The sequence below is a fragment of the Diplotaxodon limnothrissa genome, linkage group LG15, assembly GCF_057381915.1.
Source record: "Diplotaxodon limnothrissa isolate DT_005_m linkage group LG15, D_limnothrissa_male_GT1.1, whole genome shotgun sequence".
NCBI lineage: Eukaryota > Metazoa > Chordata > Actinopteri > Cichliformes > Cichlidae > Diplotaxodon > Diplotaxodon limnothrissa.
Window position 1 is genome coordinate 1,368,227 of NC_140610.1, and position 72,089 is coordinate 1,440,315.

The 72,089-nt window shown below is 44.0% G+C and overlaps 2 protein-coding genes across 4 annotated transcripts; one reads left to right on the forward strand and one right to left on the reverse strand.

Moving 5' to 3' along the window:
- The first annotated feature begins 2,066 nt into the window (after window positions 1-2,066).
- fbxo16 (F-box protein 16) lies at window positions 2,067-6,778 on the forward strand. The gene is made up of 8 exons (XM_085373293.1): window positions 2,067-2,162; window positions 3,195-3,230; window positions 3,378-3,584; window positions 3,682-3,846; window positions 3,971-4,239; window positions 5,363-5,477; window positions 5,806-6,043; window positions 6,714-6,778. The coding sequence occupies exons 1-8, from the start codon at window positions 2,067-2,069 to the stop codon at window positions 6,776-6,778; spliced, it is 1,191 nt and encodes a 396-aa protein (XP_085229419.1).
- A 690-nt stretch (window positions 6,779-7,468) lies between these two features.
- On the reverse strand, window positions 7,469-40,608 carry fam49a (family with sequence similarity 49 member A). Of its 3 annotated transcripts, none has more exons than XM_085372101.1 (12): window positions 40,503-40,608; window positions 19,500-19,555; window positions 14,897-14,976; window positions 13,456-13,577; window positions 12,599-12,704; window positions 12,368-12,504; window positions 12,149-12,226; window positions 11,818-11,934; window positions 10,637-10,716; window positions 10,395-10,521; window positions 10,236-10,306; window positions 7,469-9,445 (listed from the first exon to the last, which is right to left on the reverse strand). In XM_085372101.1, exons 3-12 carry the CDS (start codon window positions 14,967-14,969, stop codon window positions 9,382-9,384), a joined length of 975 nt encoding a protein of 324 aa, XP_085228227.1. In that variant the 5' UTR covers window positions 14,970-14,976; window positions 19,500-19,555; window positions 40,503-40,608; the 3' UTR covers window positions 7,469-9,381. The 3 variants fall into 3 exon arrangements, with proteins under 3 accessions (XP_085228227.1, XP_085228228.1, XP_085228229.1); XM_085372102.1 differs by lacking the exon at window positions 14,897-14,976 and adding an exon at window positions 15,269-15,348; XM_085372103.1 differs by lacking the exons at window positions 14,897-14,976; window positions 19,500-19,555; window positions 40,503-40,608 and having other exon boundaries at window positions 13,347-13,512.
- Window positions 40,609-72,089: the final 31,481 nt, after the last annotated feature.

The following is a 72,089-nucleotide window of genomic DNA, read 5'->3' on the forward strand; positions in this document are numbered from 1 at the left end:
ACAAGGGCGTCATTTCCAGGGGGGTTATGACCCCCCCTCCCTGGAATGTACCCAGATTTATTTATTTTGTTTGACAGAGGTCTTGCGTTTCTATCCAGGTATGTTTTTACTGCATTGGCCGTGTGTTTGAGATCACCGCCTTGCTGAAAAATAAAGAAATGGAATCAGATTCTTTCCACCTGGGACTGCATGGTGGATGAAAACTTGACGGTGCTTTTCTGTGTTCATAATTCAATCAGTTTTGACAAGATCTCCAACAGCACTGTCTGAAAAGCAGCCCCAGACCACGGCAGAGCCTCCACTGTTTTAAACATGGTTGTAGAGACTTCTTCTTGTACCTCTTTCCTGATGACCCCTCGACATACTGATTAATCCAATACTTGAAACGAAGAATTTCACATCCAACCTGTTGTCATTGATTTTCATCCCAGTTCTTGTGTGAAGTGGCATACCTCAGCCTTTTCTCCCTGTTTCACTTCCTGAACAATGGCTTCTTGGCAGCCACCCTTCAACTGAAAGCATTTCTGATGAAGCGTCAGTGAACAGTAGACCGATTATCTGAAGCTCCAGATGCATCTCTCAGATCCCGTGTCAGGTCTTGGGTGGATTTTTTCCCTTGTTTCTTAAGGACATGGCGTTTAGATATTGGGATCTGCTGCAGATGGTTTTGGCTGACAGCTTCCTGTTTGTCCTCCACATGTCTAGTTTTCAAAATGATATAATCCAGCTAGTACATAGTTAAAGCCAAACAGTTGTGCTCTTAAGTTTACATTAAGACATTTGTGTAGTAAATTTCACAATTCTGAACTTGTGTAATATGGCTGGTTTTTGGTTTTGCTGTAATAGTTTTCAGCTAACAGCTCTTTGGGAATCATCTTAATGGTGCAAAGTGATCGTTTGGTGCCAAACTGTGTTGCTGTAGGTGGTGTTTGTAGGTTCAGCTTAACCTTTGGGACCAAATATGCTTTTGCGACTGGTTGCTAGTGCTTAGTGCTTAAAAATACATATTTAAAACTGCTTCTTTGCTGACGTCCTGTCTGTTATGTGTAGAGTAAACAGCGGCTGTGTTAGGTGTTGTTTCATGCTGACTGGTCACAGGTCAGGTTTAAGCGGCTTAAAGACGGAGAGAAGGACGAATCTTTAAATCTCGTCAGAGAGACTTTGAAAGACTTCTTGGTGTCTTTGCTTTTCCAGTGAAACAAACGTTTCTTCGTCAGTCCAATAAAGAGTGAACTATTACTCTGAAGGCACAGGGCTCGTTTCCGGTTACACTCCCGCGTGTCTAACTTGACGCAGTTCTCCGTTTTTCTTCGCAGCAGGTTTTCTGTCCTCGTTGCGCGCGACCGCCCATCCGAGAACGAGCAGGCTTTGAATCAGAAACTTGTGTGACTGCTGGGAGTGAAAGCGTGGAGCTGGAGGCCTGCGGGACACAGCAGACACAGCCCTGAAGATGCTGTTGGTTTATGATTCTTATTACACACCAACTGTTGGTTATTACTCCGTAAACAGATTCGTTTGTCCGGGCTTATTACTGCTGGTTCTGCTGCTGCGACAGTCAATAATAATGCTTTGTTTTTCTGTTGCTGTGTCAGCCAATGCGATGGTCTTTATAGTAACTGCAGTGTCAGGACTTCTGCACCACGTTTGTCATCATTAGAGCGAGGGAGGCCCGCACACTCTGCTTTTCTCTGCAGCGACACCCACATCACCGCCTCCATGTGTGTCACAGGCTGTGACAAGCAGGAGAGCCTACACTCACGGTTACTATGGAAACAAGTAAACTATCCACGGGGAAGTAGGAGAAAGAAGTGTGTGGGCACCAAGGCCGAGCGCGCACCTACAAAGTGAGTTTGGAGCTGGATTTCTTTCTGCGAGCTGAGGAGCTGCGGGTGAGTGAAACACCGCAGGACGGTGTTAGTGTTGGCTGGATTTTAAAAACATGGAACTATTAGGCACTCCTGCTTCATGTACACACATGAACACAATGTGAGGAAAAGCAACACATACCTGAGTAGCAGTTACTGTTTTTGTATCCTAGAGCATCATCTTTGTTGACGCACTCTGTGATGGCACTTGCAGCAAGATCTTTTGCAAGCTGTTCGAAGACGCAGACCAAACGGAGCACCTGGACTCCTCTGAACAACCCGCGGGCCAACAGCAAGGTCACATCAGCTCACACTGAAACTGTGCCGTCAGCCAAAGGGTGGCTGTTAATAGTTTCAGTAACTTTTATAAGATGTACAGCAGTGTCGTAGAAAGTAAAACTAACTACATCTTTTGATGGACGTGACAAAATGTAAATGTCTGTGTTAAAGCTGGTGAAGTAGAAAAGGGGGACACAAAAGTACAGACCTGAGTACATAAAACAGCTCTAACAGTGGAGTCAAGCGACTCTCAGCTTCTTTTTAAATGTTCCCTTCGCTGCAGTAAGATTTATGTCTGTTTCAGCCTGTGCTTGCAGGACCAGGTGTTTGCCTGACGCACTCTTGAAACCCCCCAAAATTATCCACAATAAAATAATTTGATTACATCTAAATTGAATTTACTTTATTGGCATACATTCAGTTTATATGAAGCTAATTTTTCTTAATGACTAATTATTTAAATAAATAAGCCTTAGATTTTAATTTTTCTTTAAATTATTGCTTCCTGTTTATGCCGGCAATTTGATTTAATTTTTTTTTAACATATAATGTGTTTAGTAAACACAGTCACAAAGCAGGAAATCATAATAATGTCCGTGGATGATCTAGACAGGCAACAATATCTAAATTAATTTGCAAATATTTGTTTTTTTACTTTATAGTTATTTTAAAGAAATTCCTTTTAATGAAATGCATTCATTAATTTATTTGCATCTGTGTACTGGTTGCATTGGTCACTTCATTGGTCCTGGTCCTGCTTCATTATGTAAACAAAGGCGCTGTCATTAAAAGTGTTTTGTGAGCTGAGCTTCTGATTATTTGTGGATCAGCAGCAGGCTGTGACTGCCCTCACTGTCAGAACAACACCGGGCTGGCTTTGCTTTAGTGTGGAAGCTTGAACGACATTGGCTCATTTCCTTGTTTTCTGTTTGACGGTGTTGGTCTTCCATAAATACCAAGTTCCTCGAAAGATTAAACAACTAAAAACTTTAAAACTGAATACTTTGGATACTATAGTTGTTAACCTTTGTCACTGTTGTCTCATTGTAGGTGTTTGAAGAGAGACGAAGCCTTCTAGCAAAGTGGGTATGTGTGAGCAGATGAATGAAGAAGCACCTAATGCGCCCTTACAGTGATCCCAGCGTGAGCTGAAGCCCACACAAATCCAGCTAGCAGTTAGAAACCATGCTGTGCTCACTGCTTTTCTGCTGTATTCTTTCATGTCTTTACCAGTTTGACAGGTGGTCTGACAGTCAGAGGAAGGCGGTGCTGCAGGACTTGGTGTTGAGCTGTTCAGTGGAGCAGCTCAGGTTCCTGAGCCTCAGTGTGAGCAGACAGCTCCCCCTGCAGGCCGCAGACTTCACCTGCCTGCTCCCCAGAGCCCTCTCCCTGTATCTCTTCTCCTTCCTGGACCCACGCAGCCTCTGTCGATGTGCCCAGGTACACGTGGATTCATTTATGGGGAGTGACGTAAAGTTTTGACCCTTGTTCTTGTGAAGAAGTCTGGTAAATGAATGATTCGATCCTCCATGCGCAGGTGAGCTGGCAGTGGAAGAGCATTGTGGAGCTGGACCAGCTGTGGATGCCCAAGTGTCTGAGGCTCGGCTGGCTCCTCAGCTCCTCCCCGACACCATTCGAACAGGGCGTCTGGAAGAGACACTACATCCAGACAGTCCAGGAGCTGCGGCTGAGCGTCCTGCAGGTTAGGAGATCCCGAAGAGATTTAAACAATTATCCTACCTTTGTTTAACAACTCGATAACACAAAATAACATTAAAATCTAGCTTTCAAAAATCAAAACAAAATAAAAGACCCTTTTTTCCCAGGGTGCTTCATCGCAGCAGCAGTTTGTGGTTTCAGATGTCGCAGCAGCAAGCCGTGGTCACAAAGAGCCGTCAGAAATAGCAGCCATCAGGTTGGAGGAGTGTCCAGCATCCACCAAGCAGCAACCTGGAAGCAGCTCCAGCACAAGACTGAGACAGGAGAAGCAGCCAGGTGCACCCCCACCATGGAGAGACTCTGACAGACGTCCCAAAGACACACTGCGCTTCAACTACCTGGACAATCTGGACCCCATCGAACAGGCGCTGAGAGCGTAAGACGGCAGGGAACATTTGCTGAATCACGTCTGGCATTAATGAGGCTTTAAGGTTCTTTATAGTGACGGCCCCACAGTGGCTGTAGCTCAGGTGGTAGAGTGGGTCACCTACTAATTGGAAGGTTGGTGGTTTGAGCCCCGTCTGCTCCAGTCTGCCAAATATCCTTGGGCACGACACTAACCCTAAGATGCTCTGTAGTGCATCCGTTGGCGTATGAATGTGTTTAAATTGCAGAGAGAAATAGAATAGTGGGGAAAAAGTGCTTTGATTGCTCAGAGTAGAAAAGTGCTATAAGAACAGGTGCATTTGGCATTAAAATATTATAAATCCCAAACAGTGTCCTGTTAGCATGCACCAGGCGTCTGTGGAGAGAAAAAGTTCCCATTCAACAGGAAGAGACCTACAGCAGAACCAAGCCATCTGCCAAAATGGATATAAATGATGGACATTAACAACACATAGAGCTCTGACAGCTCAATGAATGCCTCGGTGTTTTTTAACCAGACATAATATGTGAAAGAAACTTATCAGTCATAGAGTAGACATCCTCTAAAGCACAAACTGCTTTGTCCTTGTTTATGGTTCAAATGGGGACCAATATTTATTATATCAACATTATATCCACAAAGGAACTAGAAACGTTTGAGCTGGGTTATGTCATATTTGGGGGCTCGTCCGGGAAATTTTAGACTTGCTTGTGGAGAGAGGGTAGCATCAGAGGTTTTTCTTCACACCGTGCTTTCATCACAGTGTTTTTCAGGTCTGGGAGAACCCAAAGACCAGGATATTGCAGGAGGGCATTTTAATTTATTTAGAGCTCGTGGAGGAACCCTTTGCAACTCACCTTAGAGTGGCAGTGCAAGAGTCAGCAGGTGTTGCCTGGACTTAATAGTTGATTAATTAATTTGCATTTCAGTAATTTTTCATGATTCTCAGTTTTTGACTTTCATCTTATTGGCTGCCCCATCAGAAGGTTTGAACAGGTGGTGGGTGGGGCGATTTCTGCCTCACAACTGTCTGAGGGCTGAGCGGTTTCACCACAGCGTTCACTTGCAGATAAACTGATGTCATTATCATGCATGATCGTTCCCCTTTACTGACTCTGCTGTCTTTCTCCAGGCAGATGAGAAACAACAGCGCCTCCACCTGCTGCACTAACACATCAAAGGCAGATGATGGGAAAAAGAAAACACTCTCTGAAGCAAATTATAAACTACGCAAAGCCAAATCGCTGGTAAACCACTCCCCATTCATCATCAGTGCCATATGGCTGTGACCTCCTTGTCTTAATCACAGGGAGATAATAAACGGAGACAAATCTCTGGAGACTGCATCCAGCAGTCATCATGCATTATGGAACAGCGTTTGCACAGCGGGAGGCAAATTATGCTGATGATGGTGTTTGAGGGAAGGGTGGAGGAGAGGGTGAAATAGAGGACACTGCTGCATCTAATATTCAGGCCTTGGTGGAATTACTGTATATTTATTTAAGATCTGGGTTTGCACTATACAGCATACCACACTTAGACTGTGTTACTATGAGGTCACATCTCTTCTTTCAGATGTTCCTCAGCTCCAGCAGCAGACCCCACAGTCTTCCTCATGATCAGACACAAACTCACCCCACATGGACATCGCACAGTATCGCTGATCACCCCGTCACTGGGGAGTCTGCTGAGCGCCTTCTCCACTTATCCCAGTGGAACGCCGGGATCCGTCCGAAGCCGGCGAGGACGCCGGTGCCTCGGCTGAGTGTGGAAGGGCTCAGGGCGTTCCAGCGTTCACACAGGAGCGTTCCCAGTAAGTTTTCACAGTTCCTGCTGTTCCTCTGGGCTGAGTATGATGTAACTCCACATCAACAAGAAACCCCCTCAGGACAAACTGTAGGTTCAAAAGCTTCTGCAGGAAAGTGACTGCGTGCAGTTTCGCTCCCAAATGCTGAGAGGAGATTAATCATTTACTCTGTACTGCAAAATATTAATATACTCTTTGTGCGCTTGTATAAAAAGTTATTTAGGTCTCATACAGGGCATGTTTTGCTTTAGCCTAACAATTGTGGAATATAACGTAACATAAGAGGTCTGCTTCGTAGCAGAAGAAACACTGAGTGGATAAAATGTAGCTTAAGAATGGAAAATGCTCAGAACTGATTCTTCAGTTTATGAAGGCGAACAAACGAATCTTGTTTTTTTTAAAAAGCAAATAATTAAGCAGATGTTTCTTAAACTCCAGAATCAAGGGAGGGGTGGATTTATAAAATCCTAAAGAATCTATATTGTGTGTAGCTCTGATCTGTGGTGTACTGGTGTGATATAATTTGATTGATTTAAGCCTGTCCACAGTGTACAATCAGCACTGAAAGATGACACCAACAAAAGCTGCAAAGAGTCTGAGAAGCAGAGGAGGAACAGTGTGTGTGAGAAGTGGTGCAGGTGTTACCAGTCTTAAAAACTGTATTTGCTGACTGTAGGTGCACCCCTGTTTGAGGTTCAGCCCTGGACCGCGTCTGCATCACATTCGCAAGAGAAGAAGTAGATCGCCCCCTCCTGGAGGAAAACAGAAGTACAGTCTGCAACCTCAAGACCTGGAGCTTCAATCTTTCTGCACATGCAGTGTGTAACCCTGACTAGATGTAGACAGATGGATCATTAGGAAAAATATTTGACATTTAATTCTACAAGAGAAATGACAAAGAGACAATGTCACCCATTTGTAGACAGTAATTCTAACGTATTTCTGTATTAGTACTGTGTTAACAGACGGGATGGGCAAATTAACTTAGAACCCCGCCCCCCAACCCTGTAAGAGTCTACAAAAAAAAATTGAGCCTATCCGCACTTGATTAATTACAACAATTAATAATTTCCTGATGATTTTATGACTCCAGCAGGTCTTCGGGTGCTGATAATAATGGACACCAATATATTTAAAGTCTACTTTTTGCTAGCCCAGATCAGCACATTACAAATGCACCATGCTAATGAGACGAGCTACTTAATGGTAAAGTGACCTCATTAGCTCGCACGTTTGTCCAAATATTTACCCAAATTTAAAAACAACAAGACTTTAAAATCTGAAAAACTTAAAGCATCAAAACAGCTGCATTTTATATACAGACGTTTTAATACTTCTAACATGAACACTTCAGTTTAAAATTGCTGAGTTATAATCAGCTGTAACACAAGAACGCCAAAACAAACGGTGTGTGTAAGAAATGTACCACCTTTATTATCCAGTCCACACGTCCCAGTCAATATGCAACAACACAGCAAAGCCATTTCTAACACCAGTGAGTCTGAACTCCAGAAATATGTAACAGTAAATGTCAGTTTGAGACAAAGTAACTGATTTTGATCAGTATTCAAAACAACTTGTCAACACACAGCATATGTTGGGCAAAGAGGGAAGCCTCGTGTACATCAATTATGACAGACAATGTCATTTTTTTATTAATAATAATAAAAAAAATCCACTTCAGTCAGATATGAAATATCACTCTCATACGCACAGCCGGCTTCAAACGAGCTTTCACTCGTTGCATATAAACATGGCCTCCAAAATGTATGTATATATATATATTACTAAATACAAGAGAAAGAAACTTATATGAAAGACTGTGTTAATTTACTGTTAACTAATCAGAGGATGAATGTTAAAGACCAGGAGTGTATTTATGGCTTTTGGATTCAAAATAAAGTAAAACTGTGGATGTTTCACAGGTTACGTCCTAACACGTGTCGGCCTGCGGCAGCTTTTAAGGCAAATGTGGCGCTTCGCAATGAGCCACAGACACCACAGGGGTTAATCGTCACTCGTGGATGACACAGTTATTACTGTAATTAGGTCGCGTTGTAAAAAGGCTCAAACAACAGAGCGTACAGCAGTTGAACAAAAACAAAGTAAAAGTTGACTGCTGTGCACGAGCATTCATTGCTTCGTATAATAGACGTGCTGTCCTGATGCACCGGTGATCAGATGACATTACAAATGAACTAAAACTAAAATTAAAGCACAGATTGTCCAACCGACTGTGAGCAGGCTCGAAACAAAACCCCCCAAAATCAGAGAGAACCGTTCTTCTAAAACGACAGCAGAAGAACGAGCTACAGGCCGTGATCAGTGACAACAACCTTACACTCCGATGTTTCATTTGAGTTTCTCAGGCGTGAGTCTTGGAATTGCTCAGAAGACTATGAGTTTACACATGATCAAAAACCATATAAAAACAATCTGGACACATTTCCCCTCCCAGTCCAGGAGAAATGTTACTCAATTCTTTCCTCAAAGAGACTCAAAAACAAAAGTGGAAAACAGAAGAAAACAGAATTTATTCAGAAAATTAAAGACATTTTTGGCTTTTCTTTTAAAGAAAGTTCAACAGCAAAGCCTCGCAGATTAAAAGTCACTCAGAAGACGGAAAAAACACAATTATTGTCACGCAAGTCAAACACGACTGAGTAAAACGCGGCGGGTTCGGTGACGTCTTTCACCGACTTCTCATCAGTCGCACCCCTCAGCTTTGACACGCTGGATCTCACTGGACGTGCAAAGTCCGGTTTCATGTTCACAGTGGGTTTAATTCAAAGGCTGCTGGAGTTTGAACACAGAAAAGAGAGAGAACACACCAAGGTGCTCTTAGTGAAACATCGCCCCCTGCTGTAGTCTTCAGCCCTTCACGGCGACACAAACGATTAGAATGATTGTGCGTCTCATTGTGCGCGAGCCGACACACGCGAAGATGAAATATCTTCAGCGTCTGTCTGGATTTGAGGAGAAACAGTTTGATGGCCACAGTTCCAAATAGAAAATTGAAAAAGTACATTTTAAAGGACGTTTTCCTGCTGCCTGGGATCTTTATTTGTGAGCGCTGCTCGCAAAGCTCAGCACATGTGAGGCTGATAGGCAACCATCATTTGTGCTCTGACCGCTCGAGGCAATTATGTGAAGCTTCTTTCTTTTTGCACAGTGTGTACATGATCTGCAGGCTTCAGTAACTTGGAGGGAATCACTATGCAAATACACAAAAGTATTAACATCGACTCTTTAAATAATGTAAACATATACATCTTATCTGAGGTCAGAGCAGTGATCCTCTTCATATCTATTTATATATATATTTATATAAGAGAGAAGGAATATTACTGGAGCATCGTCCGGATGTTCTTCGGAGTGGTCTCGTCATTCAGGTGTTTTGTGGTGAATCTGAGGAGAAAAAGGAGTGGGAGTGGACGTTAGTGCACCAATGAAAACATCGAGGCCGCATAAAGAAGCTCCAAAGGAATTCTTGCTGACAAACACAAAAGCCATTTTCACATGTGCAGTTTGGACAGTTCTGTGAGAATCAGGTCAGGAAACTTCCCACGGTTCAGGAAACTGTGCTCCTCAGACACGTTCACACTGCTGTGGTTTAGACCAGCGGTCCCAACCCCCGGGCCAGCACCGGTCCGTGATTCGTTGGGAATCCGGACGCCAGAGTTGAGGCTCAGGTGTGAAATTTATGGGTTTTTAGTGTTTTTATTGTTGGGTGTTATGAATAAATCTTTTTTTTGGTACTGGTTTATTTTGTTGTATTTATCCGCGACACCTTAAAGTCCGGTCTGTGAAAATATCATCGGACATAAACTGGTCGGGGACGCTGGGTTAGATGATAAGGTAGCTGGAGACGTGTGCAGCCACCTAAACCTGCTCGCTGGCTTCAAATACACCAGACTATCACCTGTACCAACCAACCCAGTGTGACATCACACACCTGCCAGCTCCCTTTTGCAAAGACCAGGCCACGTCCAACCGGATATTTGCTTTCAGCAGGTGGTTTTTTAAGGTAACTGTGTGGACATGGTTACAGTTCGGCTTTACCTCGGCAGGCACACGTACAACCTCTCATAACTTTCACAGCCAAAATTGGTCCATAGCATGAGTCAGAATCTTACATACAACCAGAATCAAACCCACACAGGAAAACTCGGCATCCAAAGGCGAGCTGTGAACCTACTTGAGTGCATTCAGGAGACCTTCTACGTTGTCTGCTGGCTGGTCCTTCAGGACCTTTATGCAGCCTTTCATCTGAAGACAAATCAATGATGTCAGCAATGACTTACAATACTGTGTGTGTGTGTGTGTGTGTGTGTGTGTGTGTGTGTGTGTGTCTTACATCTATCTTGGAGGACTTGTTGAAGGCGCCGTTGGGGTGGACGTGGTCATACAGAATGATGACTCCAACCATGACCCTCATGCAAAACAAGAGCGTGTCCTCACTGCTGAAACGACTTGAATACTCTCTGCACGCACACAAGAGGAGGATCAGGAAAGTTTAATGATTTACGTGTGTGTGTGTGTGTGTGTGTGTGTGTGTGTGTGTGTGTGTGTGTGTGTGTGTGTGTGTGAGAGACTCACGGCGTCTCAAGCATGACTTTACAGACGCTGGCCATGGTGCTGAGACAGTCTGTTGTGTTCTCCAGTGGAAGCGTCTTGTTCTGAACAAAGTCACATGTTTTCATTACAAAGGCTGATGGGTAAAATAATTTTAGACCTGAAGTTAAATTTCTGAAAAACAAGCGCAAAAAGGAACTTTGAACCTCGTTGTCCTGAAATAAAAGAGGAACTTTAGGCATTGACCTGTGGCCATCAATCTGCTGCTCTTCAGCTTAACAACAAAAGAAAATCATTCACAGAAAGATAAAGTAACTAAAGATAAAGTAACTAAAGTGCCACATGTAGTGTTTTTTTGTCATTTGAAAGATCAAAGCTGTGGCTCAGTATTCAGAGAAGCTCGTCTACAGCTGAAGGTCTGTGGCTCCATCTGTAGCTGCTGTGGTTTCTCCTCAGGTAAGATCCTGAGAGTCAAGGACCCGTGAAACGTCCATCCAGCCTGTGTGTGTGTGTGTGTGTGTGTGTGTGTGTGTGTGTGTGTGTGTGTGTGTGTGCGCGCGTGTGTGTGTGTTAGCTGAGAGTGAAAAAGCTCGATACGAATCACTGCCTGTTCATGGTGGACTAAACTAGGAGAGGGCAGAGACAACACTGACCTACATAGTAATCTGATGGCGCGGTCAGATTGGCTAAATGAGTTTAAGAGGCAGCATCGGTCACTCGACAGTAGAGACGTTTGAACCTGTCCACAGACATGTTGTCTGGTTAACTGCTGACTCTAAAGCTTGATTCAGACTTCAGTGGGAACTCTGTGTCCTCCGCGCCATCCGAGTCGCTGCGTCGACCTGATGGAAAGTTTCTCATGCGCCACGTTTAGGATTAAAAATACTTCCGGTTACAATGTGAGTGACAACGATGACAATAACAGTAACGTGTTTCTGTGTTTGGCCTCAGACACAGAAAACTAAAGAGCTGAAACATAATGTTTGAAGGTTGCCCTGCAACCCACTGTGACAGATCCACCCACTGTGACAGATCCACCCACTGTGACAGATCCACCCACTGTGGAAAACAATCAGTTGGAAATGACCAAACAAAAAAAAGCTGATATTTGTGTCACATTTATGAGGACAGACTCAACAAATATTGCTTTGATGAAATGCATCATCAAAGCCAGGAGGAACTCGCCGGCTGTGTTAGACTCGTACCTCTGTCACAAAGCTTGTGGTTGCATTGCTGAGTGTTTTCAGCATGGGTGTGGCCTCCGCGTAGAACAGAGACATCCTGTTGGCCATCTCGTTGTTGACTTCATTCTCTATGTCCAGCTGTGGGTGCAGAAATAACCACGAGGCTTCAGGTTTATTCCCACTGCTGAGCAGAAACAAGCGCCCTACTCTGCCAACATCAGGCTGCCAGGTTTAGATGAAAAAACTAATCTGATCAGTTTGTTCTCGTCCTGACTCCTCCCTCTTTTAGACCGAGTACGTCCTCCAGACACAAATCTGACTAAAACAGGAAAAGATTTTTCCCCAGACTCACGTTCATGTTGTTTATCTGGTTTCTGCTGATGGTCCTTCTGTAGTAGCTGAAGTCGTTCTGGATGGCAGGATTCCTCATCTACGGCAAAACAAAGAGACAGTCATCATTTCGCCATCACACACGCACACGTTTGATAAAGCCGTGCAGTACAACACACGAGGTATCGGGATAAGGCTGACTGTGTGTGCGTCTGAGTTTAGCTCGAGTGTTTCCACAGACCTTGAGCTCATCAAAGCGCAGAGTGAAGTGGAGGATCTCAGCGAACTGTTTGGCCAGCGCCTGCTCCCTCTCCAGGTGCTGAGTGGGCGTGAGGGGCGGACACGTCAGGGACTCCAACAAACTCTGCAGAGCCTTCTCTGTACACACAAACACACACAATCTTAAATGTGATGAGAAATTTGACTTTAACGTAACCTGTTCAGTAACAGAAAGGAGGCGTTTGTTCAGCACCTAGTTTGAGGGAGAAGCTGTAAAACCTCTTGAGTTTGATGACCAGCGGGCAGACGGAGTTCCACGCCTTCTCCTGCAGGCTGTGATCGCTGGGGTTTTGGATCGCCTGGAACCAAAGAAACACTCGTCAACCGTCACACGCATCCCAACAGCACGGAGCGACGCACACAGATCTAAAATGGTAAACAGGGCTTTCTGTATGATAACAGAAGCATTCGCAGCAGTTTGAGCCGTGTGGTGGCAGGCGTCTCTCCACTTGCTGTCGCTGTAAAGATGAAACAGTTACACTTAAGTAAAAGTCCATTATTATTACAGCTTTATATATTTTTCCATGTATGCAGTTCTTCTGTACCACAGACTATTGAAGTCAAAGTGAACAACAGCAAAGCTGCCCCCTCCAGGCGACTGATTACAGTCAGAATTTGCATGAAGGACTTGACTTGCAGCTCATTCTGTGCAGCTGATTGAATTCACAGTCAGCTGTTTAGTAACGAGCTTCTGCAAACGTTGTGGGTCGGCTGTGAGCTCGGTTACTGAAGGAGAGCAGGAAAAGGCCATAACTTTGATGTCAGTGATCACTGGGACTGTGCATCCATACTGCATGCACAGCACACTACTGTGACTAAAGTCTGCTTCAAGTGTAATGTGATTACAATAAGCCAAGAACAGTGAGGAGTAGAAATGCTCCCACAACACAGCTGAAGCTGTCGCGAACTTGCATCAGTCCGACATCGTAACTCGCTCACACGGTTTGGGAGTTAGTGACGGGACAGCTGCCATGTTTGGCATTACGGAACGAATCCAGAGATTTCCACTCAGGATTCTTCGCCATGCCGTGTCTCTGCGCTTCTCCTTACATCTCTGATCTCCTGGCCAGCCCCTTTGTACGACTGCAGGCCACCCAGGATGCTCTCAGACTCCTGGAGGACTGAATTCACCTGGTTCCACACCTCACGCTCTCCGTCTGTCGGCTGTGCATCTAAACACAAACATATATCAGAACACAAGCCAACAAATGACACTCTTGTATAATTACAGACAAACTTCAGTGGATTTTTTCCATATTGATGTGAAACCGTGTTAGTTAATGAAAGCTAGCACCGAGTGCAGGAAACGAGCATGCTCGCTGAACGCGTTCGCTGCTAGAACGGAACTCGCCGTTCGTTTGAAATGGGAAACCCGACAAAACAAAAACGTTCAGCAGCACGACTCGAGTGAGGGACATCACTTCAGACAATACAACTGAGCTCTTTTACAGTCAAACCAAAAACTGCCTTTAATGGTTTTAACTGCAAAAAGCCAAATCACTGCAGTGAAAAGCACTAAACTGGCTCCATCGTCTTCCAGCACCTCGGACCGAATGCACGCGGCAGCCTCGAGCTTCAAACGAGGCCACATTTACGCCAATAACACACAAACGTATCTGAATATGGCAGCTCACATTAAGGCAGATATTTTGAATATTTGACTGTAAAAGATGAGAGATGGGCAGAGTGTGTGTGGGGGTCAAAGGTCAGTGTGCCTGCACAGGGTCATCCAAAGCGTGCTGTAGCTTGTACGTGCTCGAGCGACAGCCGTGACTGACTGAAACAAATATCAGGTCTAAGGTACGTACGAGCTCACCGGCTCTTAGTCTCCTGCTGCATGCATATTTATGACACCATGACCCCTGCTTCTTCATCTCAGCTCTGGCAGCTCAGTTGTAAAAACGTGTGAGGTAATGCAAACTCTCCAAGCCTAGCCAGACCCGTCTAAGACTCAGAATAGAGAGCTGGTTATCATGACCACAGAGAGTCTAAATATAGAGCAGCGCTGACATTAAAACTCTGTCTGCGCTGCTTTGCATTTCAAAAACCTTCCACTCCTATCATTTCCTCTCTGCTGAATAAACAAAGCCTGGGGTTGGCTACAGCGTGCGAGCTGCTGAAATGCCACTGTGGAGGCGTAGTGTGTGTGTGTAAACATTATGTTTACATTATGTCACATTTGGGTGCATGAAATGTATCACAAACACAAAGAGGTGCATGCGGACGAGTTAGTAAAAGCAGACGGCAAAGGTCAAGGGTCAGATCCATTCCTCTTCTGCTTGGCACACAAAGAAAAGAGTTCCTATTCTAAAGCAGGGCTGAAATTAATCATGAATTTTAATAACATTAGAAATTCAATGGAGGAAGGTTCACAGCGGCTGAACAGTCTGACCCCTGACCAGCCGGAGCGGCTACAGAGAGGCTAAAGGGACGACTGGTTGAGGGGAAAGGAGAGCGTGGGAGCAAGAGGACAGGCAGAAGCTGCGCTCACTTTCAAAATCAAGGAAAAAGTTTGGCCCCTGTTCAAACTCTGTGCACGTGAGCACTTTTAATAGATTCCCCATTTGGTTTCTGCAAGAGAGAGAAAGGAGAAAGAAAGGAGGAAGAGCATGTGTGATGTTAAAGAGCCACCGAAAAAAGGGAGAAAAGAAAGTTGTTTGATTAGCGACGGGCGATCAGAGGCGATGCTGCGGGAGGTCGCGACCGAGCCAAGAGGGGGGCGAGGAAAAAAGAGGAGAGAATAAGAGGACGCCTTCACAGTTTGGTCATTGAGAGCAGAGGCTGACGGAGAGAGAAGAAAGAGCAGAGCAGGCTACACCTCCTTCTCCATCCAGCTTTTGTCCCACTGCCCCGCCACACTTACTTTCAAAGTCCAGGAAAAAGTGTGGATAGTTCTCTATTTCCCTTGTTAGGACTTTTAGCAGGTTACCCATTCCAGCAAACCTGATGGTTAAAAAGAGTCGTCACCATAACAGATAGCAGTACATACAGTTTCACAAAAACACGTTCAGTGTGGCTGATTTCAGACCAGGAGCTGGATATTAAATGATGCTGCCTTACAGCAGCGCCTCTGAAGACCAACCAGGCCTTTTAATTAACTACCTGCAGTGAAAACTTTCTAAACAGACAAAACTATCAATCAAAAGTTTACAAAATAAAATCAAATATTTGCTCTTAGTCAAGTTCTTTTTGTTTTTAATGCCCTTTCTCTTCTTCTTCCTGATTGGCTGCCCCTCGCAAACAAAAGATTCAAATACAAGGTGGGTGGAGTCAGCTAAGCTTAAAGTCTGCGCTCTTGGCTCACGTATACGCCGACTTCATTGCTTGAAGGTTTGGCTATGTTTACTGTACCATGCGCAGGGTGGGAAAAACTTATTGTCCTTTTATTTTCTAAATTGAATCCTTGCTGCCGACCTTTCCGTCCATCATCCCTTTGACAGAAATGAAACCAACCACGCACCAAGCTTTGATAGCTGATCTGAAAATGCAGACCTTTCTTTTGGATTCAGGCGTCTCTGAAATCAGCCAAATGCAGAGTCCTAAATTACAGTTACACTCTATAAAGCTTTTATTGGAGGCAAAGGGCAGCAATTTCCTGGGAAAAGTCTCCCTCCCCCAGCTATGACGGGTGGTCACAAACTCTGTAATCACAGTGGGCCTAAACCTACAGCAGCATAACGTCAGGAACGCACAGAGATGCAGATAGGAACAGTGTAACCCTGTTTATTTTTAAAAAACTGAATTAGCTGCTGCAAAAATGATTTTAAAGTCTGTGTTAGTATATTTGGCACACTTGCATTTTTACACAGTAAAGATAAACACGAGTCTTCTTTTCTCACACATTAACAGCCAACTTCCCTCGACTTAAGCCAGAGAGTGAAGTGGCAACAATAGAGACTCTGTGCAGCAGCGTGCACATGATAGTCACACTGCATTTCTCTGCACAGCCTCCAGCAAGCTGTCCGCTATTTTTCAACATCCTGCGCTCGTCATAAATTCAGATATAACTGTGTGCATAATAACAGGCTGCATACTGTTCCTACAGCCTTTGATTGGGAGGAAATTATATACCTTAAAAACGCATCAGATTATTAAATTCATGCAGAGCAGTCAGACTCGGGGTTGCACCAGCAGGGGGCAGTGTTGACGTATGCCTACATTCACTAACTACTGTGACGTGTCATGCTGGTACATGTGCTGCTGTGCAAGCCTTATTTGTTCAGGGCAGACTCTAACCTGTGGCTACGAGTCCGCAGCTGCTTCATCTGCAGCAAGACTCCACCTCCCCACCCCTCAGGTACCATTAAAACTGACAGCTGACTTTAAGACTGCGAAGAGTACTTTTCCCCTCTGAGATAAAACGGTCCAGTCAAGTACGTTTGTGGTTGTTTTCATTTTGTGTGCACTGGGAATAAAAGATGATCAAACATTTAAGAAACAACCACGTGGTCTAAAGTCGTCATGCATCACTGTGATCGGTACCTCTCTGAAGTCTTTGCACTACGAGTCGCTTCAGTTCCTTGGCTCAAAGCTGAGCCTACCGCACATGTTTGGGGATTTGACCTGTTGCTGCATCTCCCTGACATTCTGCAGCACCTGGCTGCCACACTGTTACACGCTCTCGTGCACTGTTACACGCTCTCGTGCACTGTTACACGCTCTCGTGCACTGTTACACGCTCTCCTTCCTAAACTACACCAGCTCACTTTTAACGGCCTACAGAGAGCGATTCATGCATGTGCATCTACTCACACAGCCAGTCAATCACTTTATCTACAGTACAGCTATAATAAAGGTGACCTCATTTAAAGTTTTATTCTATTGTATTAAAAGTTGAATACAACATCTGGCACATGTATAGTTTTTTTAAACTGTACAAAAACAGGAGAATTATTGGACTTTGTGTTCAATTAAGTAAATATGAGATGATAAAAAACCAGCACACACTGTAGGCGTGAAACCAGTCAAATATCGCTCTCATGATGTCACTGATCTTCTCTGACGATCTGAACGAAACCCAATCAGCGTCCTTTAATGACGCATCTAAATGGGATGTGACCGCGTCACCATTTTATGTTTATGGACTGAATTACACCAGCGAGTGGCAGGTTGCACAACAAAGAGCACGTCTGGGTAATGTTTACTGTCAGATCATTAGGTACAGTTATGGCAGAGGTTGTGTCTCTTAGTTCGAGCTGTTTGGTAACACCTGGTACTACAGGTAGGCCAGTAATACACCAACAGTAGTGTCTGTGCGAGCGTCTTGTTTCACTCGAGACACAAGTGGGAAGAGGGTGGGGGGAGGGGGCTCACAGGTCGAATGTTTACAGCGTGTTTACAGAAATCGTGTTTGGGCCTGTGACGATGCTAGCATTAGCTTCCTAGCTCCCTCCTAGCTAGCTCCCGTTGCCCACAGATGGTGTAAAAGGGTGAGCCGCAGACTGCAGGTCAGAAAATGAAGCCAGTGTGGAGGAAGCTTAAACATGAACTCCATCTGAAGGCTGCTGTCGAGAGCTGAGGTTGAGATGATGGACGTTTATGGTTTTCTGTGTTGACCTTTAAACACCTTTCCAAGAATTGATGGGCTCGGTCACACGTTGTGGGTCACATTAAATAAACAAACAAGTCTATTTTGTAAATATTAATCATACTACGTTTTAAAATGAATGATCATCGGTGGCACGAGAGCACACACCCAACAGCTAAGGACTTGTGGTTGACAAGTAGTCCACCAGCCGGTGAGTACGTGGTTTCACACCCATCTTTACTCATCACATCCTTTTTTTTTTTTTGCACAACCAAGATGGCGGCGATGGTGGAAACGCTCAGACGCGCGATCGACACCCTGACAAGATGCAGGATCTAAAACTCCACCAGCCATCCTTTAAATACAGTCTATGAGAGGTGTGAGGTATTAACGTGCACATCAGCACGCTTCTTATTACAGTCTGCGCTTCAGGTAACATTACATTCATTTGGTGTTTTGAGCTACTGGAATCAAACTTTGATATAACCACAACTCCTTTATGTTCCACTTGTTTTAATAAAGGCGGTTTTGTTGTGTTCTTCCTCTTTCAGTGGCAGTTATCGAGTATCTGTGGAAACTCGTGTGAAGAGACGACTCAGTGAAGAATACGCTGAGAGTGGAACTAGAAATCATGAAGTGAGTTCGAGATTAAAGCGGTTTCCCTAAAAGAGAGAAGAAATTAAAAATGCAATTTGTTGAACATAATCTGCATGTCTAAATGGTGACGCCTGTTGTTCTGTGAGTAGATCTTTTGTGTTAACACATGAGCTACCTTTGTGCTACACGTGCTGCTCTCAGAGACCAAAACTCTGCTGCTCTAATCTCAATTTAAGCATTGCTGCTGCAGTCTGTGCTGCCATCTCAAGGCTATTTAAGCTTTGTAATTAAAGCTAATTCTATGCACTTAAAGCACCAAAATGAGTTCTCTGGTTAAACGACCTCCTCTGCCGTCTGGGGAGTCCCAACCAACACGTGCTCAGAAAGAAAATCCTGATCGGAGCAAACTGGCAACACAAATTATTTGTAGAGTTGGAGCTTTATTCTTTCAAATAAAAAAATGACAGATAAAATAAAAATACTGACAGATATTTCATGGCAGTCTCAAAAACGTACTTTAAACCTACCATGAGCTCACTGGTGATTTTTTCCTTTTTAGATGAATAAATAAATTCAGGCAACAAGTTCGACCCTCAAAAACACAAAAATAAAAAAAGGGAAGTTCCCACTGACAGATGCTACACTCAATTATGAAATTACACAGAGGTGTTTAAAGGAGGCACTGACCCTTTTCAATTTTTCTCTTCTAACTTTGTTCATTGCAAAGTTGCACAGATACCTTTGGAAAACCTGAACGTCCTCCTCAGATCCTGTAACTACCAAACGAAGGTTTGGCTGTAAAGCCCAGAGAACGAGGAGCTTTCTGAGGCTTAACACAACAACCGCGGGCTGATCCCAGCTACCTAAGATCATCTAAACCACAGTGTTGCTGCTGGCTGACGTGTCTTAGCGGCAGCTTGGAGTGCCGACTGTACGAACATGAAGCATGCTGTGGTCATGAGTGATGTACCTTCTCTGGTGGAGGACGTCAGGCTGCGGTTTATATCATCCGCTTTCTTTGTGTCTCTGTAACAACAAGAAAGGGAAAAAAGGACTTAGAGAAAATGACACGACTAATACCAGCGAGGGAAACGCACAGTTCCTCATTAAAAATGCACGTGCAGGTGTGTGTCACTGCGTGCACGTCGCACACCTGCCGACTGAACGGGCAGAGGATCAGCTTTCCACATCAACCAACAAAATAACTCTTTTCTGCTGATGCACACGAGCCTTCAGACAAATACAATCCTCCAGCATCACAAAACACACCTCTGAATTATTCAACACTGAAATCGACACCGCGTCTGTCATATCCAAAGAAAAGCAGCCGATTAGCCCGTCTGCAGGTTACTGAGGTACTGAACATCCTGTGCCGTGCTGCGGCTGCACAATGCTGTAATTCTCTTTAAGGTGGGAGCAGAAAATAAACAGATGGTGCTGTCAACTAGCACAGCGTCCAACCAAAAGAAAAGACCAGGATCACCTGGAGCTCAGCGTTCATCTGTGAGAGCTGAGAGCGAATTGTTCCACATTTGAACCTAATATTTGTCACGGCTGTTTCTAAATGTGTACCTCTCATAGTTACACCGCAACAAAGTACTTTTAAATTATGGCGAGGCCTGACTGGAGAGAATTATGCAGCAGCAGTAAAGCTGCGCTGTGGACGGTTACTACATCTTACTACATTTCCTGTTGTGCTTGAAATGTTTGTTTTACGGCCCCACGTGGCTCATCCTGGTCTGACCGGCTGCTTGTGGACTGCTAATCTAGGCAGGAGCAAATATTCATGTGTAAATAATACCCCAGTGTTTGTGTGCAAAGAACTAGAACCTTATTTTTACCTTAATTTAATAATTGCTTAAAAGGGATCAGTTAGGCTTTTTTTATTCTTGAAGTTCATTGGAGCAGCTGTGCAGCTCGAGTCAGTTTAATATCATCCCACGACTGTTCGACGTTTTTCTGATGTGGTTTCACTGCGTTCATCACGCGATGACCTCCAGCTCCAGCTAGCACTCTGCAGGCGAGGGCGAAGTCGCTGGGACGAGAACTGGAACCTCAGAGCATTCAGGGCCATTATTATTGGACGATCATAAGAATTAGTCACTGTACAAATGACACAGTGGGCATCATAAGTTACAGCCTTCACGTGCACACACGCACTAATAAGCTCATGCACGTTTATATGGCAGCGAGGTAATGAACATATAATACATGCATCATGCAAATACTTCCACAGACACCCAAATGTTGGGCTTCTCAAACACTTTTTGTTCAACATAACACTTTTTTGCAGACAATTCATCTATTGCAGAGGTTTGTTGATACAAACGCCACGTTTGTTCTTAGCATCTGATTTTCTGATGATCCGCTAACCCATTAACTTACATAATGTAGACATGTTACCAACTGTCACTGAAACCTTCGCCTGCACTGACTCTGCTTCATCCTCTGTGGAACCTGCACAGCAACAGTGCTGAGAGAAGGGATGCTGCGGATGATTGGGTGGGTGGATGGATGGATGGGTGGGTGCCTCCAGAGACACGAGATGCTCTCCTCGTAAGGGCAGAAAGTGCAACTGTTCCCTGCGGTTGGACACGTGAATGGTCTTTAGATATAATATCACACCCACTTTATACATCAAACTTCCTTCTTTTTCTGCACTTCAGCTTCTTTGAAGTCCTCCTTCCTCTTTGCCCCATGTGTCCGTTTCATTCCCTTTTCCTTCTCTGCTTCTGCTTTCAGTCAAACAGGCAGGATTTCCCCATTTCTGCCCAACTTATCTACACAATGAAATCAAGCACGTTTGCAAAAGTCAGCCAGTACACACTGCACTAGAATGAAAATAAACGAATTAATAAAATATGCAGCATCAACACTTCACACTTATGCCATTCATACCAGTGTGCAAACCAACAATCTTAAACTACCAGCACATTTATCACAGCACTCAGAGCTGAGCGCCGGTTTATTAGTAAGTCAATAAATCTGTCAATCATCCCGGCAGGTGGTGCAGTCAAACAGTGTGCAGGGAGATGCATGCAGACTTTTCAAAAATAAACATGTTTTTCAGGAAACATCAATCAAGAGCTAGAATGGAATTTTCCAGTGACCTCAGAGGAATAACATGCACAGTAACACACGGGCCGCTGCTGTCCCAAGGTAAGTTACCGAAGGGGGAAAACCAAAACATCTGAGCGCAGTAATGTTGATTTTATCCAACAGATCTGCTGTTAAGAGCACGAAGGTATGAGTGAGGAATGAGATAAGTGAGACAAACTGGTGGAGGAAGCAGGAAGAGAAAAAGGAGAGACTGGCGCAAAGAAACCAAAGCTGTGAGACACAAGCCAAGCAGCCTGCTTATTGCTGCACTAGAAAAGACAATTAATTAGTTTGCTATGAATCGCATTTAAAAAATCGATACTGATGGTCAACGCATCGATGCTTTATGAGGCATCGTTGTGTTTGCTGAGACTCTGGATGTTTAAGCCTGAGAGCAAAATGCTTCCAGAAAGTTCTGTTTGTATTGTAAAACCTCTGCTGAGGGACCTACGTCGCGCCCCTCATACAATAACACTTAGTTTCAGTTCAGTCTTAGTGTTTCTAACAAAAGAAGCTAAAACCAAAAAACCACAAAGAAATTTAAGAAACTGAGGATCACATACAGGGAACATCCTTCCACATGGTTATGAGAGTGATGCAGAAAATGACAGCGCCATTAGTGCTAATGGTTTTACGTGATCTAACATTAAGGTGCATTTTAAATTTAGGCTGCACGCTGGTGTCCAGCTGGACTTGTTTGGTGTGTTGATTCCCAGGACTCATCATCAGCTGTCACTTCAAGTCAGAACACAGGACAGCAAACATCAAAATGATGATTCTAACAAAGTAGCAGCAAAGTCATGAACACGCAGTCGGATTAGTCATCCACACAAACTCCAGTGACTGTAACTTACTGATCATAAAGTCTGCCCATGCTGATCATGTGGCAGCCGTCATCGTTAAGGGAGGTTCGATAAGAACGTGGATTACGCTCATTTCTAACAAACAAGAGGCGAGTGCCACAACACGTCACCTTCCCAGAGTTTATCATCTTATACAGAGGCTCAGTGAGGGTCTTCAGTACGCCTACTGTATAATAACTGAAATAAGTGGTTTTACCTCCATTCCTTCGTCCCCACAAACAAGACAGCAGGTGGGTGGGGTCTGTGCACCTGAGATGACCCTATAAGACAGGGGCGGGGAACTCCAGGCGTCAGAGGCCGGTGACCTGCAGGTTTTAGATCTCACCCTGGGTCAGCACACCTGAATCACATGATGAGGTCATTCCCAGGTCTCTGGAGAACTTCAAGACATGTTGAGGAGGTCATTTAGCCGTTTAAATCAGCTGACACATCTAAAACCTGCAGGACACCGGGACCCTCGAGGCCTGGGGTTGGACACCCCTGCTACAAGAGAGCCCCCCCCCCCCCTTCTGACATCACACAGCGCAAAGATTAGCAAAAAAGTGCCGTTGTTTTACATCCACAAAGGGGTGGGTGGTAGTACTCGTCTCTGTCAAATATTAATAAGCAAACAAACAAAACAACAACAACAACAAGCAATTATTGAATGACGTGCTTCATCTCTCGAGTGCAGATGTTTTTCCCCTCAGCTTACATGACACTGTCGAAAGAATTGAAGAAATCTGACGTGTCTGAAGAGCAATCGGGGAGTAGAAACGAGCAAAGTCACCCTCCTGCTCTTATGTGAGCTTCATGTACAGACAAGTGCTGGCACCCTCCCTGCATGGACTGGAAAAAACAAACATAAACATGTTAACAGTCTCTTTGTGTGGACAACCACACGTGTGCCTGCATGGGCTCGTCTCACAACCATCCGTTTCCATGGTGACAGCAGAGAAGTGCGTTAAAATAAGAACGACGGACAGCCTGGAGGGGACAGACAGACATGTGGACACGCTTTGTTCTATAAAGGCTACCGGTCAGAAAAAGCGAAGGTGTGTGATGACAGCAGCTGTCACTAACGATGCGAATCTCTGCCAAGAAGGCTGCTTAAAACGGGAGAGCGGCAGTCTGCAGACACATGACGAGAGGAGGGATCACCGGAGAGGGAAGGGTGGATGTAAACAAAAACATGTGAAGAAACAGATTATCATTATCATGACGGCGCCTCAGCGTCGCTGAAGTGGAGCAAACAAAGATTCCTCTTAAAGAGCACAGATCCGTCTGTCTGTGTAACCCTCATAAAACAAGTGCATGCTGGGAAAAAGCAGAGCTACAGACGTCTTTGCTGTTTTCACGTATACAGCATAGAAAGGAATACTGAGAGGCTCCGTCAACGTTTACACAGGAAAACAAAAGACTGCATATCCCACAGTTCACTGGGTTAAACTGACCATAACAGCAGATAAGTCCTTATCAGCTGTGTTTTCACAGTGTGGCCAGCAGTAGATAACCGCTGACCACCCAATAAATCTGCAAACACATAATCTAATGCAAATTTGTCTAACAGCAGTTTCCAAACAAGTGTAAAAAGCTGAAGCCTGTGTAAACACGTCATATCTTGGACTTTATTTATTCAAATTTTAGCGTCTACCTTTGTAAGATAAAAGTCATCTGTTAAAGACATTTTATGCTATTATTCAAATGGAAATGATGTTTCGCTTCCTCCACAGCTGTGATTTACAGCAGGCACCAGGACCTGTTGTTTAGTCATAAGTATACGGACATGTTAAAAGACTCACAAACCCAATCACAGGAAGCTGCACTGACACCACAACTGACTCTCCAAGTAACTCTTTTCTGAGTAACACAGAAAATGTCAGATACGAGTACAAATAGAACATTTGCTTTTCTTTTTTTACCTCTGAAGTGTAGAGATGGAAACGATCAGGATGTCCCGTCTCCTTTGTGCCCAAATCATGTTCTTGCCCCGAGGCAGCAGAGGCGATGACCCACTTTGGATCAAAACCTTTTGTCTCCTCGCTGCGACGTTGACATTTTCAACAATCAGCACATTTACACGTAGTACTGTCATCACTGAGTGCAGACAGCTGGATGAACAATATAACCAGCATCACTTGTATTTTCTCAGTTAACAACTGCAAACAGTAACGTTTCCCTAAATGAAGACTGCACAGTGAAGCAGGTTCACACATTTTTTATTATTACTCCTGTTTTCTGAGTACTTGGTGATGCTTCTCTCGTGAGTCTCTCATCCTGCAGACGAACTTCAGCTCGACTGACAGCAGCCCCTGAAGCAGGCCTCCACCTGCCGTAGGTTCTGGTTAGAGCAGATCTCCAGCTCAGAGCAGAAGGACCATCACTGACAGCTGGAGTCTGAGTGCGTCTGACCAGAGGATCAGATCCTCTCTTGGGAAGCAGAATGATATTGAGACGACCACCACAGCAAAAAAAAAGCTGGGTTAAAGATAAGGTACTAAGGCTCGCTGTGTGGGTGGGGCCGGACCTTCATTACCCCACCTGGTGATGTTTTGTGAGCACAAACAGGCATGAAATCCAAAATGGCGTGACAGGAGTGAACCAGTAAATCAATTATTTACATGACTGAGCATCATATCCACCACTGGAAAAGCACATTTCCAGCATCACTCCAGGTCACGCAACAAGAGTCGGTGTGCAAATCTGTGAGTAAGCACAAGTCCCACGTGAGACCACGTCGGAAACACGTTTTCCAACCAGGTGATAAATGAAATGCACGTACACGTGTGATAGATGACACAGCAGGCTAAGTTCATGATGTGGAGAGGATGGACGTTCTCTCAGGGTTCAAACAAAGTTCAACGGGCTGGAAGACTACAGCCCTCCCATGAGTACGTGTGTGTCTGTCTGGAGCGTCTTGCGTCCTTTCTGCATGGCAACAGCCTATGAAAGGGTCACGAATCAGAACGGTGAGCTCTGCCACTGCGGACCTGATTTTGTTCTTTTCCACATTAACTCCATGTTTGTTAGAAACTCACTGGCCTTTGATACCAACTCACCATCAAAACAGTACAATTAAAAAATGTATTTAGAAATATGTAATTATACATGTTTATAAAAAGCCCCACAGGAGACAGTTTGCATTCACACTAATGCAAACGAGGCCTTTCATTCATCGAGTGCTAACTGTTACACAGGAAACATGTCAGTCTGCTCGGTATGACAGAAAAACCTCAAGTGACGGAGCAGGTGCTGAAGCGTGTGGGAACTGTCTGCAGTTCCTTTGTTCTCATGCACAATTTCATGCGTGTAGCAGCACAATAATCAGCTTTGGTCTTCTGGTAAACAGAGCAGGTCCTCGTCAACATGCTGGTAAAAACAAAAATCTCATGAAATCGCATCATGTTCTGTTTCTTCAAATCACTTCATAACTGAATAATCAGATCAGCACAACATCTACCAACACAATCAGCATGGTTAGCATGCAGCGGTGAGTGCTAACATTATAGACTGATGGTTATTATACGTACAAGTAATATGTGGGGGAGGAGGAAGTGCTGTACTGATGCTGGAAACGGCTCGCTGAACCTGCTCTGCACTCTGTGGAATGTGGTTCCCGTTTGATTCGTCACAGGCTCGTGAGCATCTGAGCCGACGACGTTAAACGGGGGAAATATTTTCCTGCACATTAAATGGTGACGCTGGTAAAACATAGAACCTGGAACATCAGCACAGGCTGATAAGATGATCTTCACGTTAAGTAAAAAGAATAAATGGATAAATAAAAATATTTCTAAAAAGCTTGTGGTGCTGTTCAAATAATTCCCAGATGAAGGAAAATGAGCAGTAGCCAAACGCTCGTACACTCTGGCTACGTCTGGGAGATTATCTGCAAGCCGCTCTGGCAAGGAATCAGCCACAGAGCTCTTGTAAGACAACGCAATAAATATCTGTTGAAAAGAAACTTTCCTCTGAATATTGTCTCGATTTGAGCGAACGATGCAGCACGAGACACGTTTTAGGAAAATCTGCCCAAAGTGCTGTTACAGATCAAGAACGAACACATAATAATAAAATAAACACAATAATCCCTTTCCATTATTTTCAGTAGCATGAGGTATTAATTATTATAAATAACCACATCATTACAAATTTATAGCCTAACAAAGTCCAATTAGAAGCTACATTGAAACACATGACAGGGCTGCATGACACGTTAAAGTCTTGGTACTGGTCCTAGAACAGTTTTATTTATACAGCGCCAAATCACAACAGCAGTCGCCTCAAGGACCTTTATACTGTAAGGCCGACCCTACAATAATACATACAGAGAAAAACCCACCAATCATATGACCCCCTATGAGCAGCACTTTGGCGACAGTGGGAAGGAAAAACTTCCTTTTAACAGGAAGAAACCTCCAGCAGAACCAGGCTCAGGGAGGGGCGGGGCCATCTGCCGTGATTGGTTGTACATATACAACTAAACTTAAGCGAATAGCTTGTGAAAGCACACAAAAGTAAAACCAAAAATAGACAGTGAGTCCTCGGGTATGCTTGCCCACTTGTAAGCACATTAAAGACCAGTTTAGGGCTGGGCGATATGACCCAAAATTCATATCTCGATATTTTTTAGCTGGATGGCGATATAAGATATATATCTCGATTTTTTTTTTTTTAAGCCATAAGTTAAGAACAAAAAGAGAATTCTTAGTCACACTGTGTCCCAGATGTCACACGGGCACTTTTATTTACATACAGCGTAGATATTACTCAAAAATAAATTATCAGCATATATTAAATAATCATGGTCCATAAATAAAAGAAAACAATGTTGTTTTTGTGCATAACAAAAAGCTCACAATTGTGCAGTCAAAATGTAAACTAATAGACGCTGAGCATAATAACAAAGAGACAGATTTCACAGCTGCACCACGTCTCTGAACAGGTGCCATCCTTATACACACACAGTACGTATCACTCCGCGAGGCTCCTCCTCTGTAGCCGTAATTCTCCGACAATCCATCAAGCGCTGCAGCTCCGTAGCTTAGCAAAGTCATATTAAAACATTTTTTGACAGATTGCTGAGTGCCGTGTTCCACATAAAATCGGTTCGCGGTCAGTAAGCACAACCAGAATTCATACATAAGGCGCACTGTCGATTTTTGAGAAAAGGAAAGGATTTTAGGCCGTGCAGCCCCTCTGGGCTGCATGTCGTTAGCGCGGTTAGCTCGCTAACACGTTGACGCCATCCAGCCCCACGCACGGTAACTCGCTAACGGAGATTTTCCGCTTTCATCTTGTCATTGCCTGCAGGTGAAGCTATGGGGGAGTTGTGTTCAGTGCAGGAGAGGCGAGGCTGAGTAACGTTGCGTAGAGACAAAAGTGGACGAAAGAGAGGCAAACCTGCGGCTCCACAAGTATAATTATAACGTAACATAGACTATATCGATATAAACGATATTGTCACATCTTATATCTCGTATGAAAATATATCGATATTTTTTAAAAACTCGATATATCGCCCAGCCCTAGACCAGTTAACCATTTACAAAACAACAGAGCAGTTTCAAGTTTACAATAACCATCCAGACAAACGCTTTCAACCAATGATTGGCCAATTATCTGTAGCGATTAATGATTATATTGATTCTTCACAAAAAAGAAGTTTTAGCACCAGTTTAATTAACTGACTGTTATTATAACGAGTTCCCAGGAAACCTGCCCGCTGTGGATCGAGAGCTGTGACACCTGAACCGTCTTTTGGAAACCTGGAAAGAAACAGCATCGTGCCAGTTACGACACGGACGCGCCCATTTTTCTTGGCCTGCGTGTGCCCAACCTGTGTGTTCGTGTGCGATTGGCTGGCGCGGCTGCAAGGAAACAAATATTTTAAGTTTAAAAGGTTTCTGTGCCAAAGCCAGCTCTGCGAAGTAAACCGTTTCCTCTCTGTATAAACCACAGGAAACCAAAATCAACACCAATGCCCCGAAATAACTTGTGTTTAGGAATCTCTAGGAAAATGTCTGACAAGCATAAACCAGTTGTTTAACTGGTGTCTGTCACTACCAGCGTAATCCAAAGTGGTTTTAGAGTAACGACATCTTTTGCTCTGCGCCCCGTCCTTCTCGAGCAGCATTCACTACAAAGCTGGCACCGAGTGTCAGCACAGCACACAAACAACAGAAACTGGGGGCTCAACACTAAGAATAGTTCATAGTTCAGTCTGAAGCTCAGTTTGTCGCTACCTCTTTAGAGCAGCAAAGAAAAAACCATAACAGTCCCAATGCCTACTGTATGCTTTTAGGCTGTGTGCTGTCTGACAGTAGGATCAGTACACAACAATGATTAAATGTTACACACACTGATGTACAGTATGAACTTAAGTAATGAGCCCTTTTGGGGGGGAGGGGGTCACTAAGTGGCATATGGTCAAAAACTGCTCAAGTTAAGCCCATTAACTGTAGCTCCTCCAAAATAAAAGCACATTCGAACACACCAGCTTGGCTCTCTGCATCCATTTTTAAAATCCCTCGGCTGTTTTGACTGGCGAGGAAAACAGGCCTTCAAACTGGGTTAGGGGAGCTGTGTCTCCCTCAGGCGCCCTTTGCTGGAGCAAATGTGACAGCGGGGCATTTTGGAGGGGGTTGAGCTCAGCTCAAGGGGAGGTTGGCTGAGTTTTGCCCTAATATGGACATGGGCTGGGGGGTGGGGGTGCTGTTGGGAGGAAGGCAGGCAGGCAGGGAAGAGGGTGGGCTGGGTGGAGAAGGGGAAACCTGCCTAGCACCACCACAATGGCAGCCTTGCTCTTTATCCTCCCCTCTCACAGCCTGCTTCACATACCAGCACAGGGTTCAACTGTTTTGCTCTGCTAACCACACTCTGGAGGCTCTCTGCACACTGAAGAACTCTTCAGCAGCCGGGAGTCAGGCATCGAGCACAGTTCACTTTTGAGTACTTGTGCTGCTCTTTGAAAGGCTCTCACTCAGAAACAGTACATCTCATATCTGACAAACGGCTACGCGCTCCAGCTCGCTGTCACCGGAGCACAGAGCTGAGCCTCCTCAGCGGCTGCTCTCGGCTCTGTATGCCCTCTGGTTCAGCCAGCTGGGTCATTTTACACTCGCTCCATACAAACTCACCACTATCCCTCCTCTAACATCTGCAGGCAGATGAAGAGAGACGAAGATAATAAACAGACAAAAAAGTCACAGTGACCGTTATTCTGTTCGGTGAGTAGGAGGGGTGACGGGGGGAGGGGTGTCTGCGGACATAGTAAACATCTCAGAGAGGCCTCTGTCAGTGCTGAGAGTGGGATAGATGGAGGGAGAGACTGCCAAGGCGTTTAAGAGTGCATGAGGAGAACAATAAACGGAGGAAAAGACTCGAAGAAAACGAGCAAGTGGGAAAGCAGAAGCAGGAGGCTGGTATTCGGAGAGCAGGGGGAGGCAGAGTCGCTGGCTGCTAGCAGCTAGTGCTGCGTAGCGCGGGACTCCAGGCGTAAAAATTCCTCCTACGTTTCTGTTCAATGCCACTTCTGTTCTGCCCAGCCCTGCTTGTCAACAGCAATGTAGATACAAAGGGAACCATGTCTGTGTGTGAAACCAGCGCTAGCAAATATGAATGTGAATGCATCAAGCTAACTTCCTCAACACATGCCCTTTCTCTGAGAGCTACAGAGGCAGCAAGGTTGTCTTAACATACTCAGATAGATGTGCTACTGCCACAGACTGCCTTGAAGCAATGACATCAGTAGACTGTGACTTGATGATACTTCAGATACTCCAGATAAAGAAGTTCTTATTCTAAGAGAGGGAAAAACTTTTTGACAGCTGGATAAGGAGACTGGCACCTGTGTCTGTCAGGTAAATATGAAAACAAGACAGCCACAAAACAAAAACCAAACAATCGGCCTTCGAGGACTTATCAAGATCATCCAAATATGCAGGTTGTTTATTTATTCTAGAGATTCTTCTGAATGCTCCTGTGGTTGCAAAAGAGATCTGCCACCTTCATCTACAGGGAGTGCAGAATTATTAGGCAAATGAGTATTTTGTCCACATCATCCTCTTCATGCATGTTGTCTTACTCCAAGCTGTATAGCATAGGTGTCAAACTCTGGCCCGCGGGCCAAATTTGGCCCGCAGCCTAATTACATTTGGCCCGCGAAGCCGTGCCAAATGACTATTAGAGCTGGCCTACTGGTATTATACAGCTAATATATATATTGTTTAGGATTAAGCTTTGCTTGTTCCATATTCAGTTTTTCAGCAAAACGTGTTTGAGTCCATAAGAAAAGATTCATTCTCATATCTGGAGGAAGATTTTTTTTTCCAATAAATATTAATGTTAGCCCGCGACTTTGTTCCAGTTTTGAATTTTGGCCCACTGTGTATTTGAGTTTGACACCCCTGCTGTATAGGCTTGAAAGCCTACTGTCAATTAAGCATATTAGGTGATGTGCATCTCTGTAATGAGAAGGGGTGTGGTCTGATGACATCAACACCCTATATCAGGTGTGCATAATTATTAGGCAACGTCCTTTCCTTTGGCAAAATGGGTCAAAAGAAGGACTTGACAGGCTCAGAAAAGTCAAAAATAGTGAGATATCTTGCAGAGGGATGCAGCAGTCTCAAAATTGCAAAGCTTCTGAAGCGTGATCATCGAACAATCAAGCGTTTCATTCAAAATAGTCAACAGGGTCGCAAGAAGCGTGTGGAAAAACCAAGGTGCAAAATAACTGCCCATGAACTGAGAAAAGTCAAGCGTGCAGCTGCCAAGATGCCACTTGCCACCAGTTTGGCCATATTTCAGAGCTGCAACATCACTGGAGTGCCCAAAAGCACAAGGTGTGCAATACTCAGAGACATGGCCAAGGTAAGAAAGGCTGAAAGACGACCACCACTGAACAAGACACACAAGCTGAAACGTCAAGACTGGGCCAAGAAATATCTCAAGACTGGTTTTTCTAAGGTTTTATGGACTGATGAAATGAGAGTGAGTCTTGATGGGCCAGATGGATGGGCCCGTGGCTGGATTGGTAAAGGGCAGAGAGCTCCAGTCCGACTCAGACGCCAGCAAGGTGGAGGTGGAGTACTGGTTTGGGCTGGTATCATCAAAGATGAGCTTGTGGGGCCTTTTCGGGTTGAGGATGGAGTCAAGCTCAACTCCCAGTCCTACTGCCAGTTTCTGGAAGACACCTTCTTCAAGCAGTGGTACAGGAAGAAGTCTGCATCCTTCAAGACAAACATGATTTTCATGCAGGACAATGCTCCGTCACACGCGTCCAAGTACTCCACAGCGTGGCTGGCAAGAAAGGGTATAAAAGAAGAAGAACTAATGACATGGCCTCCTTGTTCACCTGATCTGAACCCCATTGAGAACCTGTGGTCCATCATCAAATGTGAGATTTACAAGGAGGGAAAACAGTACACCTCTCTGAACAGTGTCTGGGAGGCTGTGGTTGCTGCTGCACGCAATGTTGATGGTGAACAGATCAAAACACTGACAGAATCCATGGATGGCAGGCTTTTGAGTGTCCTTGCAAAGAAAGGTGGCTATATTGGTCGCTGATTTGTTGTTGTTTTTGAATGTCAGAAATGTATATTTGTGAATGTGGAGATGTTATATTGGTGTCACTGGTAAAAAGAAATAATTGAAATGGGTATATATTTGTTTTTTGTTAAGTTGCCTAATAATTATGCACAGTAATAGTCACCTGCACACACAGATATCCCCCTAAAATAGCTAAAACTAAAAACAAACTAAAAACTACTTCCACAAACATTCAGCTTTGATATTAATGAGTTTTTTGGGTTCATTGAGAACATGGTTGTTGTTCAATAATAACATTATTCCTCAGAAATACAACTTGCCTAATAATTCTGCACTCCCAGTATGACCACACAGATGAAGGTGGCTGAGTAATTAACGTAATTAACACACGATTGCTAAACAAAACTAATTTTACCACAAAGGTTAGCTAGCATATGGTTAGCGTCACTGCAGGTATCATATGGATGCAGGCACTTCTCTGAGAGCTATGTTACATTCACTGAAGCATTACATTAACAGACTTGCCTTAAGGTCATGACATCAGTAGACATGCAGATACTTCAGACAAGTCAAGCAAACATGCATTCAAAGGAGACAGGGTCAGGGAAAACAGCTTGATAAGGAGACTCGCAATCCGTCAGTTACATATGAAAACAGGACACTTTTAATTAGCATTAAAAAACAATGCAATATCCACATCAATCTGTTTCACATGCTGGTCAAACACAGCCTTTTGCTCATTTCTGTATTTGCTCTCTACCAGTGAGGCCCGGCAGCCAGTGCTTCTTTCCCCTTCATCACTCCAATAACATATTTTTCTTCTTATTAACTCTTTGCATTTTCAGTACACCCACAGATGAGATTGCTGTTCACAGCTTAGAGAAACGCTCTCAAAGTAAGTTCTGTAAAAACAGAGCGAGGTGCTGCTTATGAAAACGAACCTATTTAAGGCTTTCCATAAACACTGCTGTGAGGGCCGGTGTCATCGCGTCAAAGCGTTCTGCGAGGACACTTGCAGCTCCCTGGTCTGCTGGCCTGACCCAGGCACACCACGGGGCAGCCATTGTTGCTGCTACAGCAATCTCACATTGATTTATTCTCAAGAAATAAATATAGGTCTTTCCTCTGTATCTTACTTACACGCTGTTACGGCCCAAACTGCTTCTGTGTGTGTGCACAGTGTAAATCCAGGGTTTCTCATTGATCTAGATCATAAAGTACTGAAAGGTCATTTTTGTATAAATATTTTAAATGATCAACTTTCCCCTTTTTGTTTGCAGTACAATATTCTGTAATGGAAATTTCTGCTCAAGAAAATCAAAAGTGGTCGAAATGAGCAGTTAAGACTTGGGAAACATATTGTTCACAGCGCATCAATCATTAGTGATGCATCACACACAGCAAATGAAATGATGATAATAGCTGTTTATTGTGGTTTGGCAGGGCTGCAGTACGTCACAGAAAGTCGATTTTTTCCTGTAACACCCTCTGTCGGGAATTCAAAGTAATTACAAAATCAAATTATCAAGATTAATAATCAACATTAATCATCACAATCCCAACATACAGTAATCGGGGTCAGAGTTTAAGCCTGCAGCCCCCCCCCCCAAGCTGCTGCTGGTTAGATCTCGCCCACTAGTTTTACAACCTTCACTGTAAAGCACGACAGCCACCCATTCCCGCCCTCACACACTTTTAGCTTGTCATCAGAATCAGAATCAGAATCAGAAAGGGGTTTATTGCCAAATGTTGAGCAGGTTTACAACATTAGGAAATTGCTGCGGTGCTTCAGTGCAAAACATAGTGTCATAAATAGCACTTAAATAGACATGAAAAAATAAAAGTAGGGATAAGAATTAAAAGTGCTACGTAGAAAGATATGTGCATGAGATATACATGAGATATATACATGAGAATAAGAATTATGAGTGCTACGTGGAAAGATATATACATGAGTGCAGGTGGTGATCAGTGCCAAACATGGAATGATGCAGTGAACACAGCGTAGGGTCATGTGTTAGGGGTGGGAACAGTCATATGGTTATTGTTCATGAGTCCAACAGCAGAGGGGAAGAAACTGTTCTTATGGCGAGAGGTTCTGGTGCGAATGGACCGGAGCCTCCTGCCTGAGGGGAGCAGGTCAAACAGACTGTGTCCAGGGTGAGAAGGGTCATGAATAATAAACTCTGAGTTTCGGGGTTCCTGCTGAGATCGGTGACTGTGCACAGGCTCTGATCCTTCTCAGAGTCGTCCAAATCCAGAACAACAAGTGTTGTGGCACAGCTGGCTAATCAAAGTTATAGATATTATAAAGTCAGAAATAATGTGTTGTGTATCTGAGCAGTGAGTCCAGTTTGATTCCCAGCCGGCTGGACTGTTTGCTACCCTGACCTTGTTTCCCATGTTTCCTGTTTTTCCCCCCACTCCATCCTTCGGTTCATCTCGCTGCAGAATTATGCTTACAAAGAAAAGTGTCTTGCACCACATGGACTAGGAAGCATGACACCCCGTAGCAGAAGGCTGACAGCGTTTAGTGTTAAATGGTGATCGCCTCTACGGAACCGAACACAAATATAATTACACTTTTACACCCACGAGCAACAACATAAACACCAGTGACAACTGGATCAAATGACATTAATCACTGCACAGGCACCAGTTAATATCAGGCTGCATGTCGACAGTCAGTTATTAAAGTTTAATGTGCTAGGAGCAGGGAACATATCTATGAGAGTTTGACATTTCCAACACGGACGTTGCTGTGGGGTCTTCCACATATGCAGTGGTTATCACCAAGCCCGGCGGGAATTATGAAATTACAGTAAACTGGAGAACTTGGCAAATCCTAACGGTCTCATTTTCACCAACACTGAGGGAGCTGCTGAACAACAGCTGAGCTCAGTGAGCTGTGAAGGATAACTGATGCAAGAAGAGCAAGAAGGGCAAGGCTTGGATTATTCTTTGCTGTGGACAAGTACTCATGTCTGTTGTACTTTTATCAAGCTTGCAGTTATAGTAAGAATAAAACCTGCAGTAGTCAGTGTGATCAAGCCTACAAGGACAAAACTGTGTTAAGCTCCAGACGCTCCAAACTGTCGCCCCACTCAGGACACTGACATGTGTGACCGAGTCCACGGGAGAACGACGGACTTTCCTGACCAGCTAAACACAAACAGAAGTGTAGACTAATCGACTGCTTCAACAGTAAGTAGCTAACATGAGCAAGGCTAGCACCAGCTAGCTTCATGTTCAGTGTAGTGATTCCTGTGGCTCCGTTTATTCTGACACAGCCAAACAATCCTGAGACGCAGCACTTAATCTTTGCTCATTTTCAACATTTATTACAGTCGTTAGTGTGGAGATAAGGGAGCTGCAGTCTCCAGCAGAGAGCAGGGACAGGTGGCTATAATAAAGCCCCCAGTAAACCAGTGTTGTACAACAACGACAATTAACAAGGCTTCACAAAGCAGCATCTCAGCTGCCAACAATCACAGGTGACAAAGGTTAAGCGTGTAGTTGGCTGATCCCTCACACGCCTCCCTACAACGACTGTCACCCACAGCTCAGTCTGACTCTTATCTTGTAGTTTCTGAACTGTGAGCTGCTCTTCCAAAGCGTTCCAATTTTCCACTGGCCCAGAAAAAATGATGCTTTCGGCATTTGGAACCAAGTGAACTGCCAAAGCAATTTTGTGCAAACTGTTGTAAGTAATTTGAAATAAGCACTTGTATAACGACTTGGGCTTCAGAAACATGTTAATACCAGACATAACGCAGACCTCATAAGAATGAATCTCAGGTTGGTTACAAAGTAGCAAAACCTGAACAACAACCAAAGCAACCGAAACAAACTGAAATAATTATGTAAAAAACAAACAAACCACAAAACCAACTATTGCTGTGTTATTAGGCCATGTGAGACAGTTTGTGGTTATAAAAGCGGATGAATTCAAATCATGTCATTGACTAAAAAAAGTTTCCTATTATATAGTAAACTTCAAAACAGCCAATTGGGAGTCTGCGTTCCCAGTACAACAGCACACCAAACCAAAAAATGACTACTAACAGTAACACACGAGCAGCCGAGATAAACGGAGGTGACCATCACGACCACGGCTCTGAACAACAGCGACACAGAGCAGCGAAACTGCAGCAAACAGCCAGAGAGCTGCTGTCACGCTGACAGGATGCAAGCAGAAAAAGTGAAACGTGAGTGGGAAGTGTGCAGGGTCATGAGGCAGAACGGTTGTACACACACGTATTTGCGCACACACAGACAGATAAAGACACACAGACGGGTAGTTCGGTGTAAAACAGGAACTACGGCAGGACGGCCACGGTCTAGTACACACAAATAACCAGAGTAATATAACCAGGAGGCTTAAGAACAATATTCGCGGTGAACACTAAATGTTGGAGGATTAGGCTTCAAAAACATTTTAAGCTTTTAAGAGAATAAGCTGTCCTAACAGTTAGGATTTATTTGTCTTGCTCAGCCAGACTGAGAGCCTGAAAGGCTCATTGTTTCAGTAAGCACTCAATTAAAGCTGAAATGATCACCTTAATTAACAGCAGACATTTATTGTTGTCACTGCAGTAAAAGCACGGGTGTCATGGATAACACTGGGAACGGCTCTGGTTTATTAAGGTGTTGCAGTAGATGGAGGCAGTGTGACAGAAAGCAAACGTGCACAGAACCAGGGCCCCAAAACTGACACAGCCAATCATACTCAGCCACCTTTGCTTTCCATACAAAGGTAGTTTTATTCTTGGACTCGAGAGCAGCTCATGGTCCTTCTTCAGCTATTGCTGGGCCTTGGTGACAACCCCCAGCTGAAGGCATTTTAGCTCACTTCCTTGAAAACAGAAGGGTGGGTGGGCCTTTGCTAATCACAGCCAGATTTTAATTAATATAAAAAAACTAAACATAAAAGCAGCAGAAGAAATTATTCTGAGCAAAACAACAAATTTTTTCCTCCGAGAACATTCCGAAAACATCGCAGTTTTATCTGCATAGAGGAAAGAAACACGCCTTCCAGCTGTGTTTTCAGAGCGGGGTCTATTTTACTCAAACACAAAATATACTGTAGCTTAAAAAGAAAAAAAGGGGGCTAGAAATAAAATAAAATGCAACAAAGGTTGATTTCTGTTGCACCAAACATGGCCACATGCACAGCCACATGCACAGCCACCCCCAAACATCAACTTAGATCCCAGAAAAACCCAGAATACAAATCTATTATCTGCAGACCTCTCACGCAGATGTCCACACACAACTCACTCGTCTTGGATCAAACACGCTTTTTGTACAACTCTTGTACCCCTAAACTTATGAGGTCTCAAAATGCTGGAAAAATAAAGCATCGAGCACCTTTGAGGGGAAACACTGACACTTCAAATGATCAAGGTAAAAATGTTGCACGTCTGGATTGGACGGTAACTTTTGTTACCAAACTGCATCTAACATTCTGCACCTTTGCTGGAAATGTCTTTTTAAACAAAGTTCAAAGCTGCAGCTCATATATGAAAACAGCTACACAAACACACAGAACCTGTTAGCTGAGCATCCGAGGCTCTGGAGCCAGGGAGAAATCTGTCCTGTTTTCTCTTCCAGCCCAGATGGCAGCATTGGCTGAGTCAGCAGTGGCGGATGGTCCGCAGCAAACTGGATGACTAGCTGCTGATAACAGGAGGAGAGCTCTTAGCCAGCGTGTTCAGTCTGAATGAAATCATGACTTTAACAACTCTAACACAAATCCTTTCTTATCCTAAAAGGAAGTACACATTCAAACTATTATAACTGCCAAAAGCCCTCATGTTTGACTTCTCTAACGTACTTTATGCAAATATACTATTTCCATTCCGCACATACATCAGTAACGGCCCACATTGCTAAATGAACACAGAAAGAAGAAGCATCATTTTGCCCAAAATGTGCCATGCATAAATAAAATGTGCCAGACAGTCTGCAGAAGCTGCAGGCTGGCCTCGGCTGGCGTCGACGGTGAAATAATGACACGACAAGACTTCCCACCGCTTGCACAGCTTAAGCCTCAAGATATTGGACTTGGCAATGGTGCAGCGCTAGCAGGAAATCCTTTGGGATTTCTCATGTCGTATCACAAAGCGACTTGTGATTCATAGCTGGACTCGGGCAAACAAAAAATTGCTGCTGTGAGCAGTTTCATTTGAAGTCTGAGAGCAGCAAAAACTGCAAATACCACATTACCTTTGAAACAGCCCATGACAGGCTAACGTGGCGCTCTTCAGTAAAGCTGCTGCTTCACTCTATGAGCAGAATGGCTGCCAGGGCGGCACCAGCGGCTCCCCTGTGCAATCACAGCAGTTCACACTCAACATAAAGATAATGTTTTATCAAAACTAACATGCAAGTTTGGGCTAGCTTGACACTGACAGTTTCTGTTTTGTTGTTAAAGGAATAGGAAACAGACATCTTTAAGCATCTTTATTGTCATGTTACAAAGCATCTCACAGTGGAACTGATTAAAAAAAGTCTTCCCAAGCTGTGACGTACAGCAAGTGTTACACAGTGTTACACCATGTGCTTCCCTCAGGCAACCTGTAATGCAACAGCAGGTTGAAAAACCACAAAGTACAAATATGCCACTGTTCGACAGGGTGTGAGATACCATATCCTGTTTTTCTGTTGCAAAGAAAACCTTGAGCAGTGAGAGCGCAGAACTACGAGACTTTCAACTGATATCTGGCAGCTTTCTGACAGGACGATGGGCGAGCAGAGTGCTGGACACGCCATTCAAATTGTGCCATGCCTAATTTTTAAAGTCTGACACGTTTTTTGCTCGTGTTCTCGTTTTAGCTGGGAATGTTGGAATATGTGGAATGGTTTACAGCAACCACAGGCAAACAAATATAAACTGATACTTCAGTTACTTTAGCCACATTGTTGAAACAAAGGTAGATAGTTTCGTTCTTGTCACACCCAGTGTACAGAACACAGCATGCATCACAGGTCACTAGAACAATATGCATTCATAAGAATATTTAACAAAGGTCCTTCCCAGTAGTGCAGAGGACCTCTTATTGGACCAAAAGTCTAATAAAGTCAAACAGAACTGGCTTAAATGCTGCAGCATGTATGACTCTGCGTGTCCGAGCACATCTCCACGGTTTCAGTGTGAACACCACTACTAGTTCTGCTTGGCCATGCAAATAACATGCAAAGCATTTCAACTTCCTTCATGTGAGATCAGGTTCATTCACACCAGCTATTGTCTAACATGCAGAACTCTGAAGTGTTAACCAGCATTCCAGAAACGCTGCAATTACACACACACACACACACACACACACACACACACACACACACACACACACACACACACACACACACACTTGGGAAGTGCAGCTGTTGCTGTATGTCCTCTTGAACAAAAGAGCGCCATTTCAGTACACCAGGGCCTTGATGGGCACATTCCTCTTATTGCCTAAAAAAATTTGCATATCAAGGTGGTTTTCAAATTGAGAGATTTGAGTCAAGACAAGTCTGTCAGTCTGCCTGTGCTGCAGGCTGTGAACAAATTTGCACCCGGCTCTTGGACTATGTTTGGTTAATTCCTCTGGCAAGGCACAGCGAATCTAGATTCCACCACCTACATGGCAGCACTGCAACGGATGGAGGTACTGGGCTGAATGAACCAGGGGCGGGGGTGTGTTGTTGTTGTAATAGGAAATAATAAAGTATAGCCTGGAATAACACCCGGAGGGCCGACGCAGAGCTCCACATTGTAGATCACGTCGGGACGCACAAACAGCTACTTTTATCAGCTGCAGACTGAGGCCACAAATACATTATAACCGCCTTTCCCCCTCTGCCAGTTCAAGAGGCAGCAATCAGTCAGAAATTACAGCAGTAGAAAGGAAATCATTTAATCCAACCACCTGCCTGAGGATGAACCGGACACTGTTATCAGTCTGCAGCGGTGTCTACACAGCAGTGATTTCAGACGGAGATAGTTGTTAAACTGTTATAACTTTTCACCGAACCGGGTTCTAACATATATCTGCTATCAAAATAGAGCAAAAACAATGCGTTTCTATAAATCAACAACGGGAAAACAAGAGCAGTGTGGCTCGAATTTAACGCCTCCAGCAGTCCCGAGCTAAGTTTGTGGGCTAACCGGACCGTGAAGCTAGCACCACTAAGTAAACCTCGGAAAAGAAATCACAACATATGTGAATATCAACAGAACAAAACCGCGGGCAGATAAGACTTAGTACAACAATTACGCTACCACGTAACTCATTTCAGGAGCTAATATTAGCTAGCAAGTTGGCGCTTCCTCCGCCTGCTCCCCATTACTCCATGTGAACTCGTTTGACAGTCCCCGATTTGTACGGGTACACATTTTGGCAAGACACCAAGTAAAGTTAACCCACAGACCCCACCATCTTTGCGGCCGGCAAAACACGAATCGAAGTTGCGCAAACCTCAAAACTCACCGGTATGTCTGTCGGTGTAGGAGTCTACAGGAGCTCAGCACCGAAGCCTGGCTGTGTGCAGTACTTTCACCGACCTTGGCAGCTCTGTGTGTTCCCGGCAGCAACAGAAAACAACACTCTCATCACCCCTCCCTCTGCCAGCAGAAAAGCCATGAAGAAAGTCCGGTTTCAAGCCACGCCCACTCCCGTTTCGATTGGTCGATATTAGGGACAGTACGAGAGAAGCCAATTAAATTCACTCTTTTCTTCTTTTTAATATCCAATGATTATGCGGGAAATTATTTAGCCTCCACAGTGCCTGGCAGAGCTTTTCTGTCTCAAACTGAAAGTTCACGATGAAAATATAATAAGCTTTATATGTTTTATCATTCATTAAACATAAAGGTTTATGCATTCAGGTAAGTTTAAAACAGACAAATCAGGCTACGACATAATGCGATTTGTCTGTTTTACATATTCTCAGTGTGTTGAAATGTACAGATTAAATCGTCAGCTTTTTTGATGACTCATAAGGATTTCTTGATTTATTTCACATCGATGACAGTAAACTAGGAAGAACATTAATGAGTTATTTGGCGGAAAAAAACGCACAGAGAAGGATAATAATTAAAAGTTAAATTCCAAAATAAGGCAAGTTTGAGCTCTTTTGAATTTGTAGGACTTATCTCTTGGGTTGGGAATCTATCTAAGCAAGCAATAGTTTACAAATTGGATCTCACATTGCTGGACAAGAAACATTTGAACATTGCTTTGCTTTTCGAACAGGGACACTTTCTTGGTTCAGGCAAATAACAGACACACACACACACACACACACACACACACACACACACACACACACACACACACACAGCCTTTAGAAATGTCAAGGCTCTACAATCAAAGCAGACACTTTCCAATGCAAGGCCAAATAGAGCTCACAGATGCTTTCTTGCCCGTGCTGCTGCTGGTGTGATTTTTGAGAAAGCTTATTGTTCTCAGCACTGTGGCTGAAGCTACGCACAGAGTGAACTTTTATTATCCCTCTATCACAACTGCTTGCTTTTCATGGAGTTATAGTTCCTCTGGTAACTCTATGCACGCCGTGAAAAGTGAAAGTATCACTACCTTAAGCTGACAGGAAGAAACATTACAGAGACGACACCTCAAATCTGGGGAAGAGCAGAGGCTACTGCAATTAACTGAATACATTTAAAAATCATATCTCGCAATAAGAAATATGTATTTGTACACTAAATCATAATTAATTTAATATATTTTTGCTTATATAGTTCATAATGATAAATTGAATACAAGACGTCATGCTGCCTTTTGTATTAGACTGCTACTTGCACATTAGCGAGGCATCCTGGTTGGTTTTTCTGAACCTTATGTAATTAAACAAACTGTTGACAAAGCACAAAACAAAAACTAATGACATGGTTTCTAGTATTGCTTGAAAATACAATAATATTCAATTCAGTTTGGTGCCAAATCACACTGACAGTTGCCTCAAAATGCTTTATAGTGTGAGTAAGCACTTGGCAAAAGTCCCTTTTAACAGAAAGAACCTCTGGCAGAACCAGCCCCAGTATCTATGTATAGATATAATATAGATGTGATATATAGTAATGTAATATATGTTATGCTAATGAAAGTCTGTTTTTCAGTGAGCGCTGCATTAGAAGAAACAAAGTTATTATAATACATCCTTTTAAACATAATTGAATGAGTTTGAATTTTTCTAACATCTGTCAGCACAAACAGGACAAACGACCACATGACTCACGGCCAATTAAATGTTGAAAACTTCTGCCACTGAAACGATCGCGCTCCTTTTCTAAAGAGATTCCTACTGATCATTTAAAGAGTAAGTTTCGCCCTCTAGCTTGTTTCTGATTGGACTGAGTGTGATCTTCCCATCCTTTGCTTAAACTAAAATGTTGAGGCTGACTTTTCAGATCAACTAACTTTAACTTTATGCTTCACCCAAACTATTTATGTCTTTAACCAAAGGTATTAGTGCAGCTTCCTAATGTAAAAAGCTGTATGCTCAAAGAGAACAAATTAAAAGCTGAGATTTCTCAGGTTCAGTCCAAAACTGCCACCTTGTGGCAATTTCTAGCTACGTTATCATGATGCTGGCAGCAGTAAAAGTGGTGCTCCAGTTTAAAAGTCACACTCTGCATTAAATCTGTACTGAGAGTGCATGCAGTGGGCAGTGTCATGTGCAGGAATCTCTATAACAAAGAAAAAAGAAAAAAAGATAAAGATTAAAAAAAAATCAGTGCCATACTGAACACTTGAATCTGTCACAGAGTAATAATAAAGTCAAAAACAAATCAGGCTAGCTGGATCATGCATTGCCTTTCTCAGTTTTCCAGATAATGACCAAATTAACTCAGTCAAAGCTATCACTTCAAAGCTAATGTGTACTTCTACTGTAGTCTGTCCAGTAATATCTCGGCTTCCAGAGTTTCATGTGCTCGCTCCATCATATGAGAGTTGTTCTGTGCTTCTTTACATTTAGTTGGTCTGGTGCTGTTTTATTAATTTCATGCTAGAAGAGCAAAGCTGTCACAAAGTGACTAATTACTCACCGTAAGATTTATAACAGACAAGAGTGAATGAATACTGAACACATTTAAATTCATTGCATTAATAATTGCATTCTTTAATTAGAAAATGCACAGTTACAGATGGACTACGAGTGTATTAAAGAGCATCAGCAAGTAATATAAATATTCAAATCATGAAAAAAAATTAGCTTTGAAGATCAACTTGCTGCAATTTTGTTATTTAATTAACTGCTTGATTTCAGAACTTATGAACTTATTCATGACTAAAAATCACCAAATAAAATGCATATGGTTTTTCTGGCATGCAAACGTAAGAAAAGATAGTCTCAGTACTTATGAAATAAAATATGGATAATACAAAGCAAAGTTTAGAAAAAGAAAAATCAGCAACATTATTCTTGGTACATACTTAATCTTTATGCATGTAGTCATTGCAGCATCACACATACATCAGATAACTAACAGATTAAAACTGTAGAGGTCACACATCCACAGTCCCAGTTGCAAATACTTTACATACTTTATTACTTTATTAGGTTTACTACATGAGGACAATGCTGCAAAACATAATAAGAAAGTTCACCTCTGGGTGGCAGCAGCTCCCTACAGTCCTCACTCAGCTACATGTGCACATGTTACCAACTGATCTGGACACAAAGAGGAACTCTGTAATGTTTATCAGTGATGCATTGCAGGTAATAAATGTATAGGTGCATATGTGGTGCGCTGCGGCTTTATTCTTCAAGTATCGTGTTTCATGGCTGGTGATTCATGAATTTTTGCTGTCAGTCTCCTGCTGTTTCACAGGCTTACAGGTGCAGAATCACGCTTCAAAGGGAGAATTTATACATATTTAACAGGAGCCAAAGGCAGACACTGTCATTCAGCTGTGATGCTACAAAATCGATGTGAAATGTTATCCAGAACTGCGTGATCTCAATTTAGTGGTGACAGAACCAGGATGAGATGCAGTCCTGTATTACTCGGAGCAGGATCCTGTGCATTGACATCAGGGATTGAGAATACAACTGGTGTGCTACCCTCTGTGGAGCAGACATTGTTATTTTACATGCTATTTGAGGCATGATACAGCAAATTGCTAAATATTTTACAATGGTTTGTCTGTGATAACAAAAAGCTGCCCATTAGCAGGTAAACAAGAGAGAAGGTAGGAAGCTGGAGCCAAACGGTGGCCCTGAGCAAGGACACCCAAGTCTTGCTTGTGCTTTGCATTAATCTGCTCCCAAAATGAGCTTAATATGGTGACATAATGCAATTGGCTTCAGATGCTTTTTGAGAGCATAAAAAATATTCTAGCATTAACATTCACACCCCGGGGTTGGAAACAAGCACAAAAACAATGCTGTGTTAGTGCTCCCCTCTCACGTTGGCCTTGGTGTCTCACAGAGAGGAACAGTTCACATCTCCTCTTTCATCTCCTGCACCAGACTGAGAGCCGTCCTGCTAACGGGCTGTGTGTGTGTGTGTGTGTGTGTGTGTGTGTGTGCGTGCGCGTGCGCGCGCGCGCGCGTGCGTGTGTGCGTGTGTGTGTGTGCGTGTGCGTGTGCGTGTGTGTGTGTGTGCGTGTGCGTGTGCGTGTGTGCGTGTGTGCGTGTGCGTGTGTGTGTGTGTGTGTGCGTGTGTGTGTGTGTGTGTGTTTCTCTGGATGTTCAGCAATCCTCTCACACAAAGAGCTAATAAAAGTGTATTTGATCTGCTCTCATTAAGTGCATTCTTAGCCTAATTAACTGGTCTGAATCCTGGTTCTTTCCTTCCAAATGCTTTAACACTGAGATATGCAAAATGTCGGGTTTTGTGTCAGCATTTCCACTCGTGCGGGTTAGACTCTAAATGCTGCCAGTACAGGTGTGAGTATGAACCGACTGCAAATGGCACCGCGTCCGACCGCCTTTCGGTAGAACAGGTCACTGAGGTGTTGTTGTGACTTTCTCAAGACCTTCAAACTGCAAAATGTCCAAATATGAAATAAAGCAGCAACTGACGAGGCTGAAAGATGAAGCAAAATCTTAGTTCTTTGTGTCAGTAAGTGGTTATTTTTGTTGTTTGGTATATTCTCCTGAGTGTCTTGTTTTCTTAACCCTGCTGTGTTGCACATCAGTCTTGTCTTTGTGTGTAGTTACTTCCTGTTTTGTTTTTATAGTCTTTTGCCTCTTGTCCCGTTCGAGTCCACATCCTGCCTACAACACAGCTACAGTTCCATAAACTGCAGTTCCAATAATGACCACTTGAGACTGAGTTAATAGTATTGTAATTATTTATTTATATATTTTGACAATTCATCCATGTGGGTGGTTGCTTTCTAGATAAACAGTATGTCCTGCTGTGTGGTGCAGCCCATCCAAGAAGTTTGTACTTCTGTTTTGCTGAGTGAATTGTTATTACACTGGATCCAAAACTACAACAAAATGCAAAATCCATGAATGTATTACAACATAGAATTACAAAGATATAACAACCATAATACACACAACCCCCCGTGTCGGCTCAAACACTGACTTGCAGCCTACGGGAAGCTCTTGGCCTTGCTGAGGGGCCCTTTGCTGGGTCGAGATGCTCCCAGGAACCTGCTTTTCTTTCTTTTGACTTCCTCCAGTGTGACCTTGTCTGAATGTTGTGTGTTTAGTGGTAAAAAACCCTGCAAAAAACAACACAACCCACAAACATAAACACAAGCTTCACCCTCTTGTCAAGCTCACAGCTATTTGAAGTGAAATGCTGTTTGAATGCTGCCTGTGCTTAGAGCGTGCAGTGCCTCAGTGCTCCACTTCTGTGCAACAGCCATGTGCCTCATAGTGCAGTCACACTAATTGGCCTCTGCTCTCTGAGTATGCACACACACACACACACACACACACACACACACACACACACACACACACACACACACACACACACACACACTCACAGCAAACAGCCTCTCCTCAGATCTGGCAGGCTCTCCAGATTTTGGATCTTTCTGGGCATTGATCTAATCACCTCGGTCGTACCTCTCTGCCTGTCTCTTTCAAGCTTGTTATCAAACTCCTGCCTCTACTGCCTCGCTGCACTAAGAGCGGTTTGATGGTGCTTCCTGTTAATTGTTCACTTTTCGAGACAAATAGATTTTCAAACACAGGTATTACATGTGACACACAACACACTGTGGGATGACGCTGAGACTGAAACTCCTTCCTTTTTCTTTTTATTAAGTTTTATTTGGCGTTATCAAAATTTCCTGCAGACTCATTGACTGTGTTAATTTTACGAGGCACGGTACATCCATATGCTGTATTTAAAAATACACCAAAAGTATTCACTCATGCATCTAAATCATTGACCTCAGGTGTTCAATCACTGCCGTGGCCTCAGGTGTACTAAACCAAGCAGCTATGCATGCAGACTGCTTCTGCAAACACTTGTGAACGAATGGTGGAGCTCAGTGGAGTCCAGCATTGTAATAGGATGCCACCCGTGCAACAACTCCAGTCCTCACGACTAATTATTCCTCTGTCAACTGTTAGTGCTGTTATTACAAAGTGGACACAGTTTTGAATGACAGCAACTCAGCCATGAAGTGGTAGGTAGTGTCTTTCTGGTGCTGGGCTCTGCCCATAGTGCCAGTGAAAGGAACTCTTAAGCACTGGCATACCAAGACATTTGGGACAAATTCATGCTCTCAACTTCGTGGGAGCAGTTTGGGGATGGCCCTTCCAACATGACTGTGTACCAGTGCACAAAGCAAGGTCCATAAAGGTCCGTAAAGACCTAGCCTTGAGTAAGTCTGGTGTAGAAGAACTTGACTGGCCTTAACAGAGTCCTGATATCAACCTGATAGTACACCTTTGGGATGAATTAGAACGGAGACTGTGAGGCAGGCCAGAAACTCACAAATGTGCAGAAAATCTGAAGCGGTTACAGCTGACATTACATTAAACCCTATGGATTAAGAATGGGACGTCACTCAAGGTCACTAATAGGCAGACTGCTTGCCTCCACCCCTGGGGAAAGGGTAACATCTCCTGGGTTTAGGTTCCCCCTCTGGGGGCGAGGGTACCTGGACCCGGGGTATAGAGTATGTTTGGGGAGTGTAATTGTGTGTACATGTCCATTTGTGTCTATCTTTACGCTGTGTGAGTGCAGAGTATTTGTATATGTGTGCATGAGGGTGGGAATGCATGTTTGTGTCTGTGTGTGCCGGTTTGTCTGTGTCTATATGTCAGGTCGGGTCTTAGACTCCACCTCTCTGGGAACTCCCAGGCCCTCCAAGGCCTGTCTCCCCTCACCACACTCCCTGCCGGTGACTGATGCCCTCAGGGGTCGGTGCGTTGGTGGATCTTGGTGTCCGGGGCTGGGCGCTCAGGTATGTACCAGCTCACTCCCGGTGGCTACTTGGCGGGGCCTGGTGCCTGTTGCTCGGTCAGGCCTCTTCTCAGGCCTCTGGCCTCTGGGCCTGCGGCTCGGTTCACTCTGGCACAGCTGGCTGCCGGCAGAGCCGGCGGGCACACCACTGCAGCCTCCTCTGGCTTCTGCTCCGTGGCTGCTGGGTGACCCCTCGTCTGGGGCTCTCCTCAGCTCTTCCCAGGAGGGTGGCACGGATGCCCCTCTGGCGGTCCTCCTTGGGCTCTCGCACTCTGGGGCCTCTGGATGTCTGGAGCCTGGATCTCCTCCATGCCTGCTTCATGCCCTGGGGGGCGGGGCTATGGCTACATCCTCTTGCAGACCATTACATGGGGAAACCTTTTGAATACAAGCGCACTGATCCACACAGGTGTGCACACAGGTGTTCACTGTCCATAGACATAAACTACACCTTTCTTGGCTGCTACTTCCAAGCACATTGTGCGCTGTCTGTCCTGCGTGCTGCACAACAACATTCAATATTTAGTATTTACTGCTGTTTACACTCAGCGAGATTAACGTGGTGGTGTTGTGTTTAGTATGTTGCTCTGTTGCTTTTGCTTGTTTTCTCCTCTTTCTCTTTTTAAGTTTCCTTTCTCACTGTCCCTCTCCCCTCCTGTTTTTCTTTTCCTTCCTCTTTCTCTCTCCCTTTCCTGTCCCTCAGTCATGTCTGTCCCGTCTGTAACAACTGAAAATAAAATAAAATAAACAATAACAACAAAGGTCGATCGGACCAATACGGCAAGGCCGTGATGATCCACTTGGCAAAGTAAATCCATCGGGTCTCCTTGTTGGTCTTCAGACAACAATTCTGACGGCTAAAGAACCAAATGGGACAGGAAAAAAACCCCAAACAAACAAAAAAAAACGACGAGCAAATACCTTCAGTACTTAAATAACGCACATAGACACCGTGTCACGGTTAGCGCTGGCAGACCGTGGGGATGAGGGAGGTCTGGGCTTCTCTGCTTGGGCTGGTGCCCCCGCGACCCGGCCCCGGATAAGCGGAAGAAGATTGATGGTGCTGTGCATTATGGCCACCAGTGTTGGCAAGTTACTTGAAAAAAGTAATCAGTAACTAATTACTGATTACGCCTCCAAAAAGTAATCCTGTTACTTTACTGATTACTTATTTTAAAAAGTAATTACTTAGTTACACGAAACACAACCTAAATATGTAATAAAGCGTCAGACCTTTCAGCCCAATTCTATTTTTTCTGCATGATATGAAATGTAATCAAATGAAAAAGTCTCTTTTTAAAAATAGTTTTATTAGTTTTAATCTTTTAACTTTATGCACATTTCATCAAGCAACAATTAAATTATATGCAACTGTGTTTGACTTGAATGTTTTTAACATTTAAACCTATTTCCTGCATACTCCTGCATATGAAATAAAATCACGTTTTATGTTTACACTCTTTCAAATAGATAAAAGTAAACAGCAGAAAATCAATAAAATCAAAGATTCAGCAGCTCTGAGTCCTGTCGCTCTTAAATCTATTTTCACCTGTTTAGCAGGAGTGCTGCAGCGCTCGTGTCAGTGGGGGGATCCGAGGGTTTCTCGGTAAATGTCACATTCCCGTGGCGGCGTGCTCGCTCAGAAGTTTAGGGGTTTTTTCCAGTAGAAAGAAGTTTTCTTCCCACGCAGAGTTTACAGCAGACGCTGATGTTTTTGTCACTTTTATGGAATCAAACTCAAAGTAAGGTCAGTACTTCCACACTGTAAACGCTGCACGCTCATACTCTCTCCCGCACTCGAGCTATGATCCATTGTTGATCTGCACACGTCTGTTACCACGAACGTCGCACGTTACATTAGCACGTTACATTAGCACGTTACATTAGCACGTTACATTAGCATGTTACATTAGCACGTTACATTAGCACGTTACATTAGCACGTTACATTAGCATGTTACATTAGCACGTTACATTAGCACGTTACATTAGCACGTTACATTAGCATGTTACATTAGCACGTTACATTAGCCTGAACAATTCACAGAGATCTCAGAGGTTTTGCTGTCAGTTTCCTGCCCTAAAATATAATAAAACTGCAGCTTTCAAATATCAGTTTGATGATGAAACAATAAACAACATTTACAAGAGGCAACACTACACCAAAAATCCACAGTTTTCCACAATAACCCCCCAACCCTTCCACAAACACACCGTTGTGTCGTGGCCAGTGGCGTTGGTGCCTCCCCGGCACACAGTGAGTGGCCGTTTGTCACCGTGTTCTCATGCAATCAACTGAGGCATCAGAGCGCAACTAGCAAGAAGGCGTGAGGGACTGCTCGGTGCCAAAATGAGCGACCGGAGGGAGTCACGAGGGAGCGAGATGAAGGCAAGGGGAGAACGAGAGCGGGAAATACTTGAGAGAGCCAGTAGATGCAGTACACACTCTCAGAGGCTTCTGTCACTGCAGAGTTAGAGGAAGGCACCGAGGGGGGGGGGGGCTGATATGGAAATAAAGGAGGAGGAAAGTGAGGACACAGGAGAAAAAAGAGACAGATAATGAGGATGGGAATCAAAGTGAGTGACAAAGGAAAGGAGGGGAAGGAGGATAAAAATAGGAGGGGAAGGCGAGCATTCAAGAACGCGTGAGAAACGGCGCTCTCTGCAGCTCAGACCACGACGCCACACTGCAGCATCACTCCCACTGTCCAGCAACACACTGCGTTTGATTTATGACCTCATTACAAGGCTGCTGTCAAGGTTAAAAAAAGCGAATTCATCTACTCACCACACATACCTCTGGGTGCAGAGTGTCCACCCACGAGCTCGGCTCTCAGACTACAGACAACATTCATGTTTTTAAATTCATTTTGAGGGCACACTTCTCTTATTTATCCTACAGAATTATTGCTCTCTTTTGGTGCTATTCTGTGTACGGGAGGGTCTGAATCAGACGTATTGCTAATGCACAAAGAAACAAGAGGGCAGGGAGGAGCTGGAGTCATGAAACAGACCGAGCTTTAACGTCCACTATAGAATTAGCCTCTGGTTCTCATTCTGCATGCACAAAATGCTCCCGTTGCTAATATCACATATTCAATTCAATTCAATTCAATTTTATTTATATAGCGCCAAATCACAATAAGGGTCGCCTCAAGGCGTATCCCTGTAGAGAACTGCTTCTGCCAATTAGCAATATGTGAAGTCCGGTGCAGGCTGTCTGTTTGATAGACTGGGGCTCAGTGCAAGCTCAGCTCATGCGCTTCCATCTCAGACCCAACTTTTTGTAGGATGAGCAAAGATTTATTCAAAATAAATAAATCAATCAACACCATAAAAATGTGGCTTTTTGCCCAACTTAGTTTTGCGTGGCACGCATTCAGTTTTCATGGTCAGGTTTGAACCTTGTTGCAGTTGGAAATTTGTATTCATGCCTGATCCTGCAGAAACCTCCAGATTTAAAGGAGTAATCCAGTTACTGTGAGTATCATGTGGGACAGTCAGAGCAGGTAGATTAGAAAAGAATGATCGAGAGTAAGTATGAAGTATGAACCGATCCTCACACAATGAATTCTGTGTTTTTCATTGTTTAACCGAGTTCTGACTTTCTTTGAACTTCAGCTGTGTTTATCTATCCTCAGAATTACATTTAAAGCCTTTTTAACTAATGAATGTAATCACCTCCACCGGGAGGTTAAACATGGAAGCTCAGGAGCTTTGAATGAATTTGGCTAAAGCTTCGTAGAGGTGTAGAACGGGCTCTTGTTAACAATTCATTGAAGAGTTGCCTCACTTCCACCGAGGTCTTCAAGATCAACTCAATGATTTATTGGTGGAAAACTGACAGAAATCTTTGTAACTTGGAAACTATGATTTTTTACCCTCACACCTCCACATTGTTAGTTTTTCTTCATCATTACATTTTAGCTGCTGGACACTCGAACAACATGTCGCCTTCACTCAGATTTAAACACAGATCAAATCAGTCCCTTGCCTGGTCTTACTTCAGGGTTTGTCTGACCTTTCTCTACCACTTCCATTTAAATAACAAATTACTGCAACTCAGTGAGTTTTAGTCACAAAGTTTAGGATCTCTTACATATGGCCGTGTGTTTTTTTATCAACAAATCTCCACATGGTTCCCTTTCCTTCCTTTAAAGCAACACATCACCCAGCAGAGAATCATCTGGTGTCTCGTGTTAACAGTTTATTGCATTCTGCACTGTTACCCTGTTACTGCAGAGCACTGTTCACCACACTTTACCGTTACACTGAGCCACTGTAGTGTCGTCTCATATTTATTTTGATATCAATTCTGTTTTTGAAATAATTGACTCAATATATATTTATATATTACCATCATTTATTTCTTTACATATGCCATTGGACTTAGAGCCTGCGGCACAATCATAACTGCTGCATGTTCAATGAACTTAGAGTCTCATGTGATCTGTTGGACGCTCGCAGTCACTTTCTGTCTTCAGAGCTTCAAGAAAGCAATAAAATGACATTATGTTGGAGTCAGTTTATGATAACACGATTAACTGTGATAAATCGGTGAACACTGTTGCTGTGTATGTACACGGAAATTCACATCACACAAGATTTCACATTATCTTTTCATTCAGAGTCTCGGAGACTTGAAACTTGCTTTAAAATGGGAAAATAACCAGAATGCAGCCAGCTGGCAACCAGTTGAATTGAGTCTCCTTCTACAATTAGACACTGTTGCCAACAAGTTGCGTTCACTGACACAGACTCACACTGATTTCAAAGTGTTGCCAACCTGTCAAATTAGGCATCTGCAACCTTGGTCATTCTACCCGAGGATGAGTTCAGTCAGAGACAGGCTGCTTCCCATTTGATGAGCTGTGATCAGCAGTGGTCACCCAGACGTCGAGGGTTTCGCACGCTCAGTCTCTGGATGGCCACAATGTTGCACAGCAAAAAGTCTGAGGTCAAATCCAGGCTGGTGCTTTTCTGTGTGGAGGTTACACCTTCTCCTCGTGCCTGTGTGGGTTTTTCTCTGCTGCCCTGGCTTCTTCATGGTAAAAACATGTTTGGGTCTGCCCTGAACAGCTGTTCTAGCATGCTTCCTCCTTCTGAAGCAGGAAGGGTAGCAGCTCTTTCTGCTGATTGGTTGCTCCTTGCAAGGAAGCGAAGGTTTGAACAGCAGGTGGGAGGAGCTTGTGTGCTCAAAAACAAACATGGAGCTGGACCAAGATCCAAAATAGGGATTTGCACCATCTATGATGTCATGAAGCAAAACATTAATAAATAAATGAAGTAGTTGAATTTTGACTCCAGTACAAACGTTATAATTGAGTGTTGGAGCAGTGATGACTAATCACCATGGAAAACAAATCTGTTCAGTACTCGAGGCTATCCGGTTAGCTCAGAAGCAATCATCACTTCCAGAAAATATCCAATCAGTCTTTTATACATGCTATTAAAATAAACCGACCACGTGGTCTTTTTCACTGCCAACAACCACACAACAGCCACACAACTCAGCTACTATTCGCTCACTTTATAAGTATGTGTGGGGTTACACACACAGAGCCCCTTACCTCAAACCTAACCTGTAACTTTGTCACTAAAACCACATTTGGAGTCTCAAAAATGTCTTCAGACTTGTGTAGAGCAGGATTTTGGTCCCCATGGTAAACGTCCATTTTTAACAATATCTTTTAAACAAAGCAAGAGTAAACTTCAGTTTAGCAATTAAGGGTAGTTTTGGTAAATTTGTCAGGAGTAACACAGCTGCTCCAAAACTGAAATTTCCCGTCTGAGGCTAACAGTCCTCTTCTCTACAGCTTCTGTCACAGACAGCAGACTCTCCTCTCTCCATAGTCTGCTCTCTCAGTGACGCAGCAGCTGCTCAGTTTACCTGCTGCAGATGCTGTTCGTGATGCTGCATCTCTGCTATAGCATGCTTTGAAAGCATATAGGATGGTGGAGAGAGAGACAGATGACAGAAGGAAGTGAAACGAGCCATTATCAGACATCAGAGAGAGAAAGCAGACGAGTGGAGGTGAGGTAAATGAAGTAAGAAACTTAAACGGGGAGGCAGATGGAGAAGGCGAGAGAGCGAGTCAGACGGGAGGCTGAAAATGTGAGAAAGAAGAGGAAGCGTGAGGGCTTCACTCCTGGTCCTCTCCAGCAAGAGCAATCGCACACTGAATTATAGCATCTAGACATATCTGTGAAAGTCTTGTGAGATGACCACAAACAAACGTTACTGCACTCATTTAGCCACAAAGGAGCATTAAAAGTGTTATACAAGTAAAAGAAGCTAATGCACTTGCATCAGCGTTTTCAGTTATACAACTATCAATGAAAAAACTTGACATGTTTTCTTTTCTCTTTTCCTCACAAGTCGTGCTCATATTTAATATGAAAGCTGATGCAACTAACAGTTTAGCAAAGAGATTCCAGAAATAAACCTCAACTCCCTGCAGAGAGAGAGAGCTCAGGCCATTTCCAGCATGGTGTTCACTATCAAACGAAGGCTAAAACAACAGAAAAAAACACCCTATGTGAGACAACAGAAACAGCCAGTCACATCTGCAATATCGACATTTTTAAGCAGGCACACTATGCTCCCATCTTAGACCCTACCTGGGCAGCTCACCTGCAGCTAATTTATGGCAATCAACAGAGGGTATTTATGGCCAGCTTCACCGTCGCCTCACTGCCAGTTTGTCAGCCACCCTAAGTTGGTAACTGGCTCACATTCTAGCTCGGGGTCCAAGGTCTTGTTTGCTTGCTTTGCTTCTTTGCTCCTAGCTGGTTACATCACGACATCACCGCCAAGATTCACCTTTTGGATTCTGGTCACAAACACTCACAGGATTTCAGCCACACTAACCTGCTTGGCCTCCTGCCATCACCACCCACGCAGATTCTGGAAAACTCAGGTCAGACCTTCTTAACACTCCATCCGAGTATCCACTATAACCTCTGGCCCAATCCACGCACCCACTAACACCTTTTCTCTCTCCCTCCAATGCGCTCTGCGAGCACCGGTCACCGTTTATGTCTCGGGCCGCCACGCTGGAATTTTCCACCTAGTATTATATTGTGTATCAATCCACGCCAAGCTTCTAGGTTTTGTTTCACCTTGTCAGTGACATGTCGTTGTAAACAAAAGCTTCTTCAGTTAAACTGTCCTGCCTCCGCACAACAATCCTGAGTCCAGTTCTGGTACAGGCCTCTGGCCCCCTTGAGAGATCTAGCAACAAGCCTTGCTGAGTCTCCGGTACAATCCTGTAACACTTTATAGCGAAGCTCATGACTAAGGATGAAATTCTTCTGTATTCCACTATAATGTGTCTCTTTCTTGTAAAATGCCCAGAAGTCGGACAAGGTTAAACAACTCCGTGATACGGCCTGTAGCCCTGAGATCGCACTGTACTTACGACGTAAAAGGGCAAAATATTATTTGTTTTTCTGCAAAATTACTCTGCAATAAAATTAATTATGCAGTGCTTAAGTGTACTTACATTATAATTATTTCTTTGTTTTCTATAATAACCTGACTTGTTACTCCCTCATTCTAGTATGCCTAACTTTAAGTATTTGTATGGAAATATATTTGCATTGTAATTTCAAATAAAACAATGAAATTTCATTTGATTACAGGGGAATTAGTTTGAATCCAAACAATACAATTTGTGGATTTTATAGGCAGCTTGATCCACATAGTAAGTGCTACACCAAGAAAACCAGAAACAAAGTAACCATGCTTACGTTGCCCATATGTGGACGCATCGTCCTATAAATACCAAAGAATAGCTTTAGTTTGATTTTGCAAAACACCATTTGCTAATACTGGCTGCTCACCCTAAGCATGGCGTAGGATTAGAGTCAGGGTTAGCACATATGATGACCTCAGAGGGTCATCAAAATGCTCCAAAAGACGCCAACACCAGAAACAGTCTTAAGGTTAGTGACTGAGATTAGCAGAGGTGACCAGCAGCAGTGGCGTTAATCACGCGTGACTACAGCGCCGGATTCAGCCTGGGTGTGAAGCTTAAAATAACAGGTGGACAGGTTGAGCGAGACAAAGCAGCTGATTATCTGTAATCTGGTATTTTGCAGTCTCTTCGGTCTTTCCTGGATCGGATCTGGTCCTTCGGGAGTCCAGCCTCTCCTCCACTGTGAGTTTGAACTCATGCATGAAGCTACAGACGCAAAGGTGAAAGTGGATTTCTCTTAAGTCTGCGCGGATGCTGCTGCTTTGTAGCGATGACCTCAGCGTTTTGTGAGTTTAGATGCTTGCAGTTGAAAAAAGGAACGAGAGGAGCTCTGACAACAGCTGGTGTTGTTTTCATGTACAGTGATGTTGAGAGAGGATCGCGACACCGTGGGGAAATGCTCCATCGAGAAGATGTTCTCCTCATTAACGAGAGGAGAGGAAGAGGTGAAAGCCAACTTCTTTTTTAGTAAATAATGGATATCCTCTGAAATATTCAAAGTCTGCATTTGAATTATGTAACGCAGCCTCTGCGAATCAAACGTCTCGGTCAGAGTCGGAGTTTCGAGAGGCTGAAGATGGAAGTCAAAGGTCGTCGTCGTTACTTCTGCTTAAAACAAAGAGCGTTCCCCGGCTCTAAACGGTGACCGCTGTTACCGCATTACATAAAAACTGATCATTGCAATCCTCCGTCTCTGCTGTTGTTTTTCTTACGCACACGCCCACATGCACTCATGCACACGCAAAATTAGACAGGCGCCACTGATTGCCTTGAATTTTGCATGACAGGGACTGACATGCAATCAGTGGCTGGATTTTCTTTGCTTACCCCGTGGCAGTTTGCTGTGTGGGCCTTTTTTTTTCCTTTATAAGAGCCCCCCCCCCCCCCCCCCCATAATTAGGCTTATGCTTTTCTTTGTGTGCTCTTAAATAGTTTTGCTGCTTGTGTTTTAATGTTCTCTGGGACATGGGAAATGCCACGACTTGGGGAACTACAGAAACACAGACCTGAGTAGAGGCATCAGGAAAGCTAAGGCTGCCTATAGGAGGAGGATTGAAGATCACTTTGCTGACAACGACCCCAGAAAAATGTGGCAGGGGATCAATCACATTACCAACTACAGAAGCAATAACCAGGCAACATCTAGGACTGATGCCTCACTGGCTGAGGATCTAAACCGTTTCTTCGCCCGCTTTGAGACGACCAAGCCCTCAGCTGCCACACCACTTCCACCCGCCCCCAGCACTGGCACACTAACACTTAGGGAGCACCAAGTGAGGTGTGTTCTAAGGTCAGTGAATCCCAGGAAGGCGGCAGGTCCTGATGGAATACATGGAAAGGTTCTCAGAGCATGTGCTGACGAACTGACCGGAGTCTTCACTAAAATCTTCAACCTTTCCTTGTCATCAAACACCGTCCCGCCCTGCCTCAAAACCTCCACCATCATCCCCATCGCCAAGAAGACAGCTGTGGCCAGCCCAAATGACTACAAGCCTGTTGCACTTACGCCTGTAGTGATGAAGTGCTTTGAGAGACTGGTCTGTCAGCACATCAGGGCCGGTCTGCCTCCCACTCTGGACCCCCACCAATTTGCCTACAGGACAAATCGTTCCACCGAGGATGCTATCACCATAGCGCTCCACACTGCGCTGAGTCACCTGGAGCACCGAGGAAGCTATGTGAGAATGCTCTTTCTGGACTTCAGCTCAGCATTCAATCATATCATCCCGGAGATCCTGGTCCAGAAACTGTCTCACCTGGCACTCTCCACCCCCATCTGCCTCTGGATCAAGGACTTCCTGACAAATAGACCACAGTCTGTCAGACTCGGCCCCCACCGGTCCAGCACCATCACACTCAGCACCGGGTCTCCACAAGGATGTGTTTTGAGTCCCCTCCTGTTTACGCTCTACACATCCGACTGCTCCCCTACCCATCTCTCAAACACCATCATAAAGTTCGCGGATGACACCACAGTGGTTGGACTCATCTCAAGGGGGGATGAGTCGGACTACAGAGATGAGGTCAACAGACTGACTGAGTGGTGTTCAGTTAACAACCTCCAACTGAACACCACGAAAACTAAAGAACTTATCTTGGACTTCAGGAAGGGCAGAGCAGACCCGGCCCCACTTTACATTCACGGGAGCTGTGTGGAGAGGGTACACTCCATGAGGTTTCTGGGCGTGCAGATCTCTGATGACCTCTCCTGGACTGCAAATACTACAGCGGTGGTTAAAAAGGCCCAGCAGCGTCTCCACTTTCTGAGAGTGCTCAGGAGGAACAACCTGGAGGAGAGGCTGCTGGTGACATTTTACAGAACCACCATAGAGAGCATCCTAACGTACGGCATAACAACATGGTATGCAGGGTGCTCAGCTGCAGACAGGAAAGTACTGCAGAGGGTCATCAACACAGCCCAGAAGATCACTGGCTGCTCTCTGCCCAGCCTGGAGGTCACTGCAAACTCTCGGTACCTCAGCAGAGCTGGCAATATCATCAAGGACCACTCTCACCCCAGCAACCAACTGTTTGAACTATTACCGTCAGGCCGACGGTACAGGTCACATAAAACCAGGACAAACAGATTCAGGGATAGCTTCTTTCCCAGAGCTATCACCGTAGTAAATAAGCACAAAAACAATTGAACCTATTCCATACCGTCACTGTCATTATATTAATGCTGCTATCCTGTATATATTGTACTTACTATTGTTTGAGTACTTACGAGGGATTTTGTTTATTTTAATGCATGTGGTTTTAGTTCTCGTGCAGCCAGTAAGCTATTTTATACACACACATGTAAATCATCAAGGAGACGGCGTGAATGTTTCAGGTTTCATCAAATGAAACCATCTCTCTCACAAACACATATATATACACATCCTGGACTGGCGGGGAACAGTAATGCCACCTGTCCCACTGACAGGTGATTGGTTACATTATATGTGCGTCCCTCCATCTGCAAATGCAACAAAAGCTACAAATCAAATGACTTTGATCACCTGCAGCATAACCTGGGAGCACCTGTATTTGTTCCTGCTGACTTTATATTTGAAATGTTTACTCCAGGATAGTAAAATACTACAGAAGTACTACGGTAATATCAAAGATTCCTCCTGCTACATGAAGACATCCTTTGGGAAGTTCTGCTCACCATCCTTTCTACTTAAGACCAACGTACAAGACCAAAACAGTCACTGTGTGGTCAAAGGACAGCACTGACTCACTGAGAGGCGACTTCAACGGTACCGAATGCAACATTTTGATTGTTCCGACATTAGGGCTGCCTCAAACGATTATTTTGATAGTCGACTAATCACCGATTATTTTTGCGATTAGTCGACTAATCAGATCATCATCCATTGGACGTAAAAATATAGCTTACTGCACCAGCAGCATCTGCTCTTATATAACTATCATTAGCTTACAGCTTTAAGTGTTTAAGGTCTGTGCTAACTAACAATAAAGACAAGATGATAGTTTATTAAATTTTAATGAAATTTGCAGATTGTTTCGGTGAAGTTTAATAAACTCCTTGCTATCTAAAATATAACAGGACACCGGAGTAAATTCTGGAGCATCTCACACTTCTGATAATCAGCTGTCTGCTTGACGTTTATTCAGCTGTGTAAAAACTATAACTTTCATCTCAGCCAAACCGATTTACTGAGGAACAAATAAAACACTAAAAAAGCCAAACAACAACATTTGTAAGTTATCTAAGTGACTCATATATATTTAACCTGAGTAGTGAAAGACGGCGGTGGGTTTGAAAACGATCTGCGGGGAGTCCGGTGTTCTCACGGCTCTAGTTAGCCTAGCCCCCGGCTCGCTAACGAGCTAGTGGGTAACAGACGTCTCCGAAAACGTCGGAGCGCTTTTGAAAATATGCGGTGTCTTGATAAACTGAGCAGATATTTGAGGTTTACACAGCTACATTCTTGCCTGAAAATATGTTAAACGTTTATTTTGTGACGCAGAAAGAATAATAAGAGTAACATTAAAACTAACTAGCTGCCGCCATTGTTGGAAACTGAGCTGGGCCGCGCTATGAATTCTGGGACACAGCTTCTTCTTCTTCGGGGTTTAACGGCAGCTGGCATCCTTGTACATGCAGTGCTGCCATCTTCTGTTTCAGTCCGTTATTACACTCTTAAATCCTGCTACTTATTCCTGCGTCTTTTGCGATCTTACAAAGCTTCAAACGACGCGTCGACTATTAAATCAGTCGTCGACGATTTTGCCTAGAAATCCTGTCCATAAAAATTATGAACAGAACCGGAGACAAAGGGCAGCCCTGGCGGAGCCCATCACCCACCGGGAACGAGTCCGACTTATTGCCGGCAATGCGAACCAAGCTCTTGCAACGGTTGTATAGGGATCGAATGGCCCGTAGCAATGGGCCAGACACCCCATATTCCCGCAACACCTCCCACAGGACACCCCGAGGGACACGGTCGAATGCCTTCTCCAAGTCCACAAAACACATGTAGACTGGTTGGGCAAACTCCCATGCACCCTCAAGTATCCTGGAGAGGATAAAGAGCTGGTCCAGTGTTCCGCGACCAGGACGAAAACCGCATTGTTCCTCCTGTATCCGAGGTTCGACTAGCGGGCGAACTCTCCTTTCCAGCACCCTGGCATAGACTTTCCCAGGGAGGCTGAGGAGTGTGATCCCCCTGTAGTTGGAACACACCCTCCGGTCCCCTTTCTTAAATTTTAAAATGAAACCTAAAATTTACAGGCAACCAGTGAAGGGAGGCCAAGACTGGAGTGATATGCGATCTTCTCTTGGTGCCTGTTAAGAGACGTGCTGCAGCATTCTGCACAGTCTGAAGATGATTTAAGGCTGATTTGTTAAAACAAGTAAAAAGGCCGTTACAGTAGTCTAAACGAGAGGAAATAAAAGCATGAATAATCATCTCAAGTTCAAGCTTTGATACCATTAATCTGATTGTCATGAATGTTAACATTTAACATGCTGACTGAAGCCTGTAGCCTCTGACATGTAACGCTTTGGGGTTTTTTCATTTGCTCTGAGCATTGCATGATCGCACATTGAATTTTGTGGGATCGTCCACTCCTGGGAAGATTGTGTTAACCAGCACCTCGATGCTCCGGACCAGCAAACTGCCAAAACTCCTGCTTTTATAGAGGTGCTCACACGTTGTGTTAGTCAAATGATTAGCAGTACATAGCTAATACTTACAGAGCTTTATGTTTCAAGTGGAACTAGATACCAAGAATGACAATCAGCCTGCATTTACTTGGTGCTGACAAACTCTAATGGCAGTTCTTTCTTATGTTTGATGAGTGCTCATGGTATAAATACCATAACACTCTGAAACTTGTGCCACTGAGGGGAAATAATCAACACAGAGGTGAGAGGATACTGCGTTTTAATAAAGAGCACAAGGCAACCAAGGCTTGCAAAGAGAAGTTGCATGAACTCTAAAGCTGTTAATTCAATAAAAAACCCACTTTTTGTAACCCTTCATCCTGTGAGGGTAAAGATGTTGACAGCAGTGGTCAAAACAGTCCTTCAGCTGAGCATGATGGACGGTATCCAGCTTCCCTGGTTTTCATAGGAACAGACTAAGAAATACTATCTGCTGCTGTGCAGACTGCAGTTTACCCTTCACTGATTATTGTTCTAGGCTTTCCAAGCATGAATGTCTGCTGGCTATCAAACGTCAACATCCATCTCCTTATGCGCATAAACTCTTGTTTTAGTTACATTTCGATTCTTCCTACAGCTCTCCAATAAGTAGATTGTTCTCAAATAGCCAAACAAAGTGGATTAAGCAAATGATTCTTCCACTTCTAACATACTTTGTGTCCTGTGTCCCAATCCCTCTACATTAGACACAGTCCCTGACTTCAGCGTGCCTTCCTTTTTTAGAAGCAGTCAATAGTTATCAAGACAAAGCTGCTGCGCCACCTGACTGCCAGGCGTCTGCAGCTACCTCCCCCTCCTCCCTCAGGAGGGAAAGCCTGGGAAGGAGAATCCCTTTGTATGAACTGCAGAGCTGGAAGACACTCGGCTGGGCGGGATGACAAGCTGACTGCAGAGGTGAAAATGAGGAGAGATGGAGGAGGTGGAGGAGGAGGAGAGTGGTGCTTCTTCCCTTTCAGCTCTTGCTCTTTGTCTCCCTGTGTTACTGCATCTCTCTCTCTCTCCTTTGATTGGTATGCAGAGCCAGGCCTGTTCGGTTCTGCAGTGTGAGTTTGTGAGTGCTGCTGCACGTCAGAGAGGGGGATCGCACTGCAGTGGCGGGTGGAGTGAGCACAGCTCACACACTTGCAGATACATACATACATCCTGTGCTGCAGCAGGAAAGCCCTTTTTGAGCTAAGTCACGCCTCTCATGTTATTTAAATCTAAATTTGTATTTGCTTCTGTTTGCACAAACAGAAATACGGCCTGTGGCTGTCGATTACTATAGTTTTGTGGTAGATGTTCTGCTACAATATGCAATCTTTTGTCTTATACAGAATACACAATGTCATGAAACAAATTGTCTCATACAAGTTGTCTCTCTGCACACTATGCAGGAGAGGCTGCTGTTAGTGAGGGGAGACACTAAAGCAGACAAAATGCAAGTGCACCATTACACGCTAGTCACATGAACCCACACCCACCAGTGTGTTCATCTTTAATGAGCATTGGTGGGTGTGGGTGCTCGGTGGGTTGGTTGGGCGTCGGTATGGTCAGTGGAGTCCCAACAGACTTGGCACTTGTGTGCAGGAACCGAACACTCACCTCACGAAATGATAAGTTTATTGTAAAAACAGTCTGGAGGTGGCCCTAGCCCGCTGTCTACAGCTGCAAACAGAATCAGCTTCATCTATGGACATTTTATTGCCGCCTGTAATAACAGCACAGGCTGAGTGGAGTCAGACTATCAGCAGCAGCTCAGAGTCTCTTGAGAAAGATGTTGAGCTGAGCTGTTAAGCAGCTAAAATTATGAGGATTTCTTATTAGTGCCCCCCCGTCCCTACACTATTTAGGTGCGCTCGCGTTGGGGTGGATGATTGAGCCGCTTCATTGGTGTGGTAATGTCTCGCTCTGCAGCAGGGAGGAGGGACGGCGGCTCAACAACCTGCTCTCTACTGCACCGCCGAGAAGACTTCAATGGATTTTCTCTCCTGGCGCTGGTTGAACCCAATTACACTTGAAGCAATAAATCCTTAGCAATGCAATTTCCCCTCCAGAGGAGACGTGCCGGGCTTCCCCCCCTTGCGCTCTCCGCTGCTGTCTCTTTGCTCTGCAACACACTCAAACGGTGTTTCTCCCCCTCCGTCTCTCCCTCAGCCACTCTGCTCACTCCTTTGTGCTACACTCCTCTGTCTGTCACTCATTCGTTTGATTTTTCTGGTTTCTCCCTCCTGTTTCTCTCGGTCTTTATCCGTCCTCAGCTCCCTCTAATGCTCGTTCCATGCCCTTATTACATCATGCTCCCTGCGACCTTCCTGTCTGCCTCCTCCTTTTTGCCCTGCAGATGTTTTTTCCTCCCTACATATCAGCATGTCCCCCTAAAACCTCTCCTGCAATCACCTCATCGTAGCAGCCCTGTTCTTCTTCCCAGTCATCTTTGTCTTTCTGTTTGAAGTACATTCCTTCTCACATGGATAACTTTTTTCCCCCCTGGAAGAATGTTCCAGAGAAAATGTAAGACATTTGTTTGCATACTTTATTAATCCCCTTAGGGAAATTACCCAGTGGGCAGCCACCAATCCAGCACCCAGGGAGCGGTATGTAGGGACGGTACGTTGCTCAGGGGAACCTCAGAGTAGCCGTTCGCTGGATTTGAACCCCCAACCATCCCATCGTGGAGCGAATGCGCTACCTCCTCGGCTGGTGTTTTTACCTGTTGTGATGATGAGGCATGTGGATGGCATCAGACATAGAGGGCATGTCAAAGTTGGGTCCTGCCTCACGCATCTTTCAGCAGCGGTTTCGTTTTTCAGCCCAAAACATCTGACACGTCTGGCATCAGTACACGGAGCAAATTTGGATTCTGTGTTTGAAGAGAATACAGACTCGTTTTATGACCCCTATATGTTATTATGTGACTCTTATTAATTGTGCATACAGCTTTGAACCATCAGGGCCTGAACACTGAGACTGTCAGCACCAGGGTGTTAGCAGGACATTTTTCCGGCTGTGTGATTCCAAAGATCAAGTTTGTATCTTGCTAATGCCGAAGTGCTGCAGAGGAAGCTAGGCCAACGCCTTGAGCTCTCTTTGTGATGGTACAGGATGGGATTGTTCTGCCACGACGTATCAAAGTAGCATCGGTGTGAATAACAGGACTCAAAAATGTTTCAACACTGTGGCTGGACGGTGTATGTAGGTGGGTAAATGCAGAGGCTGCTGCTGACATGTCATTGAAGCCTTGGTGTTGCTACTTCAAACAGCATTTGGAAGCTGCTTCTGGCCCGAGGCCAGAGCCTTGCTTTATTTCACTGATTACACTCTTCAGGCGCACAACAGAGACCAGGAGGTTTTCTGAGTAACAGCGCAGAGAGATCAGCACTCGCTCTGGAAAGGAAGCCATAATGAGCCGTTTGATTTTGCTCATAAAATAAAGCCATTATGAATTTGATTGATTGCGCTCAGGTTAATGCGTGATCGATAAAAGGCAGATCAATGAACTATCTGTGTGCTCTGCATTTCGCTCTTCTAGTTTCCACCCAAACTCGGGTCTCTCCTGTACACGTTTCAAATGTTTTCACACTCTTAGGATGCTTTTACATGCTCACCTGCACGTGTCAGTGCTGCGTGTGTGGACTCCATCACTGGACACAATGTGTGACTTATTTCAGACGCTTGTCCATCTCTAAGGGCAACTCAGATTGTATGGATACCAATCTGAGATTACAGCAGGCGTCCAGCCGCCACCATCGTGTTTTTCTGCCTACATTTTCCTGAGGGTCAGCGCTGCCAACGCCAGGCTGGTCACACTGTGACATTTCTAAAGGAACCAGCAGGGAAGGGACATGCATATAATTGACATTCAGAGGAGATACGCAGATGTTAGTCATTTGGTTTGTACTGTCATGCAAATGACTTATTGTGTTTTCAGTAATTCTTATTTTGGTATGTTATTAGTTTGAAGGTTAAAAAAATCAAATCTGTAAACCGTGGATTTGCTTTATTCCAGTTCGTTCTGGTGGGAACTACACATGTGATCTGCTTCACATCACCAGTTTCCTGCTCGCTCAGATCTTCATCTGCCACTCATCTTGTTCTTCCTTCTGCTCGCCTTCCACTGTGGGGCACAGAGCTTTCAGTCGCTCTGCTCCTCGGCTCGGGAACTCACTTAGATTTCCTTATTTAAGTCACATCTCAAAACCTACGTGTCTAAACTGGCTTACTCGCTTTAAAACAGATCAAATCATGTTTTTTTTGTTTGTTTTTTTAATTTATTGTTTGTGGTTGTATTTTGCTGGTTTGTGTATTTTAATTTATTAGAATCTATTTTAATCTACTGTTTCATTGATGTCTTTTTCTCTCTGTAAGGTGACCTTGGGTTTTAGAAAGGCGCCCTCAAATAAAATGTATTATTATTATTATTCTGGATTTTGAGCAGTGTGCATATGAGAACACACTATAAGCAGACCTAAGCTGTAGCTACATAATCAGGTCAGGACCTGAACACCCCAGGCGTGTGGACAACGCTTCCCTCAGCCTGTGTTTGAGTAGACAAGCGTGTATATTTACTCTGAGCATGCACCACTATTTCATTTTTCAAGCTCAGCATAATTGTTAGCTGTGCACCTGCAGTGGCCACATCTCTGTTCTTTTAGATTCTCTTTTGGTCCTCAGCAGTAAAGCTACAGAAACATTTGGATCAAAATCTGGAAAACTACACTCACAAGTTCACGCTGCATACGGCCACAACCCTGTAGATTTGAAAGAGGAACTCCTCCACAAACAGTGACGTGGTTGTTGTTGTAGAACAGAGGCTTATAATGTGACATATGTACTGTCTGTGCTTGTTAGCTCTGCACAACACTGTCAGCCTTGTTTGGACCCAATCAAGGCCCTCTGATACCCAGCAGCCCAAATTTAGTTTAATGAAACCCGACCTCTCTGGAGCCTTCAAAAGCATCCTTCCACTTCCAGCCTCTGCACCACCTCCATGAACTCTAACTATTATTGGATATTTATATTTCAGGCTGAAGTAGTTTTAAAACGCTGTGGCATTCAAAGTGGAAAAAGTATTAATGTATAACACAGACGTTTGAGGGCAGGGGGCATTATTTTCCTGGATGAATTAAAAAAAAAAATCTGTAGAAAAAATAAAAAAAGCATCCAAATCTATGTTGCTGCCAATCATTGACCCATCTCAGTGCCCTAATACAAATAACATTCATATACTTCTAAAATGTAGTTTATGGAAATGACTTTAGTCTTTTGGTGTTGTTGTTTTTTCCAATAATAAACAGTGGAACCATGTAAACATGCTGACCTTTGAAGGGTTAAAATCCAAAAAATATTATTAAAAGTGATTAATAATTGATGCCTATATTTCAGGCTGAAGTAGTTTTAAAATACTGATTCATTTAAAGTAGAAAAAATATTACTATATAATATTTTTACACCAGTTTTTTGGGTGATGGCATTTTGTGGCCAGACAGTTTTTCAGGATCCTCTAAATCACAATAAAAGCTTTTATACGGGAGTTTAGGCTGTGCTGAAGTTAATCATACCAAATGTTGACTTTCAGTTTCATTAGAATTGTACAACCATGTCCCATTTATATTTATATTTTAGCAAAATATAAAGAAATGCAGTGTGCTCAACTACTGCATTGATATCGTATGAAATATACGATAAAATACTGACACACTCGAACACACCTTGCACAGTTTGGAGTCAATGATTTCTCTCCAAACAATAACTATTTTCAAACGTATATTCATGTAAAGAGCGCGTAATCAACAAGTTTGACGTCAGAGCAGAATAAACGGTTTTGTTTGTTCATTTACATTTTTTACACAACCAACTTAAAGTGTGTTGGTCGCTGGAGAAAACGAATGTAACCCCCCCGCCCGCCCCGAGGGGAGTTTCTCTGAAACAGAGGAGCAATGCACAGCAACGACTCTGCAGCATCGAGTTCCTTAAGATACGCCTGTGAATATTTAATGGAGCTGCTTTTGAAAGCCTATTTTTATCATCTTGGCTCAATAATTCAAAGCACCCTCCTCCTGTTCTTATCTGCAGCACTGTGTGGGTGCGTCGCTGTGCTGCACATGCATGTTTGTCTTGTGTGTTCTACTGTGGTATTTTGTGAACCGTGTGACAGCGAAGCAGAGAAAGGAAACACTTTGTTGTGGTCTGCGTCAGTCGCTGGGTAATTCGTCTGCCCCCACGCTGGGCTATCAAAGACGCCCAGCCGAGGACATAATTTCAAGATTCGCGTGCCTCTGACCAGTTTTTCATCCTATCAAACTCTGCGGGGAGTTTGGGGATCTGTAAGCTTCAGAATATTTCCAACAACAACTGAGATGAGAACGAAAGCATAACGAGAAACAGCCAAATTGTCCCACAGCTTGGAAGTCCTATTTCCTGTACTCGGTTTACCCTCGAGTCTGAAATCTCGTCATGAAAAGCTCTGCGTTTGAATAATAAAACCTTAATCAAGCTCAGACGCAGCCAAACGCCCAGCACTTGACCTACAATCAAACTGCTATTTTGCTTTCTTTCTTTTTTACATTTATATCACCGCATCTAATCAGGACAGGTTTGGATAGGTCCTTTCTGAATGTGCCGACCTTCCAGCGTTGCCACAGAGCAGATTTCAGTTGATTTAATTAGACGCAATTACGACAGCCTTGAGTCCAGTGAAGAGAAACGATGCAAGGACGTTAGACATCCTAACAAGGCCTGTGGGCTTTGTCATTTGACGACAGGATGGAAGTATAACCGCTTCTCCTGCATCCACACATAACAGTAGCAGCTCAGTCCTCAATGCTACATCTGTGAAATGACCCTAACCTATTTGTTTCCGCCAGTTCAAAAACATCTTCCTTGATGTTGTGGACCTTGTCAGGCCTGCAGCTCCTAGTCCAGCCTTCCTAGTGTCTTCCTGCATCTTGTTAAGTCTGTCTCTGTGCAAAGTTTTTTCCTTTTTATGTTATTTCCTGTTTTATTTTGGTAGTCTCTTGCCTGTATTTGCTTTAACTTCCCCTAATTGTTTTTTGTTGCAGTGTATTCTGTGTGTGTTTGTAGCCGTTGTCTTTGTGTTGCTGTGTGGTGCTCCCATTTTCCCAGTGTGCTCTCTGTCTGTTAAAGTCTCCCAGCCAGTCATGGCAGGTGGCTGCCCCTCCCTAAGGCTTTGCAGGAGTTTTCTTCCCGTTAAAAGGACGTTTTTCCTTCCCAGGTGCTTGCCCATAGGGGCTTGTATGACATTTCTCTGGAGTCTTTACCTTACAATAAAAAACGTGTCTCCTGTAACTTCACAGCTTTCTCCAGGACAGAGTTTTCATATGCTTATTGGTGAAATCTGTCTTTACAAAGACTTTGATTCACTAATGTGTACACGCAGGTAGGAACAGGCGCATGTCGGTGACTGAGGGCCACTGTTGAGAGCTTTTTGAGAATGGTTTGAATGTAAATGCACATCAGATTGCTTCTATGAGCAGCTAATTGAGAAACCAGGTTATAATTCAAATATATTTATCTTCTGATGGAATCATGCCAACACAGCATGCTGCAGCGGCTCCCTCCATCTCTTGTTATGTAATAATTTTTTTCTCATTCTTATTTTAGTCGTTCGTGTTTGTTTCTGAGGGGGGGGGGGGGGGGGGGGGGGTGACTATAATTCACTTACCAGATTCCTTCTGTCAGAGCCTGATGGAGCTCTGTGCCATATAATAAACCTCCTTGTGTTTTCATCCATGTGTGTACCCTTTGGTAATTGTACACATGAAGTAAAAGGTACATGTGCAGGCATGGCCTCTACGCATGAATTTGCATACATGTAGCCTTGTCTAATTAATGTGTGTGTGAATGCAAGCTCCTTTTCAAACAGGCTCTTATGGAGACAGATGGCTCAGGTGCCCCCCACGCCCGTGTTCGAGCTGCAGTCCTGCCGGTGCATTGCGTCGCTCTCTGCGTGTGTGTTCTGTTGCGGGTGTGTTCCTCCCTGCGTGCGTGTGCCACGGCAGTGTCAGTCTCCACAGCGACCGGGATTGGTGCTGCGGCCCCTGATGGTATCAGAGAGAGGAGCGCCAGCAGACAGAGCCTGGAATCACTTGGGAACACCCCCCCAGACAATGCTGAGGCGAATAGAAGGCACTTTGTGTTTTATGGCTTTTTTAATGCCGGACTGACTCACTGCTTCCTTTACTGCTTCCTTTACTGCTTAATCAAAAATACTTTAATCTTCCTGACGGTGCACTGTGGACATAGTGGAAGAACATTACATTGTAATCAATAATTTGGTCCAGTGTCACATGCGGTGCAAATGAAATTCTTCCTGTTTTTAGATCATGAATGCTTAATAGACATGCATCTGTTACAGCGCGTCATCCGGACCGTCGTATTTCCACTTTTTATCCTCTTCAGAGCTGCCCTCCCTCCAGCCTTAATAATCCTCTGCACTTCTCTCTCCATCCGTCCCCTTCTCTCATTTCTTCATTCATCAGCGCCTCACACTACCTCCTCCACCCAAATGAATACACTTCCACCTGCATCACCCTAACCTGCTGCACATCCTTTCCAGCTTTTTCTTTCTGCCTAACGAGTCTTTTCTCTTTCCTGAGTATCCAGCTTTAACTCACTGTAATCCTTTTTCTTTGCTTCTCCTCGGCTCAGAGAATCCCACTTTGTTGCTGTTAACTTCTTCCTTTGAAGACTTTCTTGTACTTCCTCGTTCTACCACCAAGTCTCCGTTTCTTCTTCTCTCTGTCCGGAGAATGCACCAAATACCTTCTTGGTGCTTTCCAGCATGACTTCAGCTGTACTTTTGGTGTCTGCTTGTTTTGTGATTGTCAGTGTGGATAACAGTGATGTTTTCTTTGATTTTGCATAGCCTCAATAAAGTGTTAGTTTTTGTGCTGATTCTGATGGGGTCTGAAGTTTTTACATAGAATTAAATGTCAAATTTAATACCTCAAATATAAAAGCAAAGGAAATTCTGGTTATAGTTTTTGCATAAGACACGTTTGTTATTTGACAGATATGTGCTCTTTGCTAAAGTACATTTAGCATCATGTTAGAATAGCAAAGGCTTCACACACTGTGTAGTGTAGAGGAAATTTGTTAGCATCTGTGCTCATTGCTAATATAAATCAACTGTACCGAGATCCTCGATCTGTCAAATGACTGAGTCATCACTCAGTAAAAGCCTGTTTCAATCATAACACTGGTACATTTTCATTTAAATTGAAGTCCAGTTATTTGTATAATAGGAGTTTTTTAAAAGCAGTGAGTCACATTTTAATTCTTACAGATTTCTGCATTTTTGTTAGTTTCTTTTATTTAACTTGCCACCGTCCACGTCCTTGTTTAGTCGTGTTCGAAACACCCAAACTGCTATTTTTCTCAACACAATGCCAAGCATGTTAAACACAACACCCACCTCAACGCACAGATGGGATTCAACATGACTGTGTGTCGTGTCTGCTTTGAAGCTGCTGTGATTCTCATGGAGCACTGCAGCGTGTGTGTGGGATGGCACGACAGACCTCCCGCGTGTCAGTTGCTCGCAAAGCTGGCGCATCTGAAAACTCCAGCTTCGCCGAGCAAGCTGATTGCAGGTGGCTCGTTGTCCAGTCAGAAGATTTACTTTGTGTTTTCAGGCATAAAAACAAACAGCAAAATCCTTCAGTTTTGCAAAGCTTTAAGTCCAGCGAGGGAAGAAAAGCAACATCTGTGAGTCCTCAGTAAACTGCTTTTACCCAATCAGTCTGCTGTTATAGGCTGTTTGCCCCAGAGCCATTCTACTTGTTGAAGACAAATGTGACGCCGAGCCTCGGCGCCAAACTGCTTTTAAACCATTTACAACAATTTCAAATGAAACTCTTCACAGTGGCAGGATGTGTCCCATTCAGTGGCAGCAGAAACATGAATGTGCTGTTTTCCTGAGGCACTGGCACAGTCTTATGTAACCGCACTGATGCTGCTGTGTTATTATTCTCTGCCGTGCAGTCACGTCGGCTGTCCGCCTCAGAACCATCAAACAGTCTCTTCCTCCTCCTCTCTCCTTCTTTTCTTTTTACCTCTTCTTTTATTCTCATTAACCACCTCAATCAGATTCGCTGTGTTATCGTTTTATGTCTGCCAGTTCCCTTTTCTCCCACTCGTTCAGTCCTTCTTTCGTTCCTTTTATTAATGTGATGGCACTGGTGTGTGTTTCTCAAACAATATTTCGTGCTGTGATCTAATCCCTTCTGTTTCAAATGCAAACTCCTGCAAAGCTGGGCGTCCTTACACCTGGATGACACAGCTTGATGGGTACACTGTAAACTCTGTAGGCAATCACTGGCAGCGGGCTCATTCTTCTGCAGGTCAGCATAAAAATTCAGCTTGCATGGTTTGTTGCTGCTCCATGATTCACTTGCTGCTTTGCTCACTTGGCTACTTGTTCACTTTCCCACTCACCCGCCCACTTGCTTCCTTTCCCAATCGCTTAGTTGCCTCGCTCGCTCACTTGTTAAGTCATTCACTTAGTAACTCATTTGCTCGCCTAAACACTTAGTCCATACATCTCCGTCTCTAATCGCATCATTCGCTTCAGTAAATTCTACAATCGGCACTTCAAAAATGTGTCAGTTTTGATGTTTCATGGCTTGTTTTCCTGTTCCTAACAAATTCAGGTGAAGTTACATCATGGAGTCACGTCACCTTTGCCCCCCTCCTCCAAGTTTCTCATTTAATAATAATCTGCTGGCTGTCATTTATCATTATTAATAAAATTAATTTCTTAGATCATTTACATTAAAGTATCCCGGCACTGCTAGTTTCTTCTTATTTTGCTTCCATGGAGATATTATTTTTAAAGTGGCCTTGAGCAACAGTCCTCTGGGCTTTTTGAAGGTCTTTCAAAGTTGCTTAACATGCGTCACGGTCCTGGGTCACCTGACCCGGCGTTTTGAGTTTTCTTGTGTTTTTTGTCATTTTGTATCATGATTTGTGATGTTTAAGTCCATTTTGTTAATCTTGAGTTTATTCTGTTGTCTTTGCCCTCTGTGTCTCTTTCTGCGTTTTATATTTGTCGTGCTTCCCTCCTCGTGTTCCCCCCGCCTGTCATGTCATCCACGTTTCCCCTGTCGTGTCTCTGTGCGTGTGTTCCCATTACTTCCTGTTTTACTTTGGTAGTCTCCTGTCAGTGTGCGCCATGTTCTGTTTAGCTTCTCTTACTCTGAAGCTACCTCGTCTCATGTGTTATGTTTAGCTTTGCGTGCTCTGTTTCACTGTATTTTAGCCCTTTGTTTTCTTCTGGCCAGCGTTGCGATCTCCCTCTTTGTTGCGTGTTCTTGTCCATGTGTTTAGGTCTTATAACTTCCCAGTTGCGTATAATTTTCCATTCAGCAAATAAAGCGGTGTTTTGAGTTTAAGTCTCTGTGAGTCTGCATTTGGGTCCTGCACACAGTCAGATCATGACAATACTACCTTAAGGATTTAGGACGCTGATCACAAAGTCTGAAGGGCTCAGGCTTCTATTGTGTTTCGTC

Bases quoted from the DNA above. Each gene is read 5' to 3' on its own strand.
- fbxo16 (XM_085373293.1), top strand. From the start codon at position 2,067: ATGGCACTTGCAGCAAGATCTTTTGCAAGCTGTTCGAAGACGCAGACC. The intron at 3,585-3,681 runs GTACACGTGGAT...CTCCATGCGCAG, and splicing joins GCCTCTGTCGATGTGCCCAG to GTGAGCTGGCAGTGGAAGAG. The intron at 3,847-3,970 runs GTTAGGAGATCC...CTTTTTTCCCAG, and splicing joins TGCGGCTGAGCGTCCTGCAG to GGTGCTTCATCGCAGCAGCA.
- fam49a (XM_085372101.1), bottom strand. From the start codon at position 14,969: ATGGGGAATCTATTAAAAGTGCTCACGTGCACAGAGTTTGAACAGGGG. The intron at 10,522-10,636 runs GTGAGTCTCTCA...GTGTGCGTGCAG, and splicing joins AAAGTCATGCTTGAGACGCC to AGAGTATTCAAGTCGTTTCA. The intron at 10,307-10,394 runs GTAAGACACACA...ATTTGTCTTCAG, and splicing joins ACAAGTCCTCCAAGATAGAT to ATGAAAGGCTGCATAAAGGT.